The following is a 72,089-nucleotide window of genomic DNA, read 5'->3' as shown; positions in this document are numbered from 1 at the left end:
GCTGAAAGGACGAACGGTTCACATTACTTTTCTATTGGCCGGACTCATTCCATGTCTTAGCATTCTTGTTTCTAAACTCCTCTCTATCCCTCAGCTTCTCTTCCTCAACCTGCTGCACATATACCATTAACCTCGATATATACATGTCCCCAATTAGTATTGCTACCCTGCCCTCTTTGCTTGATAGACGGGACAACCCAACAACAAACAAACTCATTGTACTACTTATATCCGCAACCATCAGCGGAGAATAATGGGATAGTTAAGAACTTCAACCCATACTCATGAACACTTAGTGAATCTTGCTTAAGGGTAAGGAACTCTCGTACCTTAGCCTCTTTTAGTTCTCGAGGAAAGAAACTCCCCAAGAAGGCCTCCTCAAAACAAGCCTAACTCGCAAGTGGTGCATCCTCAGCTTGGTTCTTCTTCCATCTATCGAACCAAATCCTAGCGACACCCTTCATTTGGTATGCAACTAGTTCCACCCTCTCAGTATCAGCAATGTGGATGACATCAAATACCTTTTGCAGCTCATCAATAAAATTCTCTGGATTCTTAGAAGTGCTCCAACCAGTGAAACTTGGAGGGTTCATCCTCAAGAACTCACGAATCCTTGAAATGTCAGCCTCTTATTTTCGAGCTCCTCTTTGTTGCCCAACCTAGTTAGTCACAGCTTGACTTAGCATCTTTATTGCTTCTCTGAACTCAGCATTAGTAACTTCCCTTTGGGGTTGCACTTTAGGTGCATTGGGTACCCCTTGCTCCTCAACATTACATCTAGCAGGATGACCTCTGACAGCTCATCATGGAGGCATGATCTGAAAGACACACGCAAACACAGGTTAGAAGAAACTTTTTAGTGATAAACTCTAACGCATGAAATGAGTGTGAAAGAAGTGAGAACATTCCTAAGTGTTGCATCCTACTAGTTATAGATGTGGCACGCTTCACACCGATAACTAGGACTCTACAGACACGGCTTCATAGACTCCCTAGGACTTTTGAACTCTGTGCTCTGATACCAACTTTTTCATGCCCCGAGCCTACACCCCGGAAGTGGCTGGCACTCGAGAACCATTACTGGCCCCAAGCGAACCCTTGGCCTGGCTTACTTACTCAGCGAAAGACTTAAACACAAGAAGTATAACTCATGCAATAACTTAATAAATAATAACTTAGCAAAAATGGTAACTCAAGTCTTAAACGTATACAACTTAAATGAATAAGACTAAAGAACTATAACTATCTATCTATGAAGCCTCTAAAACAAAGAGGTATATCGGGACAGGACCCCCTATCGTCCTAACAACTGAAAATTAGAAAGCAATGTAAAAAGGATCCCTCTGGAAAGCAATGAGGCTCACCAATTGACTCTGAGTGCTCAACCTGATCAACGAGGCGCTGGATGCTGATCCTGGTCACCTATGTCTGCATCATAAGATGATGCAGGCCAACTGGCATCAATATATTGAATGTATGAGTATGCGAGTTGGAATGCTAAACATAACATAGGCTTGAAAAGAATCTGAAAGGAACACTTACCTTGGCTTTACTCAACTCATGAACAACTTAACTCAATATAAAGCAATAAAACACATGCAATCTATAGAAAGCTTTTAAAATAGTAGAAAGCAACTTAATGCATTATCAAACTAAAATGTACTCATGTAATAAAGTAATATAGTTTCTGTGGAAGTTTGTCTAACTGACAACCACCACTATGATCCTAAGTGGTGATACAACATCTTTCCCATGCTGCCAGAACTGTCCTATACTTTGTCGTCATATAGAACGCCTTAACTAAGTGGATCCACTAGTCTCTGCTAAAAAGTCCTTAAGGATTCATCTAAAAAGTATGATCATTTACTACCCATGATGGTTACATGGTTTATGAAGACTTGAGTTAATATGAACTCGCATCCCCATATCGATTCTCAATACTACTCTCAAAATGTACTTAGCTCATATGTTTTAAATCAGAACTTCTTTCTTTGGTTTGAGATAATTACTCAACACTTTAGCTTAAAAGCTCTCTTGGAAATCGGTGTTTCCCTTTCTTGTTCAAATGTGAAAACATTTTAAACTTTTGGGAATACTTAGTCCCCTTATAGCTTTTTGAGAAATGACCTCAACTCTTTACTCTTTCCTTAACTCGAAACTTAAGTCTTAAAACAAAGTTAAAACGTTTGTGAAAGACTTTTGAAAACTTTATAAACTTCTCTTGACTTGCTTCTTAACTTCTAGACTTGACTCTTAACTTTCCTTGAATTGAATTATGGATTCAATGTTCATGATCTCATGTTTATGGATGATTTCATGATGTTTAGATGTACCTAAGAGTGTTAGAATCAACTAGAAAATATAGGTACATTGCTAAGGAACTAGTACAGAAAAAAAGGGGGGAGGGGGAGAATAGAAGACATGGCGTCCCTGGCGCTCTGAGCGGCTGATGTTTGCGTAATCAAGACACAACTTCCGATGTAAGTGTCTACGATCATACAATAGTTTAGTAACTCAACCAAGGGTTGGGATTGTTCCAAGATAGTGGTTTTGAGAATTTATAGAAAAATAAAATTTAGTTCTAACTAGTTGTAGGTAAAGACATTAACGAGTAAAAACATTGTAAATTAAAGAGGGGACACAAGAGTGTCAATTAACAATGGGGGAGTTTTGTCACAAGTAAGGTAAAAACAGCAAAATAAACAAGGGTTTCTAAGTAATGAGAGGGGATCCTTGGGATGTGACGGGAATACGAGTTAAGCTAGATTATTGGGTACATGCTTTCGATAGAAGATTCATAGAGTAATAGTGACTAGGCAAGACTTTAAGGAGGATAAGCTCTCTCTCGAGCAACTTACCCCATTTCAAATGCGTTCACCTTAACCCACTCACTCTATCGAGCTGAGTGTGTGGACATGGGACTAGGGTTCACTCTCTTGAGCTGAACCTCATGTCGACCCACTCACACTGGCCATCAATCCAGTGGTCTTAGTTTTACGACCTCTCTCTCGAGCAAGCTGAAAACACATAAATAAACTAGTATTTGCAACTACAAATTCATTAAATTCATCCACAACCACTAAACGAAATCACATTTAAACTACGAATAGACTATCAGCAAGCAAGACCCAACAACTAGCCTAACCCATATTCGTTAAATCACACCCCAAGAATTGGGGTTTTTAGCCACACATAAATTTATATCTAAATGAGCTTACATTAATATGGGTATGAAGATTTAAGTCTTGTTACAAGCCAAGAATTAAGAATCCAAGAGACCCAAGTCCAAATCCTTGGAGATGAAACCCTCTTCTTCGGCAAGTCTTCAAAACCCTCTCAAACTTAGAGCAAAAATATCAAAAAGTACTACTCTATATGAAAACTATCACAATTGTTTGACTCTAAGTGAAAATTATAATAATTGTTCCACACCTAAAACTACAACTGTAACTAGTATTTATAGTTTTCACAGATTTGTGTTGCAGCGGATCATTTGGCATCGTTAGTCAGACGTCAATCAACTCGGCGATTCACCCTTAGGTGTAGTTCATTGCCGTCTTGCACCAGCCCTAAACATCGTCGTGCTCTGGGTCATTGGGTGACATGGTACTGCTTCACAGAACTTCTCAGCGATACGCCGACTGCTCCCTTTTTCTGACGACTTGATCTTTTTCTTCAGGGCTCAGCATACCGGAACAAAAGGAGAAGTAAGACCCTTCGGCGACTCGCCAAGTGGACTCGGCGATCCTCAGGCCTTCGTTTCTTCGTTCTTTACAGCCTTTTCGTTCCTTTTTACGACGTAGTATCCATGCTTTCCTTCAGACTTCAAATACCTGAAACTTAAGGGTTTTGATCAGATATTGAGATAAAATAAGCATTTGAGGACACAATTTCTATTTAAATATAGCCCTAAATGAGTCCAATGTGTGGATTCATCGACACCCCCAACTTAAACTTTTGCTTGTCCTCAAGCAAACTCAAGTTCAGCCGTTTAAAAAGGGTGTCTCAAATAGTGCTACACAAGACTCAATCATGAATGCACACAAGAAGACTCAATTTACTTATGCAAAGATCAAATGTGCACTCAAAGATTCAAGTTGTGACTCACCAATATCAACGAATCTCATGCTCACAATACTTGCTTCAAATGCAAGTTCAAGCTCAACTATAGTGTTCAAATGCCCTCACACAAAAAATGATTCCATATTCACACAATGGTTTCACCGTTTAAAGCTTTGGAATCAGATGCAACGCTCACACTCATAAAGAAGAACATAATGCATAATTTCACCCATAGGTTTGCCCGTAATTTCCAATCAACATTTGTTTCAGCTCACTCAAGATCAAAAAGGTCTTTTCAAGGCTTGTAATGGGGCTAAGTGCAAAGGTATGGTCATTTAGGCTCAGTGACTTTCATTCTCATGAGATGTGTTGCTCACAACACTTCCTTTCCTTTCTCCTTCATCATTTCAGTAGTGCTTATAAGTCATCCTATTATTTACTTTCTAAGAATTGTTTGGAAGCCCCCTTTCATTTTTCAACTTTATTCCACAACTTTTCTTTTTCTTTCTTTGTCTTTTTCGTTTTTTGTTTTTTTTATGAAAGGGTTCCATTTTCCTCAAAACCATAGGTAGGAGGGACTTTATTGCCCTTCTTGACTTGTCCCTATCTTTTCAACACACACCTAACTTAGGCTTTTGGCCTAAGCTGGCTATTCAACTAACCACAACTTCATGAGGATTATGGGTGATGGATAATGAAAGGTCATTGCTTTCATCAAGTTTTTTCCAAAGAAAAGGGAAAGGCTCAAAGGGTGTTCAAAAGCGGTTCACACACTCACAGGGTAAGTCACAAAAGAGGTATATGTCAAATTGGCTCACACTCGTAGAAATTTCCTAAGATCATATCAAGAGATAGCATCACTTAGCTGACTGGACCAATGAGGCAAATTCTAGGATCTATCATGCATAGTTCACAAGTAAGTTCATCACACTAGGCATTGACACTATAAGTCAAACAAAAGTCCACACTTTTGCTAGTGTGCAATGATCATCACAAGAGAATCAATTTGATATAACGCTAGTCATAATGAGAAGCAAAGAGTTCACATTTTGTCTATGCAACTTCATTTGGCCTCATCATAGCCCCGCATTCATTTTCGTTCGATTGAGAGCACTATTCAAGTCATCGGTATTGATTGGAACCGAGACTCAATTTTTTTGCAAAAGAACAGCCACACTCAAGAGCATATAACGGGTGGCGAAAAGGTGCAAAAAATTCAAAAAAATCGGAAGGGGGTCCAAATCATTTTGCAATTTAAAACAAAAAGAGCCACAATACATAAACGAAAATATGAGTCACAAATAGCACACAAAAGGTGGGCCTCACCCCCCCACAAATAAAATGTATTTGTCTTATAGAATTTTAACCCATTTGGCTTGCAAACTGTCCAGTTCATGCTCATTTGGCGGTAGTAGTCTTGATTGTTGAGTCAATCGGTGTTTCTCCGAACAATCGTTTACTTCGCTGAGTTTTACAGAACTTCCCAAGCAAATTTGGAAGTCCAAATGGCAGTAAACATCGGGGTTGCCGATATGGTTGGCGATTTTCCAATACTTTTCTGGGATCGCTGAATTTTACAGACTCCAATTTGAAGTTGTCTTGAGTCAAACGGCGGAATAAATTTGGTGCGCTGACCTCTTTGGCGACTCGCCGACTGGACCTGTTGCTTGCCACCCAACACTTTTTCTAACACATTATCACACTTCAACTTGTATAAACGACACACTATTATTTTACCAATACGCAAATATAAATTATTAAGGGGTTTTGGGTTGCCTCCCAAACAGCGCCTTAGTTAACGTCGCGGCACGACGCAAGTCAGCAACTATTCTTCATCGTCGGAGTCGCCCATGTTGTAATTAGGTGAGTCCTCAGCGAATGGTGGGTAATGACCTGATATCAAATGATTGATTTGAGCATCCTACAGCTGAATAGTCATGGAGTGAGAGGTTGACGCTTCATTTAGCATTTCAATGTTTTCCTTCATCTCATTCAACATCTTATCATGTGCTTCATTTTTCTGCTGAATGAGTGAAAGAGCTTTGTCATCTTGCACACTTCCCTGCTTCTTCCCATGACTACACTCTCAGAGGGAGAATTGCTTTTCTTTTCCCATGGCTTGTACTTCCAATTCCATGACTCGGTTGGATAGAGCATCCAACTGGGTGACTAGTGTGTCCCACTCCTGCTTCTTTTTGGCTTCTTTGTTGGCTTCTACCATGCCAACAAGGAGTTTTTCTACAACTTCATAGGGCTGGTATACCATGCCACCCTCGCAAAGTTGATCGGCAACACTTCTATTCTCGGGTCCAATACCCTTATAGAAGCACTCCAATAGCTCCTTGTCCGTCATCCCATGAGATAGGCATGGTTGCAACACCGCTTGAAACTTCAGCCACATTTCATGAATTGTCTCATCCCCTACCTGTTTAAATGTCAGGAAGTTGTCCCTGAGGTTCAGTAGTTTCAGGAGGGGATGGATCGTGTGGTACCCATAATGATCATCCATTCTTATTTCCCTGCTTTGATATTCAAACAAGCAAGACAAAACTACAATTTAGATTAGTAAAGCTAAAACTAAGAAGGATCAACAATCCTATTTAACTAAGAATTCCAAAATAACACCACTCCCCGGCAGTGGTGCCATTTTGATTTTTGCTTAATCAAGACAACTTCTGATGCAAGTGTCTACAATCGTACAATAGTTAAGTAACCCAACCAAGGGTTGGGATCGTCTCAAGAGAGTGGTTTTGAGAATTTATAGAAAAATAAAATTTAGTTCTAACTAGTCGTAGCTAAAGACATTAACGAGTAAAAACATTGTAAATTAAAGGGGGGACACAAGAGTGTCAATTAACAATGGGGGAGTTTTGTCACAAGTAAGGTAAGAACAACAAAATAAATAAGGGTTTCTAAGTAATGAGAGGGGATCCTTGGGATGTGACGGGAATACGAGTTAAGCTAGATTATTGGGTACATGCTTTCGATAGAAGATTCATAGAGTAATAATGACTAGGCTAGACTTTAAGGAGGATAATATCTCTCTCGAGCAACTTACCCCGTTTCAAATACGTTCCTCTCGGACACCCATTTGTCGCATGAAGAACAACCTCAGCCTTAATCCACTCAGTCTCTCGAGCTAAGTGTATGGACATGGCACTAGGGTTCACTCTCTCGAGCTGAACCTCATGTCGACCCACTCACACTGGCCATCAATCTAGTGGTCTTAGTTTTACAACCCTTCTCTCTCGAGCAAGCCGAAAACACATAAATAAACTTGTATTTGCAATTAAAAATTCATTAAATTCATCCACAACCACTAAACGATATCACATTTAAACTACGAATAGACTATCAGCAAGCAAGATCCAACAACTAACCTAACCCATATTCTCTAAATCACACCCAAGAATTGGGGTTTTTAGCCACATATCAAGAGATAGAAATTTATACCTAAATGAACTTGCATTCAAATGGGTATGAAGATTTAAGTCTTGTTACAGGTAAGGGTGGCAACGGAACCGGGAGGTTCTGGTTCCGGTTCCGGTCCGTTACCGGTTCCGTCTCGGTTCCGGATAGTGCCGGTTAATTCCGGACTTGTTCCGGTCCGGGAGGGGTAACGGGACGGAAACCGGGATTTTACCGGTCCGTCCCGGTCTGGTTAGTCCCGGTTCCGTCCCGGTCCGGTCCGGTTCGGAACTTTTTTTTTTTTTTTTTTTTTTTAAAATCTGAAAATTTAAAAAATAGCCGTTGAGAGCCGTTGGGCAACGGGTTTTGGGCCCCACCAACGGCTCTTTCACCCCATAACCCCCCATTTACACCTCCCTACCCCCAAACTCTTTTTAATACCCCAAACTTCTTAAAACTACATTTTCAACCTTTTTTTTAACTATAAATTCCCCTAATCTTTCATTCTTTTCACTCACAAAAATATCTTATAATCTCTCTACTCTCTAGTCTCTACTCTCTAAATTCTCTTATTCTCGACTTCTCGTTAAAATTACGAATTTGAACTTTGGAAATTGGAGCTTCAAAATTCAACTTTCAATTTTCGCCTTCCGGTCATACACGTCTACTTTTTTAAGTAGACGTTTGGTACATTCGTTCCAACTTCCAACTCACTTTTCATTTAGTTATTTATTTGTTTACATTTAATTATTTATTTTGTGAGTAATTAATCTCTAGTCTCTACTTATTTAGTTGTTTATTTGTTTAAAACTTTGCTAATCATTTTCGTATTAAATATAATTTGCTCACTTTTTATATTTTGAATATGGATTTTGGAAAAAACATTATTGAAAAGGGTAAAACAACCATAGTTAATTCGTTCACTAATTTATCTAGCTCAAAATCCAAGAAAAATAAAAAAACCGGTAGTACTTCTCAATCTAAAACTAAAAAAACTTCTCAATTAAGAATAAATACGGATGATTATATGCATGTTGATGAAACTGTTTTTAATATTGATAGTAATAGTGGATTAGATCCTTATCATGAACATTTACAAAGAAGATTTGGTAATTTTGAAGAGGAATTACCTGAAGATGATGAACATGATGTTAATGATTATGTTGATAGTTTTGATAATAATGTTGATGAATATGATGATGATGAAACTGAGCCACCGTCGGCTACTAGTCCCCCTCCCAATCCCTCTTCCCCGGCTCCCGCTCCCTTTCGTTGTCCTGCTCCCATTCCCCCCGTGCATCCTAGGACTAAGGTAGAACGCGCTAAAAAATCAGTTGTGTGGCAATTTATGACTCAGAATGAAGATAAAACACAAGCTATTTGTAATACATGTAAACATAGAATGAATCATAAAACTGTAGGAAAACAGGGTGGGACGGGACATTTGAGTAATCATTTAATGTCATGTTGTAAAAATGAATTTTTGCATGCTAAAGCTGTAGCCGAAGCTAAAAAAAATGGTACCACCCTTCCTGAAAATGTAGGAGTAGATGGCTCTAATATGGTCCAAACACAATTAAATCCTTCTAATGTTTCTGGTTCTAGTATACAACGGTCATATAGTAGAGAAAAAGATCTTGAAGAATTAGCTAAAATGATTGTTGTTATGGGTTTGCCATTTAGTTTTGCTGAAAATCCCGGTTTTATTCATTATATTCAAATTGTGTATAATCCACATTTTAAAGGTTTTACTAGAAATACAATTAAAAAGGCTATCTTTGATTATCAAGCTCAACATTTTCAATATCTTCGTTGTTTATTTTATTATAACAATTGTAAAATAGCTATTACTTCTGATATGGGCCATAGTGTAAATGGTAATGATTATTTCACAATTACTGCGCATTGGATTGATGAAAATTGGACTTTGCAAAAAAGAATTTTAGGTTATAAATGTTGTGAAATGCATAAAACCGGTAGTTATATAGCTCAAACAATTATAGATGTTTTGCAAAACTATGGAATTTGTGATAAAATAAGTAGTGTCACATTAGATAATGCTTCTAATAATAGTAATGCTGTTGAAATACTAAAACCGTCTCTTTGCCCTATTTATATTGATGGTTTTCATATTAGGTGTGCTGCACACATATATAATTTGATTGTTAGAGATGGTATAGCAATATATGACGATGGTTGCACAAAAGTTGAAACTGCATGTCATTTTATTTTTAAATGTCAAGTTAAGTCTAGACGTAGAGATTTTGAAAATCGTTGTCGTGAATTTAATCTTCCACCTAGAAAAATTCCAAAATCAGTGTGTACAAGATGGAATTCTTTATTTGAAATGCTTGAAGTTGCTTATGAATATAGGAAACCTTTACAAATGGTTTGGAATGCTCATAATTCAAATATGACATATAGACTTGATGATAATGATTGGAATGACATAAAAGAACTTATAGAATTCTTAAAAGTTTTTTATTTAACTACAAAAAAAATATCTGCACTTTATTATCCAACTATTTGCTCTGTTTTACCTAATATTTGTGCTATTTCTAATAAATTTTATAAATTTAAAAATAAACCAAGATTTGAACAATCTGTTAAGAAAATGATTGAAAAATTTAAAAAATATTTTATTCCTATTCCTCAAATTTATTTAACTGCTTGTTTGTTAAACCCACATTACAAAGATGAAGGTGCAGCACGAATGGTTGATAAAATATATTTTAATTTGGGTATTGATAGTGAAGATGATGAAACACCTAGTTGTCAAGATGTTAAAGATAGTATAAAAATTGAAGCTAGAAAATTGTACGACTTGTATAATAATTCTAATATAAGGAATGTAGTACATAACGAAGAGCCTCAAAGTTCTAGGAGTAGATATAATAATGAAGATGAAATTGATGATATGATAGATTGTATTATTGAACTTTCTCATAATGATAGAAATGATTTTGATGCATATATTAATCAAAATACAGAACCCTTCCTAGAAGGTGGCTGTGTAGATTAGATTTTTTAATACTCTACTAATATTTTGTAACTCAACTTGTACTATTTAATTAATATTAATAAAAGTATAGGCTATTCGCCTTAATTTTTTTTTATTATTGTCTTCAAAAGTTTAAATTTAACTTTTAATGTGTGAAATTTAAACTTTTATAGTTTTAAAGTTTTAAATTTTCAAATTTTTAAAGTGTGAAATTTAAACTTTTATAGTTTTAAAGTTTGAATTTAAATTTTCAAACTTTTAAAATTTAAACTTTAAAGTGTGAAATTTAAATTTTTATAATTTTATAGTTTTAAAGTTTATAATTCAAATTTAAAATTTCTAACTTTTAAAGTGTGAATTGTGAAATTTAAACTTTTTATAGTTTTAAAGTTTGAAATTTGAATTTAAATTTTCAAACTTTTAAAGGGTGAAATTTAAACTTTTATAGTTTTAAAGTTTGAATTTAAATTTTCAAAGTTTTAAATTGTGAAATTTAAACTTTTATACTTTTAAAAGTTTGAAAGTTTGTATTTAAAACTTTAAAAGTATAAATTTTTAAGTGTAATATTCCTAATTTTTTAATTTTAATAAAAAAATATAATTTATAACGGTTGGACCCGGTTTCCGGTCCGGTCCGATCCGGTCCGTTACCGGTCCGGGACGGGTTCGGGTATTTTTTTCCAGAATTACCGGTTCCGGTCCGTCCCGGTTCCGGTTCGGTTCCGGCCCGTGGTGCCTGGTTCCGTTCCGGTTCCGGAACGTCCCGGTCCGGTAGTTCCGTTACCGGTTCCGTTGCCACCCTTAGTTACAGGCCAAGAATGAAGAATCCAAGAGACCCAAGTCCAAATCCTTGGAGATGAAACCCTCTTCTTCTTCAAGTCTTCAAAACCCTCTCAAACTTATAGTAAAAATATCAAAAAGTACTATTCTATATGAAAACTATCACAATTGTTCGACTCTAAGTGAAAATTATAATAATTGTTCCACACCTAAAACTACAACTGTAACTAGTATTTATAGTTTTCACAGATTTGTGTTGTAGTAGATCATTCGGCGTCGTTAATCGGAATCGCCGATCGACTCGGCGATTCACCCTTTGGTGTAGTTCATCGATGTCTTGCACCATCCCTCAACATCGTCGTGCTCTGGGTCATTGGGCGACATGGTCCTGTTTCGCGGAACTTCTCGGCGATGCGCCGACTGCTCCCTTTTTCCGGCGACTTAATCCTTTTCTTCATGGCTCAGCAAACTGGAACAAAAGGCGAAGTAAGAAACTTTGGCGACTCGCCAAGTGGACTCGGCGATCCTGAGGCCTTCATTTCTTTGTTGTTTTCAGCCTTTTCGTTCCATTTTGCGACGTAGTTCCATGCTTTCTTTCAAACTTCAAATACCTGAAACTTAAGGGTTTTCATCACATATTGAGATAAAATAAGCATTTGAGGACACAATTTCTATTAAAATATAGCCCTAAATGAGTTCAATTTGTGGACTCATCAGCGGCGCGGGGCACCAGACCCAAAACTTTAGAAATGAAGTTGGGGAGCGTTGGTTGGTGCGGCTCCCTAGGGTCTGAACTTCAGAGAACTCTGTGGGGTGTGCTGGCTGGCGCGATGCACTTCCCCATTCCCCAGAATTTTACGAAATTTCTCCTTCGTTTTTCAACTCTAAACCTTCTAAACTCAATTGGGTTTTTCTCCAGACATTTAGAATTTATTAAACCCTTAAAATACATCAGATTCTACTCAAAATCACACCTAAAATCATGAATCAAACTCAAGGAACTTCAACAACAAGAACCCACAAGATTTCAAACGAATATCATCAAGAACTCATAGGATTTACTTTTAAATCAATCTAACTTTGCTGAATTGAATCATGATTGGAACGTGGGTCAACTAATCCAACGCTATGTGATCTCACATACCTCGTAGGGATCACCCCTTGACGAAATCCTTACGAACGATGATCTTGGCTCTTTTTCCTTTATTCTCCTCTTGCATTCTTTCTCCAAAAACCCTAACTCTAATTTCAAAAGCGTAAACTGACCAATTTCAGTTTAGACCCTTAGATAATTACAAAAAATGAAATAAAATAATAGAGTAAGGAAAAGACCAAACTACCCTTCCAAAATCCGGATTGGACTTTCCTTATCCAAACAGCCCAACTTCCAAAAGGTATATCTCACTCATACGAACTCGGGATCGCGTAAACCCGATGGCGTTGGAAAGATTATCCCAAGATATTTCCTACGATATCTGAAAGCACACCTAACTCATCTTGAGCTAGGAGTTATGGTCGTTTGAAGTTGACCAAAAACTCAACTTAACATACTTCACAATTTTCTAGATTTTTATATACTTTCCAAAAATGACTATTTCCAATCTTTAACTTCTTCCTAGTTCTTTCAATTAGCGAGATGCTACATGACCCACAGACCGTAGATGGGGTCCGTGGTTGGTCACCTGCAACCCCCTCCCAGAACTCCCAAAAAATTCAGCTAAGGGTCAACTTACGCCAGGACCTACAAACCGTAAGTCAGACCACGGTCCGTGGTCTAGGGCCGTAGGTCAGACCCCCAGATTTCAACTCCCAGAACCCCAGACGACATCTTCCATGATGGACTGCTGGTCTGTCCACGGTCTGTCGGCTCGGCCGTCGGTGATCCCCGACACCTTTTAAGTCAGGGGTCATTTGGTCTTTTCCCTATGCGTTGGACCCCTAAACTATGTCGTTTTAGTCAATTTTAGCATAGTAACTTAGAACTTACCCTAGTCAACTCATTATCCAAAATTCATCCAAGTTGAATGAAAGGAAGGAGAAAGAGTCAACCAAGCCCTCTCCAAGAACGCAACAAGTTTTCTTCAGTTCTAGCCCCGAAATCGAAAGATTTCTCCATGTATTTCATCACCTGTGGGATTTCACTAGTAGGTTTCTTTCACCCATTAGGTCCCTAGAATTCAGTCTTATTCTTGATTCTCTATATCATGCTTAGACCTAGGGTTTCTAAAATTTAAGATTTATGTTATGATTCAATTGTTAGATTAATCCAAATCAGATTATCATGTTTTTAAGGAATTATTGCTCAGATCTTGCATGAAACTCAGAACCCTAGTTGTGTAGATTCGTTTAGTTCATGAATTACACTTGCTATGTCAGTTTATTTAGATATACATGCCCAGTTAAGAATGTTTCATTATCAGTACTTAATGTTGCATTTTCAGTTAACATGTCAGAATCTTGAGCTATTCAGTTTATTATAGTTTTGTTGTACTTTATACATTCTATTGGGAGTATGCTTAATATCGAGTTGGACTAGGGTCAGTCACCCTCATTGTCCCAGAAGTACGTGCCCCCGTAAGTAAGTCCCCTCTGTGGGCATTATACTTAGTGATCACGTCAGTCATGCCTTTATACTCATGGCAAGGTATATTGGTTCCTCTCTATGGGGCATATACATCGGACTCCGCATTTAGCTCATGTGGTTAATTATGTCGGATATTAGTAGCTCCCACAGACAGATTCTAGTGCAATGACCAGGTTATCAGTTACAGTTTAGTATTCAGTTTCAGTATGTTATAAACTTGGTCACTACATTCAGTTCGTTCGTATTCAACATGTTTAGCATATTTATCTTGTTTAGATTATATCATTGATTTATCGCTTTGTTCAGTTATATGTTTCATTCAACTTTATCCTATCATGTATGCTCAGTACCTTTCAAGTACTGACGCATACTCTGCGCTACATCTTCTCATGATGTATGTTCAGGTCCTCAGCGTTCAGATCACGCATAGATCGGTTCCCGATCTTCAGTTCAGCAGTATCAATGGTGAGTCCTGATATTTCGAGGACAATACACATGTTTCTATATTTAGTCTTTTTATTTCAGTTTTCAATATTTGCTAGAGTTAGTTGGGGGCATGTTCCAGCATCTCTAGTCAGTTAGAGGCTTTATTTCAGACATAGATTAGATTCAGCTTCAATTTTGAGTGATTGTTTTGTATCACCAAACTCGTAGTATTTTATATATATTCAGACCATTATTGGGTATTCCCCATCATTCAGTTATCTTATGATTTAGCCTCCGCATTAGTTCATCTTTTCATAGATATGTTCAGTTTGCTTATGATATGCCAACTCAGGGTTAGCTTGGGGTCACTCATGATCCTAGGTCCCGTGTTTACGCCAGGGGGTAGCCTCGGGGCGTGACAGTATCACTCTTCTAAAACACTTGAACTACATATGACCTGATTCTCATGGAACCCAAGATATGCAGTCACCTTGAAGTCAACGTTCGGCCATGAATTTTTATTTTTTTTTAAAATCAGTCCTCATAATATTTTCGACATTCATATAAATCCCTTACATTGCAGTTGCATTTATTAGCTAGGACAAAATGGGCTACTATGTGAACTTCTTTTCCCGAAAATCTCTTTCATTGTCTCTAGTCAAAGAGAGGCAAGCTATTGACACATTCCTTTCTTTTAATTCAATCTATTGAGCTTCTAAAATATTAACAAGTCAAATATTTGGTATTTCCCTACTATTTTTGTTTATTACAATTATTATCACAATTATCTATATATTACTCTAACTTGTATTATTCTTATAGTTATCATATTTTTCATTTTTAAAATTAAATTTTTATAATCAACATTACTACTATTACTTTATTGTCGTCTACTTTAAGATAGATTATCGTTACTTCATCTCTAGTTTTTTTTACTTACTAAACTTTTTACGTAATATAAATTGTATATTAAATTAGAAGTTCAAAAGAATTAATTTACAGAACAAAAATGCCCAAATACTCCATTTATTCAGTCTGATCACAGCCCACCAGGTGAAGCCCATCTTATTTTATTCATTTAGCCCAAGTAAAAAAAAAAAAGACTATCCCAGCTAGGGTTCCCATCTCTTCGGCCACTACACACCCCTATCTTCCCATTTCCATTTCTACATAAGAATTCACCAAAGTACAGCCATGAACAAGTCCTGTCCGAGCTTTATTCATGCAAGAAGTGTCTCTCTCCTCAATTGACTTGGCGCGTCCCAACGCCCCTTTCCCATTTCATGATTTGTAGGCATTCAAAACTTGAAAGAAAAGGCAAAATCTCTCCATTTCAGTACACATCTTTATCAGATTTCTGAACTCCTTTCTGCTATGACTGAACAGTTTGGACACGAACATCTCCATTTGACAAAGATTAAAAATCCAAATCAAAATCCCGCCAAAAGGCAAAGCTTTAGAGACTTAAACTTTTCTATGAAAACATGCCCTGTTAGCCATTAATGGTGGATGAGATTTGGTTGCCAAGAAAATCACCTGACATGTTTTGACACTCACAAGAACACCACACTTGTGTTTGAATATTGCTTACAAATTTGAATCTCCTCTCTATTGCACCTGACATTATTTGGTGGACGCGAGAAGATTTGAGTCTGATAATGTCCCTAGTCCACTGCACTTTAAAAGGTAAAATCTTATCCTTCTATTTAATTAAAACATTTGCGGTTGTGTTAGAAAATAATGAGTTATGTATTTTTCTTGTCTGTATCTATATTACAATTTATTAATATATTCTGGGTATTTACTGTGATAATCATCTCTCTTTAGTTGTGGGAAATCTGATTTGTATCTATGTTATCATGTACAACTCTATGTTCTGCTGGATTAAAAACTACCCCATACTAATTTAGTCTTAAAAAATGATAAATTGACTACTTTGGTTAAGAATTAGATATGCTACTATGTAGAAACTTTATTTACTAGCACATGCTAAACTAAGGATCTTGAACTATGATTTGATATAATAACATTGAAATGATAATTTGCTCTCTATTGCATTTTTTAGAGATATATATTTATGGGGCGATGTTTTGTATTTACTTAGTTTGTGCCAAGTACGTGAAATATCAAGTTTTGTTTAGATGAGAATGTAACATGTTCCTAGGGATGATGAATATAATTTTCGAATGACTATTATCCTCTTTCTAACTCTTTTCTAATGTTTATTTGATATGAAAATTGGAGCCGAGGAGTCTCATTTTGAGACTCAACGACGCCACTACCGCACAGAGCTTGCATATCCTTTACATGGAGTCCGCACACCTTACTATTAATGTTCAAATGTCGAATAACAGGGGAGATTCTTTCCTTCTCTTAAAGCCGAGCATAACTATTAATTACCTCATTTATCTCAGCTTGTTTTATCTATTTGTGTTGATGTGATTAATGTTTTTATCTCTATTTATGTGTTTTCGATATGTAAAAAATTTCATTGACCCCATACAGTAGCTATGAATACTTTCTTTTATCACTTAAAGAGAGCCTTTAATTTTAAAATATAAGAAACCAAAATACTAAAGTTAGAAATGTTCCTCATTAAAATTTTCTTGTAGTTACTCCGCTTTCAAGTACTTTTGTTAACAACAAACCACAACAACGTTTCTGCCCAACTCTTTATGGTTTAGATTTTCAGATTTTTTAAAAAAAATCTTTAAACTTGTAAGTTCTTGAATTTACCCGAGTCTTAAACTTTTACCTCTTAATATAGTTAAGTTCACTAGATGTTCGTTTACTACTTCTAATGCTTCAATTATTTTTTATAACAAATCCTATCTCTTATCAACTTCAAGTGGATTCAAGGCATCATTATTTCTCTAACAAACAAGTTTAATGTTTGCAACACTATTTTACTTCGACACTATTAATTAATTAAGTTTAGCCGGGTAGCCATTTTTAATAAATCTTAAAGGGTGATTAATACTTTTCCTTTAGATTAGTTGAACTTACCTAGAATCGTATGTTTAGTAGAGCTTAAAATGGTATTAACTTTAGACAATTCTTTAAGCAATTTTAGGTGCGCTAATTCACCGTAATTAATTAGGTGGCGACTCCTTAAGTTAGTTTATTAATTTAGGAATCATCAATATGTTGTACACTATTTTCACCCGGTTAAAATGAGATATAGCACAACTTTGTAAGGAATGCCAGGGAAATTTATAGTAGGTCCAAGAGTTTACTTGGCATGTATATTGTCACATTATTTAATTTTTTCATATTATGAGTTTATTTGTCACATGTATCGTCACATTATTTAATGTTTTTATATTATGAGTCTATTTTTCATGTGTATTATCACATTATTTAATGTTTTTATATTATAAGTATATCTATCATGAGTTTATAGAGTATTTCTATACTATGTGAATCTACTACTAGATTTACATATATAAAGTTATATCGGGAGGAGAGCCTTGAAACAATATATGTGTGACCTATAGGTCACGGGTTTGAGCCATGAAAGAAGTCATTTATTCTGGCACTAGGGTAGTTTATTTACATCACACCCCTTGGGGTATGGCCTTCTCCAGACCCTACTAAAATGGAATGTTTTGTGCACCAAACTGTTATTGTTTTTATATAATGTTAATTCTAAACTATGAATGAAAAGGAAATATGCCAAATAACAAGTTTACTTTTTCATTTACACGTACCATTTCTCCTAATATGATTCAAGAAAAAAATCTCAACAACTTTAGCTCAATAAAATCATAGAAAATGATTTTACACCTCTAATTAATACACCACTTGTTTCAATTTGTTTGTCCGACTTTTTCTTTTAAGTCCGTTTAAAAAAAGAATGTCTCTTTCCTTTTTTTGATAACTCTTTATTTTTTACTTTCCACATGACATATTTCAAACTAGAGGATTAAATAATATTTTTGTATCTTGACATATCTTTAATTTAAGATCATAAGATTCGAAAGTTTTCTTTACTTTATAAAACTTTGTGCCAAGTCAAAATAGGAAAAACTTGAGACAAACGGAATAACATTTATCATTCTTTTTAAACCTTGATTAGCTTAATTAAAGTTATTGAACTAATTACTTCCCTTTTTGAAATCATCTTTATCACTTTTTATGTTATTTCCATGATTTCTTGTGGCGCACACAAGGCAATCAAGGACATGTACGATGAAGTGAAGACTAGGGTATGGACAATAGGTTGATAATCAAAGCACTTCCTATGTGATGGGGCCACACTAGAATCAACACTTATCATGTTTTCATTTGCATTGGTGATATATGAATTGACACGGAGAATCCAAGGTGATGTATCATGGTATATGTTACTTGTCGATGACATCATTCTAATTGACTAGAATTGCGATGAAATTAGTGTTAGCATAGAGGTTTGGAATTGGACCCCGGAGTCAAAAGGGTTAAGGTTGAGAAGGACAAAGATAGAACACTTGGAGTGTAAATATAATGGTGTAACGTCTGAAGCTGGTGTGGAGTGTGGCCTGGTGCACAAGCCATCCAAACAAAAGAAAAATTTAAGTATATGGGGTCTATGATCAAAGAAAACAAGGAGATTGATGATGTCACACAATACATTGGTGCAGAGTAGATGAATTAGAGGCTCAAATCCAGAGTATGGGTGTGATAATTAAGAAGGTGCCACCAAAACTTAAAGGTATGTTTTACGATCATTAGACCAACTATGTTGTATAGGGTGGAGTGTTGGCTAATCAAGAAGTCTCATGTTTAGAGGATGAAAGTTTTGAATATGAGGATGTTGTGGTGAATGTGTGGTCATACTAGGAAAGATAAGATAAAAAATAAGGATCGATATTGGGATACGAAGGAGTGATTGTGGTAATGGAAAGGATCGGGGAAATGAGACTGAGATAGTTCGGACATGTGAAAAATGAGATGCATGAATACTAGTGAAGAGGTGTGAGAGGTTGGATATGGATAGTCTTTGGAGAGGTAGAGGTAGGTCGAAGAAATATTAAAGAGAAGTGACTACACAAGACATTATGCAGGTGCAGCTAACCAAGAATATGACCTAAGATATGAGATTATGCAAGACACAAATTAAGGTAGAAAGTTAGTAGGTAGTGGAATGTTTTCTTGGTCATAGCATCATCTGTTGGGAAACCAAAATTTATAGTTGAAGCGACTCAAATCAAATCAAGGCCTAGCACAACTAGACTTAAGGTTATACTTGATAACGAATAAGCTTCGAAAACATATAAGGTTGTAGCTTGTGGATGGAAAATCTAGTAAGTTGATCAAGGTTTTACACTAGATTGTATATGATAATTTTCCTTTGTAGTGCAATTATTCTAAGGACCAAGGTCATCATGATTTAAGTTGTCCTTTTATATCTAGGAGAGATCGAAATAACAAACAAACTGATGGTACCGTCGAAGTTGCTTTGAAAGGTACTAGCATATTGAAAAATAACAAGGTGATGTGAGGGAAATAGTAAATGAAAAAAGGAGGGGTGCAGGTCATGATGAAGTTAGCTGTCCTTTGATCTCAAGAAGAAATCAAAATGAAAAACAAACAAATGATACCATCGAAGTTGTTTTGTAAGGTCCTAGCAATAATGAAAAATAACAAGGTGATGTGAGGGATATATTAAATGAAAAAACAGGCTAAGAGTTGATCCTATTCTGGCCACATCACATAAGAAGTTCTCTAGGTAACCTCTTATTGTCCTTACCTGAGACTTGACTTCATCGTATATGTCCTTAATCGTCCTAGTGTACACCACAAAAAATCTTGGAAGTAACACAAAAAGTGATAAAGATGATATTAGAAAGGAAAGTAATTAGTTCAATAACTTTAATTAAGAAACCATGGTTTAAAAGTAACAATAAATGTTATCCCGTTAGTCTCAATTTTTCCCTATTTTTACTTGGCACGGAGTTTTAAAAAGTAAAGAAAATTTTGAATCATATGGTCATAAATTAAAGATATGTCAAATATATCAAAATACCTTTTAACCTTCTGGTCTTAAATATGTCATGTGGAAATTTAAAAGTAAAGAGTTGTGAAAATAGGAAAGAGACATTATGTTTTTATATGGATTTAAAAGAAAATTAGGAAAAACAAATTGAAATGGAGGGTGTATTAATTAGAAGTGTAAAATCATTTTCTACGATTTTATTGAGCTATAGTTGTTAAGATCTTTTTCTTGAATCATGTTAGGAGAAACTGTACATGTAAATGAAAAATTAAACTAGTTATTTGGCATATTTCCTTTTCATTCATAGTAGAGAATTAACATTATATAAAAATTAATAGTAGTTTGGTGCACAAAGCATTCCATGTTATCGGGGTCTAAGGAAGGTCATACCCCAAAGGGTGTGATGTAAATAGACTACCTTAGTGCCAACATTAATGACCTCTTTCATCGCTTGAACTAGTGACCTAAAGGTCACACATAGATAACTTTATGTTGTTTCAAGGCTCTCCTACCAATATATAACATTACATATGTAAATCTAATAATAGATTCAGATAGCATGAAAATACTAAATAAACGTCAAAATACCCATGACATATAGACCTATATAATGAATACATAAAATATTGTGATAATACACGTGATAAATAGACTCATAATATGAAAGCATTAAATAATGTAACAATACACGTGACAAATAAACTCATAATATGAAGAAAAAAATTAAATAATGTGACAAATAGACTCTTGGACCAACTATAAATTACTTTGGCGTTCCTCTCAAAGTTGCTCAGCTTATTCAACCAAAACATCTTCTTATGCTCTGTTGTGATGGAAAAGAGGACCAACAGGGGTAAACAAAAGATTGAAAAGGAGTTCATTAAATCAAATGAAGTGTGTGTTGATACTTGATTAACGATTCAAGGACACTTAATCCAGTTCTAAGCGTCAATGATCGTTAGTCAGTATAATAACTCAACTAAATGAGTTGGAGTCAAATCCCACAGGGAGTGGTACGTGTTTAAGACTCAGTAGAAAAGCATAAATATGTTTAAATCACTCATAGGAATAAACATTATCGAATAAAAATATAATTCAAATTAAGGGGTGACACAAATGTCAAATAACAGGGGGTTTTGATTTTCAATTATCAACTACAGCAGCAGCAAAAAACACAAACATAACAATAATGAGACGGGTTCTTGGGATGTGATTTGATTATAGGCTAATGTAGACAAACGGATAATTACAACTGTTAGAAAATAGTTGTAAATCAGCGAATAGGTTAGACTATAGAGGAGGTAAACTTTCTCTCGAACAATTTACCCTGAATCAAGTTGGTTTCTCTCGAACACCAACAAGGAAGCAAAATAAGAACAGCCTATGCCTTCGTCTATTCACTCTCTCGAGCTGAATGTGTGGAAAGGGGTTTAGGATTCACTTTCTCGAGCTAAACCCATGACAACCCAATACCCACAGACCATTAATTCAGTAATCTTGATTTTAAAACCTCTCTCTCGAGCAAGCCAAAAACACGAAGGTAGAACTGCATTTGCAACTACAATTTTAAATTGAACCACAATTACTAATTGAAATCACTTCTAAACAGCATTTAAACTAACAATTAGCAATACCCATAAACTAAATCAGCCCATAATCACACCCCAAGAATTGGGGTTTTAGCTAGACATCATAAAAAGATAAAAATCGTTACCAAATTGTGTTTCCATCAACTGGGTAAGATTAATTTCGTCTTTACAAAGGTCCAAATTGAAGAATCTCCAAGACCCACTTCCAATTTCTCAAAAATGGAAAACTTCAATTCTTCAAAGCTAAAGAAAACTTAGTCTCAATACTCAGAGTTCAAACTAACTATTCAAAAATTGATTGAAAGATTATGATCCAAGGTTTTTAAACTTAATGTTCAAAAACGTATTTATAGTTGCCAAAAATATGTTGCGAAGGGCCATTCGGCGCAGTAAGTCGGGCTCACTGATCCACCATTTGGTCAATTCCATCGCCTTTTTGCTTTGGCCTTCAGCATCCTCAAGTTCTGTAACTTTGGGCGATCCAACACTGCATCGCAGAACCACTCGGCGACTCGCCGACTACTCCTTTCTCTCGCCAAATTGATTTTCTCCTTCAGAGCTTGGCACACTGGAACTTTAGGCGAGATGGTGGACTTTCGGCGACTCGCCAAAGGGACTTGGCGATCACCAGGCCTTCATTTCTTCGCTCTTTCAGCTCGTTTCGTTCCTTTTTGCAAATTAGTATCCCTGCTTTATTACTCAATCAAAATACCTGGAAATCAAGGGTTTTACATCAGTTATTGGCACAAAATAAGCTTTTGAGGACAAAAAATCTATCCAAATAAAGCCTTAAATGAGTCCAAATCATGGACTCATCAATACTATCTCGCAAAGGATAAAAACCTTTTTCAAGGAATGGATGAGCTAACAATTGTGACCAAAGCACATGCTTGTGTTCTGATCTTTTCACCAAGTGGAAAACCATATTCTTATGACTCCACAAACATAGAAAAATAATTGATAAATTTTTTGAATTGAAATCACACGATCGTCGACACGATCATGCAGATGTGGGCAAATAAAATGCGTGTGAGGCATTTGATGATCATCTGTCTCTTTCATTTGCAAAATCAAGAACTAAATGGCCTACAATATGAGTAGACTAGTTAAATCTCAATTCTACTCTAATTTTCATTCTAAGAATCTCTTGATTTATAAGCATAACTTTCAAAAAAATACAACATGCTTGTTGGATTTATTGTGTTCATTACCAATTAATTTGATAAGGGATTAGCATATGCTCAAAGGAACAAGATTTATGGTAATTCCCAGGCTTTTAAACAAATACCCGAGTATCCTTGAGACTTTTTATTATTAAAAGAAAAATGAGAACTTCTTGTTTTTATTGTCTCTTGAAAATTTTCTAGTGCTAGTTTTCATTTAGCTCTCATCAGGCATCTAAAACAACTTGTTGGTTGTGATGGAGAGCTATTAAAGATTTCGCCCTATTAATAGATTGATCATTTACTTGTTATAGTGTTTTCATATTTCAATGTTATATGGATACAACTCTGCATGATTGCCAACTTTCACTTTGAATTTGTTGATCAATTGTTTGCCCTTGTTCCCTCATTTAAGCTATGGACTCTACTATTATGGATATTTATTTTGCTTTAATGACATTTCAATAGTTGAGATTGTTTGGGAGTTGAGGTTGCTTCCAATTGTTGCTATTGATTGAATTTTAAGTTTGACTTGATAGGACGATAAAAGATATAATTAATTTCTTAAAGAATCTTCTACATATGTTCATACTAACAAAGGACAGGAGAAAACCAGAATTTTTTCTTAAATTGTTTCCTTCGACGATGAAAATTGTTTATGCTCATTTCTGTACAAAGAGCTAAGATATGACTATTGTTGTTAGTTTAACTTACATTGTGAAAAACTGCAGATTAAACAGAGCAAGCTGAGAGTTCCCCTTGAGAATGCCTTGGTTGAACTAGCAAAACTTAAAAGGGCATCATATATTGATCAAGAAGAGCATTTTATGGTAATGTCTGCATTTTAGTTTTGACTGCCAAAAGATGATTTTTTTAAGTTAGTTTACTTAAAGTCGTCCTATACGCTAAATGTAGGTATTTGTACAAAGGTTATGCGTATCTCTCTAAAAGTAATGTCCAACAATTTAACAGCCAGCAACTCATGTTGTCTTTATTCTAATATCTTTCTTTTGCTCTAATTATTAGCTAGGATTTTCAGAAATAGTTGAGCAGCCAACAACTTTGCTTGTGCAGAAAAATGGAAACAAAGACTTGAATGAATGTAGCATTATTCTTGTGTTAATGCAAAAGCTTTCAGTCAAATGATTGAAAGAGTTTAGACCCTACATTGTTACAAAATCAGTTTTGCTTAAGTTAATACATATTGTTCAATTTTCTCAGTCAGTTTAGTTTGACTATACTATCACTCTATCACGTTTCTGAAGATAATTTTTATGGATGAAGTATAATATCTTAATTTCAAACATGAATAAATAATTTGTGACAAACCAACAATCCTACCCACAATTCTCTAAAAAATATTTTGCATAGCCCTTTGATATGTGGCACCAACGTTCTTCAAACTGAAAGGCATCACCTTATAGTTGTAAATACCTTTAGGCGTACGAAATACAATGAGTTCTTCATCCTTTGGTGCCTTGCAGATTTGGTTATATCCGGACAAACCATCCATAAATGACATGGCCTCATAACCAGTGATAACATCAATTACAACTCAGTATTGAGAAGAGGAAACTCATCTTTAGGAAGTGCATTATCTTGATCCCTAAATTCAACATAGACTCGAATTTGGCCATTCTTCTTCGTTACAGGAACAATACTTGAAAACCATGTAGGGTATTTGACTTAACGAATAAAGTCTGCCTCAATGAGCTTGTTAACTTCATTTGCTATCAATGGAACCAAATCAAGCCTGAAACGACTTTGCGCCTCCTTAATAGGACGACCACCATTCTTTACTACCGATTGCTAGACTGCTACTTTAGGATTCAAGCTAGGAATTTCTTTTATAACTCCAAGTGAAGACATCCCTATATTCTTTGAGTATATTCATTTAAGTGATTTCTAAATCAACTTCTAGAAAGGTATTTAGGGAAGTTGGTCTTGGGTCTTCATCAGTTACTCCTTCTTCATGTTCCAATGGACAATATCTAGCATCTTCCTCTTCTTGAGGATCATTTTCATTGACAAACATGTTATAACAACAAACAATATCTCCTAACAATTCATCAACTTTTGTTCCAGACGACGCATTGTGCTCACTCTGGATTGTAACATGATATGAGAAGCCTACACATTTTTCATAGTCCTTGCTCTCTTTGGTTTAAATCATAGTGTGAGCTTTTTCCTTGAGTTCCACTTTACACGAAACCATAAGTTCCGCTCATTGCCTCATTCTAGAAGGAATCAAACTTTTGAAATATTTTTGGATAATAGGTGAAACAACCATTGTCAATCTTAGGTAGCTTCTTTGATGCTTGTCATTCTTCTTCAATTGACCTAACCTCTGAAACACAAAAGTTCTTGTAGTCGATTTTCTAAGTCGATCGAAAATAGAAGGCCTTTTGTTGGAAGCAACATATTCATATTTTGTAGTGATATGTTGTTACTTGAGCTTCTTATGGATATACGAACTAGTAGTGGTCAGATAAAGCCTACGACTTTGCGTGCTTCCCTCTTTGTAGTTTTCGATGGGAGTTTCCCTAACTTTGATGGCTTATTAGGGTTGCATCCAACCTTCACAAACTTTTAAGTACTTGAATCAAAGCATTATCTTGTGTATTACGTAGAAAGTTCCACATCTTGCACTTGATTTTGAGCGATTGACTTTCCTAATAGCTTTAAAAAAGAACTTTATCGCATCAACTCGTGTGATAGGAAAAGTAAGTCCTCTTAGTGCATTTCCTTGTCTATTAGATGATTGACCTTCCTCTTTCTTTCACTTTTGGAATGTAGCGAAGTACATAAGTCAATTTTCTTTTTGAAGACATGATATTCCCTTCATTCACAATGGGACAAGGTTCTTTAGTGTCAACTTTGACCGTTTCGATGGCCATGTCAACTCTTTTGCTTGTGATCTTATCAGACTTGATTGAATTGACGTCAACAGGTTTTCTTCCTTGACAATGTAACTCTTCAAATAAAATATTGCATCGGAAATTGGTTCTCAACTTTGGTGAAAGGAATATCATCTGCAATTATTTACCTTTCAATTATGCTTTTGAGATACTTCAAACATTGATCGTAAGAAGATGTGACAATTTTATTCTCATGTACCCAAGACCTGCCAAGAAATATATTGTATGAAGTATTTGCATCGATCACATGCATCCATGCGCTTGTTCACAAATCTTATACGTTGATTTATAACGTAATAGAGCATATGGCCCTCTTCCCCCCTTGATCGAATCCTTGTATTGATAAATGACTTTCACCAAGTTCTTCACTTAGGATGCCAAGCTCCTTCAATGTATTGATAGATAGAATGTTGACTCCATATCCTTTAGCTATAAAAATTGTATTTATGTTCTTCTCTAGCACGTAACCCACCATTTATAAAGGACGATTTTCTAATGTTTAACCAAACAGAAGATCATTATATGTTTGAGCCAGGCAGAAAGTAATTCGCTGTTTTTTGTAGGCAAGTCTTCAAAACTCAATGAAAATTTGTCCAATTGATGATTCGAGAGCTCAAAAAAAGGAATTTATTTTTCGCTTTTAAACTTGTTTGCATAGGCTTGTGCACTGATTTACGTTCAATAATCTCAAGGGCTTCATCTAAGTACCTGATCCCGCTAAGAAAGAATAGCTACTGACACCAACTATAGCTTTATCAAATCATGTACTTCTTGGGAAAAAACTTCAACGGGATTTTTAGAAGACGAAGGAGACACCATTGATGATATTTCTCTCGTTTCTTATTTATTTGTAAGTAGAAGACACCTTTGGTAAGGTTTCCTCCATTGTTTATTGTTTCTCAGCATTGAAATATAATGCCTCGAGATTGTGTTGAGTACACTTTGGGCATAACCATCTTGTTAAGAATTCCACTAGAGTCACAAAATGTCGGGGTTTTTGATAGTGATGTACTTCTACCTTTCCACTCTTTGGAGGCTTGATTGATTTCTGCTTTTTCAGTCTTCTCACCATCATCCTTCTAATAGTTTTGGATATTTTATATCTTTGGTGGGCCTCTTTAATGTTTAAAATATGCCTTTGTTGGGCTTGATTTCTAATATTTTCATATATTGTTATTTGTTTCGAGTCAGATTGGTTCTATATTTCTATTTGTTTTACTACTCATGCTTGCTAATTGCACTTAGAGCACTTTTTGGGAATCGTTCTCCTACTATGAATGCACCATTCAATATTTCCTTTTGTGAATAGTAGTTAATTGAATAAACTTCGAGGATTTTCTTCATACCATGATTCTTTTCGAATGAGAGATTTTTTTAGTCTTATTTTGTGTACACCTAGGAATATGGAAAAGGGAGAAAATATTTTTTTGGGGTTAAAGTTTGTGTCTACGGTTCTCATCTATGGACCTAGAAGCTTCTGCGGGCCGTAGATGGCAAACGTAGGAAGGGGACATTAAATGTTTCAAAACAAGTCCCAGTACCCCATGTACGACCATTCATCCCATGTATGAGTCGTAGATTGGCCTCGTAGGTGACGCTCAGACTTGGTGAAATTTTAAGGGTCAAAGTTCGTTTCTATGGTTGGTTTCTAGAGACCATTGAAATACCTACGAACCGTAGAAGTGTTCCGTCGTAAGATAGGTGATTTTGTTGTCCCAATACTTAGTCTACGATTGACAAGACCAACACGTAGGTCGAGTCCAAAAGTTATTTTTAAGGGCCTTTTGGGTCTCTTTCTAATTGTTTTAACCCAACTATGTCGTTTTGCCTACCCTAAGCCCTATATAAAGCTTTTAATCCCCCAATTTACCCATTTTCAACACATTATCCTAAATTCCCTAAACTTGACTAAATTCTCTCAAGGCTAAGGAATAAGAAGAAGAGTTAAGGTTTCATTCAAGTCTCCAATCCACCATTCTTTTTGGGCTTCTAGTGTCAAGGTATATGTGTATGCACCCATGGATTCCTTTCCTCCATGGGATCCCTAAGGATTTCAATTTCCCAAATCAATTTCCAATTGATCAAATTAGGGTTTCAATTCAATGAATGTGGGTTTCATCAAATTATGATTGATTAAGTATGCTAATGCATTATTTGATGTGAATCTTTGAAAGTTAGTTTAAATTGCATTTACCCATGCCTAATTTATGTTTTTCGACCATGATCCTATGATGAACCCATCAACTATTAATTATGAATTTATGAAGATATGCATGGTTTCATGAAGTTATTGTAAATGAATTAATGATGCTCTGAAAGGAAAGTATTTATGCTATGGTGAAAGGATTTCTCACTTACTATGATGATCATGATTTTAAAGGTATTTCTCACAAATGAATTCACATTGGTGAGAGGTTTTTTCATCCATGTTGAATTAAGTTTAAGGAGTTATTCTATGTTTTGATATCAAAAGTGTGGATTGGTATTGATCATTGTCTTTTCTATGTTAAATTGATAATCGACTTTTATCTATTTCGTTGAGATTTAAACTTAGCACCGAGAGGGTTTTGAGGTGGAGGCTCAAATAGGGTAGTCTCTAGTAGCAACCTCTAGTCCCAAACTGCGTGCCCTCATAGGATGTCCTAAATGATCTAGCTAGTGGATCCACTTTAGAAAATGATGATAGGTACGGATTCTACCTTGGAAAGTAGATTCCCCTTCTTTCGGCATGAAGGATATACCGGATTACATGATATAGCTCTCATGGTCTTATTGTCGGTTAAAGATAATATCCCACAAAATGATTATGTTTTCTTCAGAAGTTTTCCTATGTCCTTTACGTTAATGTATTTGACCATGTTTCCGTGATTTTCATGTCAATTCTTCATTAAAGCTTGCAAATGTTTCAATATGATCATGCCTACTCCTTTTAAGTCATTTATACTATCATGCCTATGTTTATGTTTATTGCCTCATACTTAGTACATTCCATGTACTAATGCATACTCTTGCCTACATTGTTTCACTAGTGTAGGGTCCAAATCTCCTACCTCTCATACTCGTGGCTAGTTGATTCTCTATAGGCTTTGAAAATTGGTGAGTCCTCATTATCCGAGGACCGAGACTCTTTTATTGCTTTATGTTATTTTCGTCTTAGACTTTGTATGTGATGTATATATTACGTCCCAATCACTTTCCTAATGATGTATTAGATGGCTTTGAGACTTATGTTAGACTTCCGCTTTTGTCAAACTCTTTAGATGTATAAATGCTATCTTTTAAAGCTTTTACTTCTATTATCTTGTATGATGTATGCGAAGTGGCTTGTGTAGGGCCTCTCGGGGTTCTATATGACATGTTACGCCAAGGGTATACTTTGGATCGTGACACTAGTATTTTCCTATGATAGATTAAAATATGACTTTCTTAAGAAAAAACAGTCCCTTATTTGTATCCTAAAAAGGTTCAATAATGGCTATGTGATAGTAATGATGTCTTCTATATAGATCCATCAATCTCTCAAACGGCATTTGAGAGTTGTCTGACCTTATATTCCAGAATAAGATCTTTTTAATCATTGATCTTTTTATAAAGATTGTTCTAAATGACTATTTTTGTGCGGCCAAGTTAACTGAATTCGCCAACAAAATGGACATTTTTTGTCCACCACATACCAAAAGGGATTCTTCCTAATGTGAAGATTTTATTTTCTTTTTCTTTTCGTGAAAATTTTATAATTGACATATATATGACTAATAATTTCAAGTTTGTTATAAAATAATATATTGTGCATGTCCACTACACCAAGAAGTCACTACATTACTTCCCTCCATTATGAAGATAATCCACTACACCAAGAAGTTACTACATTACTTCCCTCCATTATGAAGATAACCTCCACCTTTATGATAATTATTCTTGTAACATTTCACCTCCATAACCTCCTTCTTTATATTCATGTTTAATGTCATGTTTATGACTAAACTTGTGTATGCCTCTATGTTACACTATAAATAGAGGCACATAGAGGCATAAGGGTTCCTATTGTATAGACTTGAAGATTTAGTGTACACTTCAAGAGTTGGAATAATAATAAAAGCTCTCATCTCTTGTCTCCATATTTCTATTGCTTTCATCTTCTATATTTCTTGTCTTATTTTGCTTTAGTTTTACAATACGTTATCAGCACGATTGTTCTACTATTGAAGGATTGAAGCAAAATAAATATATAGAAGATAAAAATATTTGAGTTTTTTTTCTCTCGGGAACAAGGTAAATTACTATATAATCTATTTTATGTTTTACTTTTGATTGTGTATCATTAGTTTTCTTACCATCTCAAAGTCATATGAGTCTAGCAAGTTGCTTTTACTTTGAGCAAACTTTTAATTTGATCACTCATATATTTAAAAAGTAAAGTTAGTTTTGTAAGTTAATAATTTGTAAAGAAACGTTCTTTATGATTTTGTTTTATTAAAAGATAAATTATTGAGTTGTGTGGCATATACATATTGATTGGATCATCATTATTGGTTATTTTTGTACCTCTTGATTTTTCTTTATATAAACATTTACTTGTTGAGTTATTAATATATTATTCGTACTAACAAAGTTTGTTTTGTGGATATTTTAAAATGATTAGTAAATAATGTTAATCTTCATAACAATATTGAGATAGAATGTTAAAAGGTTTTAATTTATTTTAACTTGGGACTTTTATATGATTCCAACACGTTGTTCTAATTAATTGATTTTGTTCATTTTTCTTATGCTTTAAGTCAAATTCAGATTATGTTTATGGTTTTCGATAATTATTTTTTGGTAACGTATTTGGTTTATCAAGACATTGATTGAGGGTAAGACGGTTAATTCAAGTTTCACCGCACCAACTGGGTAAGACATCGAGTTAAAAGTCTCGGTGCACCATGATAATAAGAAGTTAGGTTCAAGTCCCATTGATTTATGACCAAAGACGCTTTATATGGGTAAGACATTGAGTTTAAGTCCTAATGCACTATAGTGGTGATATGATGATTACTAACATAAAGTTGTATACTTTTGACTGAAAGTCATGAAATTTGCCCAATTAATTTGCTCCAATTTCTTATGCGAATGTGGTAGCAGTACATAATATGTCTGAAAAGTGACAAGTGGTTGAATGTATGAATATGGTGTGGTAAAATGTTAATGGTCATCATTGTGGTAATTAAAAGGAATAACATTATGGGTTCTTAACATGGTCCTTCAAATGTGAAGGTAATTTTGTCCATTAAAGTGGTATGAAAGGTTATTGGACACATTGTTTCTTAAGATGCTCCTTCAAATGTGAAGGTAATTTTTATCCATTGAAGTGGTATGAAAAGTTATTGGCCACATTGTTGTTGGTGCAACCCAATTTGAAACTTTTTTGTAAATTCTCCATCAAAATAAAGTAATACAAAGTGGTAGTACATTTGGTACATTTGACCTCTTGAAGTGATGTTGAGGTGAGTCACATAAATTTGATAAATGCGAAAGCATGACAATAAGTTTCTAATAAAAATTTATGGAGCATGTTCAAATGGTTATGCTCAATTTCTTAAAGAAAATGTGACTTGTGTTCTTATGGATAAGAACATGTTCATGTATTGTTGGATAAATGTCACATCTCACCTCTACAGGAGGTTTGAGAGATTTAAAAGAAATATTTTGACATAAATGGTCATTTAGTCATATACTTTAAATACTACACAAATATTGTGGTATGTTAAATTATGAACTATTGCAGGACAAAAGAAAGAAATATTTTTTTCCTATAAAGGTTGTGACCATGACCAAAATAAATATTGTTTTGTGGCAACACAAATTTGTCATTGGTTGTCAAGAAATATGTCTTGCATGTGATAATTTTAACCATGACAATAATAATAATTTTATCCTTGAAGGAGATGGTCACCATAAGAATGGCGTTGTGAAATTTGTGGTAGTACACAAAATTAATTGAGAGTTCCGAAAGGCTAATTTGTTAATATCCGGAGGAATGAAATTTTTCATAATATTAGGGTTGTAGTAAGTCTCAAAAGAAACTTTTTATGTTTCAGAAGAATTGAAAAGAAAAAACATTATATTGATACTATAAATTATGGGAAGATTTAATATCTTCATATTACTACAACCAAAGTGGGTTATAAATATTTACGTAAAAGGTTACTCGTCTTTCTCTTGTTTGTTGTATACAAATATAGGTATGATGATGGAATCACCTGCAAAATTAAACTAGAAATTTAGTAGAATAAATATCAGTTGGCATAACCGGTTGACCATTTTGGTTCAAATGTGATGCAAAAGAATTGAGAATACATGTGGTTATATGTTGAAGAAAAAAAAGATTCTTCAAGAATTCTCATGTGTTGTTTGTTCTCATGATAAAATGATCGTTGTACAAGCTTAGGTTGGGATTGTATGCCCCGAAATAATTTGGAATATATAAAAAGGTGAATATGTCCCCGTTCACCTGCCATGTGGACCGCTTACTATTATGATTTAATAGATGCATCTATGGTATGGTCACATGTGCATTTGTATCAACTTACAAATTGGTTTTGTTAAGGTGTTTGCTCAAATTGTTAAATTAAAGGCATAGTTCCAAACTATAAAATTATGTTGATAATTCTGGTTGGTTTAGCAGAAATTGCGTGCCTCCAATTATAGCTAGACCATTGATTATGAGAACAAATCTCTCAAATAAAATTTGGTATGAGATGAGTTTATTTAACGTGTATGCATCAAGCCAACAAGGTTCTCCCATCACAATTGGTTCAGGGTCAGGAACCAAATAATTTTCATCTAAAAATTTGATGTGTGCACATATGATTTTATTGCTCCACCACACACAAAGATGGATCCCCAAATGAGGTTAGGGGTAAATGTTAGGAAACCTAACATTAGGGGGAGATATATTTAGCAACTGAAAATTATGTGTGGGGTGAATTATCTAGATCCTCATTAAAAAAAAGTGAACTTGAAGTTCAAGAGATAATTCATTTGCAAAATGTTGCAAATAATTTGCCAAATGTATTTGTTGATCCAATATTTTAATTAAGCTACAAATGCTCCAATAAATAGTCCTTGAAGGACAAAGTCTATGGTACGCCAGAAGCGTGATAAATCAATCGATTCCAAACGTAAAACTCCCTGAGGAAGGAGAGGAGCAAATTATGAAAATGGTCATGATAATGAGGTAAGTGCTTTGAAAGAGCACTATGACATAACACTTCATAAAACCTTGGCAAATATTCAGGTACCTGAAAATGATGAAAAATGAAAAGATCTCAATAAGTTATGTTGTATTGGAATCGATATCAAAATGACCGTCGACGGTATCTTTGATATGAATTAGCACTAAATACTATAAATGGTTACGAGGATCTTAAATTTGAATTTGTCATATAGTGTGGACAGATAAATGATTGGCACTATTCAAGTATGTTTTGTTTCACTTAGAAAAGTGATGTTTTTTATCTTATAGTTCATGGATAAAAATATAATGTCAGTGTGGTACAAATGAATCATTGTGCAAAAGTATAACCGTAAGATATAAAGTGTGGTTTGTGCCTCGTGGCATAAAGGGTTCTTGCAAAAATCCTGACATTATTAAATGGAGATATATTCTCCAATGGTGGATGCAATGAGACTTGTTTCAGTCTGGCAATTGATGAAATACTTGAATATGCATAATGAATGATTATTATGTCTAACTATACGATGAAGGTTATATGAAAATCCTTGAAGGATTTAAAAGGTCTTAAAGAAATTCCATTGAGTACCCAATGGTTTTGAGACTGATTAAAACAGAGAAAGAATCTTTTTGATCTCATGAAAATGATTTAAAATGTCATGTATTAGTGCAATTGGTGCACTTACAGATTGCTGGTTATACAAATGCTAGAAGATTATTTGATATACATAACGAAAGTTATGTGAAAGGATTGTCATACTATCATTCAAGTTATGACAAGAAACGAATAAAGCAAGTGACTCAACACATAGAAGATGTGTAATTTTCTTTGAGAAGAAAAGACGAGCTTCAATAAAATTGAAATGACCAATCTCCGAGTCAGAAATGATTTGATTATGTAGATGCGGAATATTTATTTGATCCACATAAATCTCGATCGCAAATGGACACTTTATTTACATATGGAGGCACAACAATATATTGGCATTCAAAGAATCAAACATTAGCAAAACACTTCTTCAAATCAAGCAGAAATAATATTGATCTATGAATTAAGTTGGGAGTGTGTTTGGTTGGAATCATGATCTATCATATTCAGAAAATATGTGATTTTCTTATGAAAAGGATATTCCAGCCACCATATATGAAAATAATATATAGCTCAATTGAAGGGAGGATACAATAAAAGGAGATCAGACAAAGCATATTTCACCAAAAGTCTTTTTCACACATGATCTTCAACAAAATGGTGAGATAGACGTTCAAAGACCCATTCAAGTGATAATCTTGTAAACTTATTCACTAAGAATTTCCAACATCAATATTTGAGAAGTTGTTATATAAGACTCGAATGCATCGTCTCCGAGATATCAAGTAGTGTTTTTATCATGGGAGAAAAATATGTGTTGTACTCTTCTACTTAACCATGGTTTTATCCCAATTGGATTTTCCTGGTAAGGTTTTTAACGAGGCAACATTCAAAGCGTATTAAAAGATGTGTACTATTTTTCCTTCACTAGGATTTTTTCACACAAGGTTTTTTCCTAGAAGGTTTTAACGAGGAAATATATTGTGGATGTCCACTACACCAAGAAGATACTACATTACTTCCCTCCATAATGAAGATAATCCACTACACCAAGAAGTTACTACATTACTTCTCTCCATTATGAAGATAACATCCACCTTTATGATAATTATTCTTGTAACCTTTCACCTCTATAACCTCCTTCTTCATATTCATGTTTATGACTAACCTTTTGTATGTCTCTATGTTACACTATAAATAGAGGCATAAGGGTTCCTATTGTATACACTTGAAGATTTTGTGTACACTTCAAGAGTTGGAATAATAAGAAAAGCTCTCATCTCCTGTCTCCCTATTTCCATTGATTTAACCTTCTATATTTCTTGTCTTATTTTGCTTTAGTTTTACAACAAAGTTATGACATTACAATAATTCTTTCAAGTTGTAACAATAAAAAATTGCAGGTTCTAACATTTTATTCAAATAAAAAATGTTTTAAAATTACAATAAAAATTAATTTGTTTGAAAAAAAAAAAAAGAAGGTAAAAAACAGATAAATTAGTAGTAATTAATTTGAATTGATTAATGATAATTAATATGTGCCATAAAATTAGGAGATTGAATAAAAAAAGGCAAATGTACAAGTACCCCCCCTAGACTATGACCAAAATCTCAGAGAGACACCTTAACTAAACTAAGGTCCTATTACCCCCTCCCCCCCCCCCCCGAACCTTTTTTTTTTGTAATTTTGTGCACCTTTTTGGCTGACGTGACATCCAAATGTCTCTCACGCGCCTCAATTGCGTGGAGTCACGCAGTGTGCCATATAAGACAAAAGGTATACAAAATTACAAAAAAAAAATAAGTTTAGGAGGGTAATAGGACCTTAGTTTAGTTGAGGTGTGTCTTTGGGATTTTGGTCATAGTCTAGAGGGGTACTTGTGCCTTATCCCAATAAAAAAAAAGAATATTTGTTTTCCATTTTTAACGCCTATCAGTTAAGTTAAGTTCAAAAACAGATTTTCTTCTTTTGTTCAAACGTTTCTCTCTCTTTTCAATTTTTTCTCTAATTTGTCATCACTCACAACTAGTTCCAATACGTTTTTACTCAATAATCTTCATTTTGTTGTAATGGACGGCTTCTTAATGAGATCCTTCAGGTTAGTATTCTTTGCGATTTTTTATTTGCATTGCTATACAACTCAAACGTAAAGAAAAAAATTAAGAACAATGATGCTGGAAGGTACAAATTGTTGTGTATAATAATTTTAATTATGGCATTTTTTTTAAATGTATAATGTTATATTTTGGTATGAACATTGAATTTGTTCATTATTTGTCTGACCCTTTTTTTTCTGGTATGTTTCTAATTTAAAAAATTAGATAATTCTTTTTGGAATTTGTATACTACTAATACAAGACATGTATGTAAATCGATAAATTGTATACTATTAATTTATGAATGAATATTGATTAAAAATGTTTATAACTAAATTTGTTCATTCTTTGTATGAACCATTATTGATTTTATGGTATGGATTCGGTATAAAAATTGACGTAAATTTTGTATAAAATTGGTATAATAGTAAAATCAAATTTGTATGAAAATTTATAGTTTTTATGGCACAAAATTGGTATGATTCAATTTTTATTTTTGGCATTATATTGGTATGGAATTGTGCATAATAGTGGGATGAAATTGGTATCTATTTATTTAATAAAAGACAATTACTAGTTATAAATTGTATGATTTTGTATTCTTTTTGGCATGAATCTTGTATGAATCAGTGTTTACTTTTGGCATGAGGTATAGAAAGTATGCATAAAAATGGTATGAAATTTGTATACTGATATAACATATGTATAAAAGTTATTTATACTTTTGTATCCTGTAATACCGACATAATAATTTATGATGGATTAGGAAAATATGCAATTCAAAAAGTGTCGGAACATAAATTATTGTCGCCTGGTTCAAAAAAGACTGTAAGGAGACCACAACTTGGACGTTGGAAATGGTTTGCTGATTTGAAATTCAACAGGTCTAAGGTTACATGCAGTACATGTGGCAGGAGGGACACAACAGGAAGTTCAAATTACCTTGCTGAAAAAAAGAGATAATTTATTTTTATTTGTATTTGGTTGTTTTATTGTGACAAACTCATGTTTTTATTTATTTTGTCTTTTAAGTTTATGACTTATATTTTCACAACATTTATTATGTGTACTAATTAATCATTTGTGTATTCTGTGTTTTTTAAATGTATAGTCAAAAACTAGGTAATGTTGGTATGCAATTGTACAAGAAAAATTAAGTCAAATCTTAGTATGAAAGTGATATACATTTGGTATCGCAGAAATTCAACCCCTAGAACTGAAAGTCATTGTACCAAAACTCTACCAATCAACAAGTCTAAGAAAAAAGGGTGGTGCAACCCCGAAAACTAAACATAAGTAATAGTCTAAACATGTAGTCTAAGTAAGAAAAGAATGGACTAAACTAACGATGGATCCATGACAACCTAAAAGAACTGGCTCACCCTTGAATCTGGTCTCGGCCAGTGATCTCCTAACTGAGGTTTGTCAGTAACCACCTGAAGATGCCCTGTACTCAACAAAGAAAGAGCAAGTGGAGTATCAGTACACGAAACCACAGTGTATTGGTAGGATCACGCGGCTACTCCAGTAAGTGAAATATACACAAGTAATTACAACACTGTAAACACACATATACGAAACACATAATTTAGTTATCATTTAGGAGTAACATACAATTTCCCAATATCAATGATAGGTAGATAAGAACGTAATAATCGCAAGTGGTCCTCTCATGGAACCCATACCCAAATTGTTAGTGTGTCGGAACGTGACATCGATCCAATATATATGTGTCGGAACATGACACTCGGTCCGCTATATGTGTCGGAATATGACAACCGATCCAATATATGTGTCAGAACGTGACACCTGATCCAGTCAGCACAACCACAGTTACAATCACACCCATAATGAACAGCACTCATAGTCATACAATCAAGTAATAGGTTCATGGAATATAATTGTTTACACATAATCATTTCATTAGATTTGATTCACATTCCCTATTCACATACATGCACGCATACAATGAAGAAACTAACTAGCATATATCACACAATAGGAAATTGAACCATCACCTACCTTGAAACCAAGGCTGAATACTCCTAAGACACTTGAGCCTTCCCTTTCCGGAGTCTTTCAGCTCGTTCTTGATCTAAAACAAGTAATTAATGCAAAGATCACTAAACAAGGTTTAATTTACCCGGATAATAACAAAATTATTAACCGAAGCCAAACCCCTAATACTAATGTTCAACTAAGGCTTTTCCCACCATTAACTTCAGGCCAAAACCCTCTCCCAATGATAATTACCCAAGAGTCTAAGTTCTAAGAATCGAAATATGGATTAGGAGAGTAATTGACTTACCTTTAGCGCGAGAATTCGTGGAAATCTGATAAGAAACTGCCCTGGGTCGTCCCTTATCTCTTAAGAACGAAGTTTTACAGAAAATAACATTTTAAGGGTTTTTCCCTAATTTAATTCGTGACTAGCCCACCACAGCAGGACCCATGCCGCCACAATTGCCCCGCCCTGGCGGAATTAACACCGCCTTGGTGGCTTGCATGTAGACAGAAACTCGAAATTTAAGTTCCAAGCTCCCATTTCACAACACACCTTCAAACCTAGACATTCTAAAACTACCCTTTCACACCAAGATCAGTTTCGGGAATTCTACGCACCCGAATTTGATTTCGTAAATTCGTAGAGGCTCCTTAACGTCTTGGCTATCCACTCACGTGATCAAACTCATAATTAAATCCCCCATCCATTACCGGATTTCCCTTGACCTCACCTGACTCAGATTTCGTCCAAGCCTGGCCTAGGCTAGAAATTTCCAAGTTATAACTTAGAAGTTTTCTAGCCCAAATTCCTTCCCCATTGGTTTTTCCATGACGACTAGATCAGGTCATTACAATAGATACCAACACTTGTTGGCGAGTGATAAACTAGGAGAAATGGCTAAGGCAAAAGTAGAGTAGTACATGAATCGTCAAACAATTGGGGATACTTGTCTCGCATGTCCTTCTCGGTTTCCCAGGTAGCTTCCTCAACCGGACGATGCTTCCATTGAACTTTCATGGACTTTATCTCCTTGGTCCTCAACTTCCGTACATCACGATCAAGAATTGCAACTGGTTCCTCCTCATACTGAAGTCCTTGTCTAACAAAATTGAGTCTCATTTTATGATGTAATCTCCATCTCCATGATATTTCTTCAACATGGACACATGAAACACTGGATGGACTCCAGATAAGCTAGGCGGTAAAGCCAACCTATAAGCCCTACATAGTCAAGAATCTCAAATGGCCCGATGTATTGAGGACTAAGCTTGCCCTTCTTGTTGAATCTCATCACCCCCTTTATGGGTGACACTTTAAGAAGAACTTGCCCACCAGCCTGAAATGTCATGTCTCTTACCTTACGGTCTGCATACTTTTTTTGTCGGCTCTGGCTGCTAGAAGCTTCGCTTGGATGTTTCTCACCTTATCCTGAGCATCCTTCACCAAATCAATCCCCAACGGTTTAACATCTCCAGTCTCAAACCACCCTATGGGTGATCTACACCCCCTCTCATAAAGTGCCTCGAACAGTGCCATGTCAATGTTGGAGTGGTAACTGTTATTAAAGGAGAACTCACACAAAGGTTCACTTATCCCAATGCCCTCCAAAGTCAATCACACATGCCCTCAATATGTCCTCTAACACATGAATAGTTCTCTCTGACTGCCCGTCCATTTGTGGATGGAAGGTTGTGATAAAAGTGAGTTGAGTGCCCAACTCCTCATGCAATTTTCTCAAAGACTTGGATGTGAACTATGTAACACATTCCGAGATGATGGTAAAGGACACCCCATTCAACCTCACTATCTCCTTCACATAATCCTTAGCAAACTGTTGAGCATTATAGTCTACTCTGACTGGAATGAAATGGGCTGACTTAGTCAGTCTGTCAATCACCACCCAAATGGAGTCAAACATCCCCAAGGTCTTGGGAATACCAACCACGAAATCCATAGCTATCTTTTCCCACTTCTATTCAGGAATTGGCATTCGCTGAGGCAAACCTGCAGGCCATTGGTGCTCATACTTTACTTGCTGACAGTTTTGGCACTTAGCCACGAACTCAGCTATGTTTTTCTTCATGCCAGGCCACCAATAAAGTCGTTTCAAATCTGTACATCTTGGTCACGCCCGGATGAATAGACTACCACGAACAATGGGATTTCGCCAACATCTTCTGAATCAAGTCATCCACTCAGGGAACACAAATTCTTCCCTTAAAATTGAGTACACCACCCGTATCAAGAGCCGCATCTGGTGCCTTGACATACATTGTCTTCTTTCTAAGATTATTCAAACTCTCATCCTCAAACTATTTGGCCTTGATCTCTTCAATGAGTGTGGGCCTAACCTCAATGTTGGCTAACACCCCATCTTTCTCTAAGATGCCTAAATGCATGAACACTTAAACTCCAAGGTTTGAATCTCATTGTCTAACGGTCGCTTGGACACACTCAAGCAAACTAGACTACCCATACTCATTGCCTTCCGGCTTAATGTGTCTGCCATCATGATAGACTTACCCTGATAATACTGGATGGTAACATCATAATCTTTGAGTAACTCCATCCACCTTCAATGTCTCAGATTAAGGTCCTTCTGGGTGAATACATGTTGTAGACTACGATGACCAATAAATACCATACATTTGATACCATAAAGGTAATGCCGCCAGATCTTGAGAGCAAACACTACCACTGCCAACTCCAAGTCATGCGTCGAGTAGTTTCTCTCATGCACCTTCAGCTGCCGCGATGCATAAGTTATGACATTTCTTTCCTTCATCAACACAACACCCAAACCCGAATGTGAAGCATCATAATAAATAATGAAATCTTTACCTTCCACTAGTAGTGCCAGAATAGGTGTTGTGGTCAGAAGAGTCTTGAGCTTTTGGAAGCTCTCTTCACACTTGTTAGTCCACTCGAAAAGCACCTCCTTCTGGGTCAGCCTTGTCAAATGCATGGCAATAGAAGCAAAAAAAATTCACAACCGTCGGTAGTAGCTGGCGAGCCCCACGAAACTCCTAACTTCAGTCACAGAGCTAGGCTAGACCCAATTCTTGACTGCTTTGATCTTTTGGGGATCTACCATTACCTCTTCCTTTGAAACCACATGCCCCAAAAAGGCAACTGAATTCAACCAAAACTCACACTTGGAAAAATTTGCATACAACTTTTGTTTTCAAAGGACACCCAAAACAATACGAAGATGGTCGACATGCTCTTCCTTACTCTTCGAATAAGCCAAAATGTCATCAATAAAGACGATAACAAAAGAATCCAGGAATGGTTTGAACATGTCATTCATCAAACTCATGAAGGCTGCAGGAGCATTGCTCAACCCAAACAATATCACTAAGAACTCATAGTGCCTATAGCGGGTCCTGAATGTTGTTTTGGGTACATCCTCAGGCCTAATGTTTAACTGATGGTAACCAGACCTTAGGTCAATTTTAGAGAAAACTGATGCACCCTGCAACTGATCAAAGAGATCATATATCCGAGGCAGCGGATACTTATTTCGAATGGTAACCCTATTCAGTTGTCGATAGTCTATGCACATCCTCATACTACCATCATTCTTCTTAACAAACAAGACAAGAGCACCCCACGGGGAAGCACTAGAACGGATGTGATAAGGAGGAATGGAGATAGGGCGAGTACCCGGTTCCAAGTCAATGCAGAAATCTATATCCCTATCCGGAGACATACCAGGCAAATAGGTAGGAAACACTTCCTTGAATTCAGAAACTACAGGAATAGACTCAATAGAGGGAGACTCAGCATCAATATCCCGAATATGAGCCAAATATGCCAAACACCCCTGTCCCACCAGTTTCCTAGCCCTAACGAAAGATATGACCTTAGCCGCCTTAGGCTTGTACACCCCTTCCAACTCTAACCTTTCCCTACTCGGGATCTCTAGAGTTATCGACTTAGCATTTACAATTAAGCACGGCATAATAGGGGGACAACCAAGTCATGCCTAATATTATATCAAAGTGAGTCATATCCAGAATAACCAAATCAGCCTAAGTGTGAAAACCCATAAACAGGATAGAACAAGCACAATAGACATGGGTGACTATGACAGACACTCCAATTGGGGTAAAAACATAGATGGGGGCATCAAACACATCACAAACCGTATCAAAGCCCAAGGCAAACTGAACTGACACATATGACTAAGTAGAACCCGAATCAAATAAAACAGTACCAATCCGGTCACAAACAAAAATAGTACATGTGATCCCTACATGAGATACCTCAGCCTCAGTCTTGCCCGGAAAGGCATAAAACTGAGCCCTGTCATCTTGACGGGCAACCTCCTTACCTAGCTACGCTGTTTCTCTACCTGCATTACCATTTCCCTGGCCACCATGACCTCACTGATTTCCTCCTCGCTCACCTTGTGGACGTCCTCTGCCATTACTACCACTGCCCGCTGGTACCACAGCTCTGGTATGTTGCTGTATGGGGTCAGACATGCGTGGATGGGAACAATATCTCCTCATATGCCCAGGTTCTACACAATTATAACAATTGCAGTCAAAAGACGGCATGCTGACAGATGAAGGTGCGGCTCCTTGACTATCCTGAATGGGATTCCACTGTGGAGTTCCCGAGTAACCACCTGTAGAAGTGGGAAGGGCTGACTAAATTCGTCGGGCTACAATCGTCGGCTTACCTGAACCTCTGGAGTAGGAACCATGAAACTTACATGTGCTCTTGGGCTTCTTAGCCAAAGCCTTGGCCTGCCCATCACTCTGAACTCTTTTAACTTTCTTTATAAAGTTTGTCACCTCATTAAAACTTTTACATACAGAGGTCATGTGAACAAACAATACTTGTAACTCGGGGTTCAATCCTTTGACGAATAAACGAATCATCTCCTCCTATGTAGTCACCAATTGTGTAGCATACCTGGAAAAGGCATGGAGATTCGCCTCATAGGCAGCTACAGTCATACCACCCTACTCCAAGGCCATGAACTTATCCTTTTTGCAATCCCTTGAGGTCTGGGGCACATAATTCTCTAGAAACAAAGCATAGAACTGCATCCAAGTAAGTGGGGGCAAGACTAGCGATCTGCATTCCACATAGGCCCTTCACTACTGCCTAGCCTCACCTTGAAGCTGGAAGGTCACGAACTCCAATCCATGCTGGTGTATAATGCACAACTTGTGAAGCCTCTCATGGCAATCTAAAATGAACTCATAGGCATCCTCACTCTTAGAACCATGGAACACAGGTGGCTTCAGCTTCAAAAACTTAGTCAACACCTCATGCTCAGTACCAGTCATCACGGGACCCCATAGGGGACGGAAGAAGGCATCAGTGCCTAATCCTCCATCCACCCTGGGAACAGTAGCAGTAATGGGGTGGTTGATCGGAGGTTGAGCAGCTTACATTGTGGGAAGGACTCCAGGGCCGACCAACCCCTTCAAAAAAGTCATGATCTGCTGAGCTAACACTGGGTCTAAGGAAGGAATGGTGGTATTCTCAACCTGTGCATCCTCCTCTGGTCCAACATTCTCCTCGTCTTCGATCTCTACATTCTCTTCCACCTCTTCTTGGGTTGCAGGAGGGGTTTCTTCCCTGGGAACATTCTCAATTGGGGCTCCACCCCAGGCGGGGGCTACCCTTCCTCGACCTCCGCCCCTTCTTTTTCTCCTACCTCTGACTCAGCCACGGCCTCTTGTTGTGGGCTCCGTTGTTGGCTCATTGATGGGAGCTACGGGCCTAACGTCGTTGTATCACGTGTTAACTATCTGCAGACATAAGAGTGAAAGAGATTAGATACCAATTTGGATCACCAGATATCAATTGGAATCAAGTCATAGCACGAAAGGAGAAGAAGACAGAGAGATTTCCTAAAGTCTTGTAGCCTGTCCAAGAAAAATACAGACGTCTCTGTACCGTTCCGCAAGACTCTACTAAACTCGTTTTGGTACAATGAAATCGATGAACCTATGGCTTTGATACAAACTTTGTTACAACCCATACTGTCGTGATTGGCACCCACACTAACCTTTTGGTGGGAGAACCAGTACTACACCCCAACTAAACATTTGAAGAAACTAAAGCATTTAAATATATGGAAGCAGGTTTAAATGACAAATTAAATATGGAGTTCCCATAAACTCCGAAAGTCTAACAAACATCTATCACAGAAATTCAACCCCTAGAACTGAAATTCATTGTACCAAAACTCTACCAGTCAACAAGTCTAAGAAAAAAAAAGGGTGCAACCCCGAAAACTAAACATAAGTAAGAGTCTAAACATCTAGTCTAAGTCTGAAAAGAATGGACTAAACTAACATTGGATCCATGGCAACCTAAAAGAATTGGCTCACCCTAGAATTCGGTCTCGGTCAATGATCTCCAAACTGAGGTATGTTAGCATCCACCTAAAGATGCCTTGTACTCAACAAAGAAAGAGCAAGTGCAGTATCAGTATATGAAATAACGGTGTACTGGTAGGATCACGTAGCTACTCTAGTAAGCGAAATATACACAAGTAATTACAACACGGTAAACACACATATACAGAAACGCAATAATTCAGTTATCATTTAGGAGTAACATACAATTTCCCAATATCAATGACAAGTAGATAAGAACGAAATAATCACAAGTGGTCCTCTCATGGAACGCACACCCAAACTGTTAGTGTATCGGAATGTGACACTCGATCCAATATACATGTGTCGGAACGTGTCACCCGATCCAATATATATGTCGAAATGTGACACCCAATCCAATATATGTGTCGGAACGTGACACTCGATCCAGTTAGCACAACCACAGTCATAATCGCACACATAATGAACAGCACTCATAGTCATACAATCAAGTAATAGGTTCATGGCATGTAATTGTTCTCACATAATCATTTTATTAGATTTGATTCACATTCCCTATTCATATACATGCACACATACAATGAAGTAACTAACCGGCATATATCACACAACAGGAAATTGAACCATCACCTACCTTGAAACCAAGCATGAATACTTCTAAGACACTTAAGCCTTCCCTTTCTTGAGTCTTTCAGCTAATTCTTGATCTAAAACAAGCAATTAATTGAAGGAACACTAAAGAAGGTCTAATTTACCCAGATAATTAAAAAAATAACCCAAGGCCAAACCCATGAACCTAATGTTCAATTAGGGCTTTTCCCACCATTAACTTCAGGCCAAAACCCTCTCACAATGATAACTACCCAGGTTTTAAATCTAAGAATTGAAATACGGATTAGGGGAGTAATTAACTTACCTTTAGTGCGAGAATTTATGGAAATGTGATAAGAAACTGTCTTGGGTTGTCCCTTAGCTCTTAAGAACGAAGTTTTGCAGACAATAATGTTTTTGGGGTTTTTCCCCGATTTAATTCGCGACTGGCTCGCCACAGCGTCCCTGCCCTGGAGGAATTAACCCCGCCCAGGTGGCTTGCACGGAGACAGAAACTTGGAATTTGAGTTCCAAGCTCCCATTTCACAACACACCTTCAAACTTGGACGTTTTAAAACTACCCTTTCACTCCAAGATCAGTTTCGGGAGTTCTACTCGTCCGAATTCGATTCCCTAAAGTCGCACAGGCTCTTTAACGTCTTGGCTATCCACTCACGTGATCAAACTCATAATTAAATCCCCAATCCATTACCGAATTGCCCTAGACCTCACCTGACTCAAATTTCACCAAGTCTGGCCTAGGCTAGAAATTTCCAAGTTACTACTCAAAAGTTTTCTGGCCCAAATTCCTTCCCCATTTGTTTTCCATAATGACGGGAACATGTCGATACATATCCCATTGGAAAAATTGAAAGAACACGTAATTGAGATAAAATTAGTCAACCTAAAACTAGTTAATTTTGTACCCAATTGGTATGCATTTGGTATCAAACTTATATCCCATTGGAAAAATTGAAAAAACAATATGTAATTGAGATTTCAACTAAATTAGTCAGCCTAAAACAAGTTAATTTTGTATCCAATTGGTATATATTTGGTATCCAATTGATATCCCATTGGATAAATTGAAAAACGAACATGTAATTGAGATTTCAATTAAATTAGTCAGTTTAAAACAAGTTAATGTTGTACCACTTGGCATACATTTGGTATTCAACTGATATCACATTGAAAAAATTGAAAAACCACCATGTAATTGAGATTTCAACCAAATTAGACAACCTAAAACAAGTTAATGTTGTATCCAATTGGTATCCAACAGATATCCCACTGAAAAATGGAAAAATCAAATGTAATTGATATTTCAACCAAATTAGACAATAAAAAACAAGTTAATGTTGTATCCTATTGGTATACAGTTGGTATCCAACTTGAAATTTTATAACAAAGACTAAAATTAAAAATGTATGAAATTGATAGCCAATTAGTATAAATTTGGGAAGAATAAATCTGACAATGTAAAAAATGCATATTATATTTTGTTGTCAAAAAACTGTAGCAAAAGAAATATACATCATCCAAAATCAATACATGTAAAAATTAAAAGTTTAAATTGCAATCAACTATTTCAAAGTTCATTTCCTTGGTCTTGGTGTAGGATAATTGCTAATATCCTAAGCATGTTCTTTTGCTAAGCGAGGTCCACCAAATTTTCTAGCAACCATTCCAGTTACTTCACTCTCACTAATTTTGCCATCAGCGTTCTTGCTTTTTCCATATTCTCACATGATTGTGGTGTAGCTTTTACGGGGGCACTTTGCATCAATGTGAATGAGACTCATATCAAAAACTTCATTGCTAATATGTTTAGCGAAGCGACATGCGTACAGTCCACAATCGCTGAAATAACATTGAAGAAAAAAATTAAGAAGAAAAGTGAATTACTTATTATGAACAAAACACAATAAAATAGGAATACATACTTTGAGCTTGGATCTTGTTGAGGCACATTCTTTATAAATACAACTTTGAGCTTGGATTGAGACTTGTCAATATATGCAGGTAGTTTATTGGAATAGAGGTCCAGCCTTTTACCATAAAATCTTGTGCTAGCTAAAAATAGTGATATAATTGTGGCAAGTTTATCAACTGTTTTCTCCACATTCCTCTTGTGTAGATCTCCTCCCATCATTGAATCATATTCATGTGGAAGAGTTCTGCTGATTTTTTGTTTTTTGAATGAAGAAGACGCAGTTGATGATGGTGAGAGAGATAAAATCAGTTCTCTGTAAAAGAGGACCATGGGGTGGGGGTGGGGTGGGGGGTTTGCGTGTGGGTAAAAGAGGAAGGTGGGGGTGTGAGTGGGGGTAGCCGTGTGAAAACTGGTAAAAAAATTCCTAAAATGGTCTAAGAGATAATGACAATTGATTCTCCAATATTAATGTTATCCCTAAAATGGTGTAAGAGATAATGACAATTGATTCTCTAATATTAATGTATTTCTCTTACTTATAAATTATAATGTAATTATAAAAATAATAACTAATTAATAAAATAAATTAAATTAAATTATATATTAAAACTAATCTGTTAATACTTGTAATTAAAATGTTACAAGTAGTAATATAAAAAAAGTACACCTAAAGGCTTTAATATTAAGCCTTAAATAGATATGTGGGGTGATTTTCCTTTTCTAAATTGTTCTGTTTACTAGGAAAAACAAACCTCGACTCTAAGAAAAATAGAATTCTTTTCTTTACCTCTACTTAATTAATGAAAAGATTGTTCTACATTTATTGTTTTTGTGCAGCTAAGTTCAATGAGTCCAGCCCGAAAACAGATATTTTTTGTCAACCACATAACAAAAGGGACCCTCCCTAATAACATATACGAAAATAGACACTTCGCCTAGAAATAGACAAATTATTCGAAACAGCTATTAACTGTCTATTCCACTGCAATATAAAACTCAAATATTTTAATTGGTTCGCCCATAAATGGGGAACTACAATTTTTTATTAGTTTTTCACATTAAGGAATATCTTTTCTAAATTTTAAGTGTGTTATTACGTCTATTTGATACATAATAATAAAAGTATAAAAAACTGAGAGTAGAATACAATCAATTGTATAAAAATTACAAAGCTCGACATGAACAATGATTCCACTTAAAACCGGTTTCTCTACACAAACTATATCTTAGTGTCATGTGACGTGGAGCAATGTCTATTTCATTTCTACTATATGCTTAGTACTATTGGATCCAGAATTTCTAAGATTTTATGTATCAAAATTTTATAACTCAATACCACGCATATCACAAAATTTTATGGCATGCGAACAAATTTGGAATTTTAAAATTTGAGAATATTTTTCAAAAACAAACTTCAAAAAAAATAATTGGGAGGGGGTTAGGGGGTGGGAGGGTAAAAAATAAAAAAAAATCAAAATTGGGGAGGGTGGGGGCTGGTAGGGGAATAAGGGTTAAAGAAAATGAAATTTTTAATTTTTTTCAAAAACAAACTTAAAAAAAAAATGGGGAGAGGGGTGGGGTAGTCAGAATTTTAAAATTTGAACATTTTTCAAAAATAGTTTTTAAAATGGTTAATTATTATTTTTTAATGAGGAGGGTCAGGGTAAGAAAGAAATTGTAACTTGAGATAGGAGGAGAGTTTTGCAAAATGTTTTCCTTAAATTTTGAAGGGAAAATGAGTTGATTTGGAAAATATTTTTCAAAACATTTAAGTCAACCAAACATGAGAAAATTGGAAAAAAAAAATCATACCAAACACACCCTACTGATCTCCTGACCTACCACTGGACCTCACATACTCTTTTCTTCTTTCTGAAGGACTTGGCCATAACACTGCAGTCAGGGCCAGGTGATGTCAACTAGGGTAAATGTAACTTAGTTTCTGATGCTCTCTGAGAGATTAGAGAGTGACATTATTTAAGTAACCCCTCTTATGTATTCTGACATATTCTGCTGCTGCAAAACAATGAGAAGGGGAACTTGTTGAGTTAAAAAAATCATATGGTCCCCCAAGTCAGTGGCTAAACAACATGGTCTCACAAAGTGTTCTCTATCATATCAATACAATAGCCAATTGATCTTCTTGAAGTCATGGCCTCTGCTAGTCTTGATCGAGCCTCATGATGATGACTTAATAGTGACAAAGTGGTAAGTATAGCCCATCTTACCAGAGAGTCGGCTTCATTCTCATTGTAGCATAACCACCGTAGCACTCTGTCCAACTGCCCACAGTTAATGGAAAAGCAGTCAGCTACTAGTCCTACTTAGGCTCCACATCCATAAAGCAAAATATTATAGACAGCATGTCACCTTTTGAACATCTGAGTGAAGTAATTCTGAGTATCCAAATACCAGGTGCTCTGCTGCTAACCCTCCTAGTATCACACACAAGAATCTGTTCAAAGTCTGCTAAACAAAAACTACAAGTTATTTTATTGAGACTTACTCAACACCTTATTGAGTTTTAGACCGTCCATATTAATACTGGTGAAAAGTGGCTTGGGTAAAATATGGATTGGGTAAAAATCATTCAGACCCATTTTTATATCCTAAAGCCATAAGCTTGCTGTAAAGATAAACTTTACCAACAAAGATCAGTGTTATAAGTTGTGAAAAAAGACCCTGTTATCAATGATCCCATTCTCGTTAAGTTAAAAGCTGTTCCTTTTTGAAACTCTCACAATAATATAATTATGCCACCAAAGAAGAGAATCAATAAGTTCAAGAATAATTATTTTTTTCCCAGCAATATAAGTACACAAAATAAGTTTCATTATATATTTGTTGAATAACTATAAAATTACTAATCATTTACTTCATCTGATATGAGAATTTTACAAAGAAACGGACCAGTGGGCAGTATGTGGCATACCCAATTTTACCCATATATATCCATATTTATATGGGTTAAATATGGGCTGAAGACCAAATTTTACCCATTTAAAATATGGGCAGGTTGAGCCGCTTAACAAAATACAGGCTCATTTTTTCCAGCACTATTTGTATCTAACTGAGTGTCATGCTACAAGCCTACAACAATGGCTGTAGCTATAATGCTACATTACAATATCAATGACGCTAGAGTTGGTCCATTAAGTGACTTAAATTCATTATATTTGTGGGTCAATGGTAATGGTCTGAAATAATGTTCACAGCTACACCTGATATAACACAAGAATTGAGGCACAACTTGGGACAGAAAAGTCAACCATCTCCAAATCAAATAATAATGATTTAAGGCTGGCAAACATTTATAAAAAGAAAAACAATCAAAATAGCAAGATATCTGACCTGGGATGAGATTTTTGCCCTGTTTTCCTGCAAACACATTGCATTTTAAGCATGGAAGTTGGAGTTATGGTTAGAAAAGCATGGAGACGTGAGTTACTAAAAAAACGTAATATTTCTACACAAAGGAATAATAATTAACTGCATTTTTCCACAAAGATCTTTAAATGTGAATGAATGTCGAAGTTCAATCATACATAAAGCAATTAGTTTTATACACCGGTGAAATAGCTTATTTGATTACAACATTCCTCATTAGTTTACGACATTTTCATGATAATAGGATTTCAATATGTGAAATCAAAAAGAAATTGAACAATCTAATGCACAGGGGAGGATGCCATTGGCGCACATCCAGAATTTTTATTTTTTATTTTCCGGTAACAAATGTAAATATTACCATTAACAACCAAACCAATACACCTAAAGAGCACCCAACTCCACAATACCTTCTAGGAAGGAGGCTATGTGAGTTAAGCCTCCAATATATCTCTAATTACATGAAAAACTGCTGAATTAAAGAGCCACATCTTTGGCCTTTCCTAGTCTTTCTAACCATATCTAATCTAACACTGAAACGTAGTTTGATCTGTGTAATTGTTGTATTTGTAGTCACAGTAGTTCCCCTGTACAGTTTCCAATTCCTGGCCTGCCACACATAATATACTATTGAGCCCCAAAGTGCTGCTATTATTTCCTTGTAAAGTTGCTTCCAGTGCCTCCTCCTAATTCTATTCAACACCTGTTTGACATCTCTTAATGGAATCTGCACTCCAGTCCATTGAGCTATTGCTGTAATGAGTCCTTTAGTCCAATCACATACAGAAAATAGGTGGTGTTGTCTCTCTACAGCCTGAGCATCACACAAACTGCATGTTATAGTATCCACTCGTATATTCATCCTTTGTAGTCTATCTTTGGTCAGCAATCTGCCCTGCACAGCTAACAACACAATGAAGCTATGCGTTGGTTGAGAGATTTTATTCTATATCAACCCTGCAATCCTCAATTTACTCTTCACTCTATACATTGATGCATAATTAGCTCCTTCATATTAGACCCCATGTACCCATTTAACCCACAGTACATCCTTCTTGACTATTAACTGCCATAACAGTTTACCCACAGATGTCACATTCCACAACTTGCTTCCTTTAATATTTAGACCAGCAAACTTCTTAGGCACACAAACTTTATCCCAAGCTACTAATGTTGTCTTCCTCTTGTCCTCAGAGCTGCCCCATAGGTACTCTCTACATTTCTTATCAACTTCTTGTAACACACTTTGGGGTAGTATAAACACAGAACCCCAGAAGCTATGAATAGCAAACATAACTAAGATAATCACCTGCAGCCTTCCTGCATAGGATAACTGTTTCAATAGTGATCTTCTCGATCAGTTGATGACACTCCATTTGCTCCATTTCTTAGAAGATAATGGTAGTCCAAGGTACCTAATAGGAAATGAGCCCTGCAAATATCCTATTCTTGACAACAATTGGCTTTTAGTGTTGTCATCCACCCCTGTCATGAATATATTTGACTTGTCCATATTTGCAACTAAACCAATGACACTACTGAAATGTTGCAAGGGTTCCATTATTCTGCTTACTGATGAAACATCCCCTTTGCAAACTATCATCAAATCATCTGCAAATACTAAATGTGTCAACTTGACTTTCTTACACATTGGATGAAACTAAAATTTAGGCAACTCACTCATACACTTCAATGCCCTGGACAAGTACTCCATTACAAGTACAAATAATAAAGGAGACATGGGGTCCCCCTACCTTAGTCCTCTTTTACCAGCAAAAAATCCATGTCCTTCTCCATTTACCTTGACAATGAACATAGGAGATGTGATGCAGGTCATGACAAGTTCTGTAAATCTATTTGGGAATCCATAGCCCTGCAAAGCTTCCTTTACAAATTCCCAGTTGACCATGTCCTATGCCTTCCTCAGATCAATTTTCATCAAGCATTTAGGAGATGTTTGTCTATTATAGTATCTGAATAGGTCATGACATATTAAAACATTATGCAACATTGATCTCCCCTAAACAAATGCAGATTGGTTGTCTGTCACTATGTGGGTTATAGCTTCCTTTAACCTCATACAAATTATTTTTGTTATGCACTTACACACTTACACAACACATTCCAACAAGAAATAGGTCTGAAGTGAACTGGCTGGCAAATTCTGGTACAGAGACTTTAGGTATTAAGTCAATATTAGTAGGGATTAAGTTGTTTCAACAGCTTACCATTCCCAAAAAACTCTAGGATAGATTCTGTGATATCTTTCCCACAACCTCCCAAGCTGACCTAAAGAACCCATTGCCATAGCCATCAGGTCCTGGGCTTTTGTTGCAGTCTATCTTGAACATTGTTGCCTTAACATCCACTTGTGTGAATTCCTGTTGCAAAGCTAGTTGTTGTTCTATAGAAAGGTGTAACACCCCATAACTAGAAAGAACTAGAAAAAAGTTAAAAAGTGGAAATAGTCATTTTTGGAAAGAATATAAAAATCTGGAAAATTTGTTAAGTATGTTAAGTTGGATTTTTGGTCAACTTCAAATGACCATAGCTTCTAACTCAGGATGAAGAGTTAGGTGTGTTTCCAGATATCGTAGGAAAGATCTTGGAATAATCTTTCCAACACCGCCGAGTTTGCGCGATTCTGAGTTCGTATGAGTGAGATATTCCCATTTGAAGTTGGTTGTACAAATAAGGAAAGTCTAATCCGAATTTTAGAAGGGCGTTATGGTCTTTTCCTTGCCCAATTATTTTATGACGTTTTTGGGTAATTAATTGGGGTCAAATAAGATTTTAGTCAGTTTAGAAAAGTTGAAGTTCACGCTAGGGCTTGGAGAAAAGAGAAAAGAGGAGAAAGGAGAAGAAAGTTCAAGATTCATCGTCTTCATAAGGAATCGCTTGTGGATTTCGTCAAGGGGTGATCCCTACGAGGTATGTGAGATCACATAGCGTTAGGTTAATTGACCCACGCGCCAAACATGTTTAATTCAGCGTATTTTTGTCCTAAAAAGATTGAGAATTTGATGTTCTTGAGTTGTATTCTTGAATTAGTTTCGTTCTTGAATTTGGGATGAGATTGAGGAGTTCTTGAAACTTAAATGTTGACTATTAGAGTTGCTTTGAGTTAGATTCTGGTGTATATGTTTTGGGTACCTGAATCAAAAGAGATATTGAGAAAAGAATCGAAATTAATCGAATTAAGGTCAGAAAACGAGTTGAAAAATTCGTCAGATTGCACCTGGGGAGGGGCTGGCGCGGTGCGCCCCATCTAAGCCAGAGGGACTGGGGAGGCACGCCAGCTATGCGCCCTTTTGCAGCCCCAGTAAGTTGGGGATGGCGCGGCGCACCAGGGACATGCCCGAATAGTCGTTTTCCACCAGTTTTTCATCGTTTAGCCCGTTAAAGTCTTTCTAAAGTGTACTAACACTTCCTATTGATTCTAACTACTCTAAATGACTTCTAAACATCTAGAAATCATCCAGAAACATAAACATGAATCATAAACTTGAATCCATAAATTCAAATTCAAGGAAACTTAAGAGTCAAGTCTAGGAAGTTCTTAAAATCCTTTCAAGAAGTCTTTTGCAAATGCTTTTAACTTTGTTTTAAGACTTAAAGTTCAAGTTGAGTAAAGAGTAAAGAGTAAAGATTGAAGTTCATTTCTTCAAAGAAGTATATGGGTACTATGTATTCCCAAAGAGTTTTAAAATATTTTCACATTTAAATAAGAACGGAAACTGAGATTTCCAAAGAGCCTTTGAGCTTGTTTTCAAAAAAAAGTAAACGCTTTCATATTGAGCAAGAGGGGAAACTTTGATTTCCAAGATAGCCTTTGAGCTAAGTTTTTGAGCAATTATCTCAAATCACAGAAAGAAGTATGTTTTTAAACATAAGAGCTAGTATCATATTTTTGGGAGTAGTATTGAGCACCGATATGGGGGAGAGTTCAGAGAAATCACAGCCCCCATAAACCATGTAGCCATCATGGATTGAAAAGGGTCATACTTTTTAGATGATTCTTTTAGTGCTTTTTAGCATAGAGTAGTGGATCCACTTAGTAGTTCAGGTTCTATACCCTCGGCAAGGTATAGGACGGCCCTGGCAGCGTGAGGCAAAACGATGTATCATCATAATAGCTTTTAAGTGATGGTTGTCGGTTAGAAAAACTCCCACAGAAGTAATTGTATTCTTATATACACAGTTTATTGTATTTTTACATACATTTCAGAGTATATGTATCTTTGCATACACACAGAGTTGACATCATGTTTTTAAACTACTTTTCTTTATATTGCACTTGTTTTAAACTGCTTTATATTGAAATCAGTTCAGTTATGTTAAGTTGAGTTGAGCGAGGTAAGTTCTTTAGTTTCCTTTCAAGCTTATATCTTGTTTTAGAATTCCCCTCGCATACTCGTACATTCAATGTACTGATGCAATTTGGCATGTATCTTATTATGATGCAGACACAAGTAACCAGGATCAGCATCCAGCTCATCGTTGATCCAGTTGAGTACTCAGAGTCTTGTGGTGAGCCTCCTTGCTTCTGGAGGATCCCTTTTATTGCTTTCAGTTTTATTATTAGTTCATTAGGCTGTCGTGGGTCTTGTCCCGACATCCATCTCAATTGTTTTAGAGGCTTCATAGACAGTCAGATGTTAGCTCTTTAGTCTTTTCATTGTCATTATCTTATGTTGAGACTTGAGTTTGCCTTAATGGCAGTTGAATGTTCATTCAAGCATTCCAGTTTATTACATAGATTTATCCTTGTTGAGTTAAGTCTTCTGCTAAGTAAGTAAGACAGTCCAAGGGTTCGTTTGGGGCCAGCAATGGTTCTCGAGTGCCAGTCCCACCCAGGGTATAGGCTGGGGAGTGACAAAAGGATAGGACCATTACTCAAGAAAGATGTGCGAGCTGCCTCCTTATTAACTTTTTCCTTCCCCAGTAGCTCCTCATAAAATTTCACAAATATGGTAGCAATCGCCTCCTGATCATACTGTCATTCTACTTGGTCATCTCTTACTTGTGTTATTGCTTGTTGGAGTCGTTGATGTTTTATCACAGAGAAGAAGTATCTCGTACAATCATCACCCAGTTTCAACCATGTGGCCTTACTCTGTTGCTGAAGAAACCTCTCAGCCATATAGGAAGTGTACCTGTACTTGTCATGTTTAACCTTCTCCTCTTCCTGCAAAGACTTATTCAGAGGGTCAATATGAAGTTTATGTTGATCTTCTATCAATGCATCCCTATCTTCACTTGCTTTAGTAACTATGTTCCTGAAATATTGTGTATTCAGCTTCTTCAGACATGGTTTCAATAATTTTAATCTTTTCACTACTTTCCATATTTTGCATCCCTCCACGTGTGTGGTCCATACTGCTCGGCTTTTATCATTGCGTTGTGGATGTTGAGACCAAACATTACAATACTGGAATGCTCTCCTTGTTCTAATAGTATGATTCTGTAGATAAACCTTTGCAGGATAGTGGTCACTTATACCTTCAGGTAGATAAGATGCTCCACATGAAGACATAGTGTTCAACCAAATATAATTGTTGAACATCCAAACAATCTTTGAATAAATCATATTCCATGTACTTCTATCATTCTATGTTTACTTTTTCCCTTGATGGGGTAGTTCTATCAAGCCACTTACATCAATAGTCTTGAAATTCGGCAACTTCCGTCCAAGAGACAGGGTAACCTCCCAGACTATCATCAACGCATAACACTAAATAAAAAATCACCCAGTAATAACCATGACTCTCAACAAATAGAGCTTTGCGTTTTTATTTCCATCCACATACCTCTTCTTTCCTCTCTGGTGTTGTATGCATACACAATTGACACCCCAAACGTTAGTTGAAGAGGAGTGTGACAGACCTTGCAAGTCAGTATTTGGGCAGATCTTTCCACGAACTCCACCTTATAGTAATCTGGTCTCCAAACTGACCAAACTAGCAAAATTCTTCCATTATAGTGCGACTCTAAGTTGGTTAGGAATTGCCAACCTGCAAACATTTTCTTCACCACTTTCTCCATATTTTGGCTTTTCACCTTTGTTTCAACCAGCCCAATCAATCCCACTTTTTCCTTATTGCAGAGGAGTAACACCTCCTTCTGCTTATTCAGGGCATTGAGCCCTCTCACATTCCAGCATAGCATGCTAACCATTCCCTACTGGGAACATGGTTTTGCCTCCCATTGTTTGTACAGATTTTGGAATTGAGGTATTTACCTCAATGGATTTGTTCAACATCTTGAACAAATTATTACTAGTGACTTGTATTTGATGTGGACTTTGGCTCTTTCTGGTCTTGAATGGTGTTACCCAACCCTCAGAAGATGGCCTCCCTTGTTCAACCTGTTGTTGTGTATGTTTTGTATGTTGTCCTCTAAGTTGTACAACCTGCACTTTTGTCTTCTCTCCAGTTTTTAAATCAGCTCGTTTATCCTCTTTAACTTCACTGCTTTGTCCAACTTGTGTAGGTGCCTTACCCTGCTTCTCATTTTCCTTTGTTACCCCTTCCTATTTGCAGGATTCTTCCTTCTACATTCATCAGTGGAGTACCCATATTTATCACAAAACCTGCAATGAGTTGGCTTCTAGTCATACACAACTTTTTGTTCTATCACCTTCCCTTTTACATTCTTGAAACACACTAGTTCTGGAAGATTGGCCCCAAACTCTACCTCAACTAGGATTCTAGCAAAATTAAGTCTGCTTCTTTTCAGTGTTCTGATCTGCCATCAATAGTTCCCTATCTTGCTTAATCCTATTGGACTCCAATACTTGAAGTCCAAACCTGGGAGTTTTATCCAAATTGGAACAGAATCCAATTCTTCCTTTGTGAATTCCATATCCATAGACCATGCTTTGACAATAAATGGCTTATTATTAAAATGGTAAACTCCCCCTCTTTCAACAGCTCCTCTTTTCCTTCAACTGAATCAAACCTTACTATTATGACTCCATTTTTCAGCATCGCCATCTTGTTCAACCCAAATTTTCTGGATGTATCCATTGATTACATTGAATGGAGGGTGTACACCCAGAACATACACACCACAGCATTATTCCAATAGCTAATTTCAGACTCAATGTCTTCTAAATCAATACCAATAATCGACTCCTCACCATGTTTCTCCAGAACAATGTAGTCTAGCTTGACCAACATTGGATAGTTTAGAAATATCAAATGTGTCCCACGCTGTTCTGGTCTTTGGCATCTGCACCAGTTCCTCTTCTTCTTCATCAGCCCATGCTTTCATTCCACTTCCAGATGGAGACCCTTGTCTCGAAGGTTGTAGATGAACGATTTCGGCCCAATGTTTTTGTGCTATTGCATGGTTTTCTTTCTCCGTATCATTACCCTTCTGCGCCGCTAACTGAGTTACTTTCTCTACCTCTTTCTACCGGTTTATTGTTGCACTAGATTCAGATCCAATTTCGATCTCTTCCTGGAGTTCAAGCAGCTGTGCCTTTTCCCCCTTTGTTGATTTCCTTTTGTTGCTGCTTCCTGAGCCATTAGAGCCTTCTGCGATGGAGCACGAGCTCTCTTCCCCATGGCCAGCACACGTTAGTAACCCATGCCAAGAGAGAAGGACTCATCGAGAAAAACTTTTTCCCAAATTAATTTGATTCCTTTATCCAGAAATATAATATGGTGATAGGCCAAGATGGTACTCAAAGATAGCCTATTACAGTTTCCTCCCTAGCATCTCATAAAATTCAAGTATTTGTTCAATATTTTCCAGTATGCTACTCTTAACCAGAAATTCAAATTTTATAGACGTTTATTTCCAAGAGTTGCATAGATGGCAGTGGCGGAGCTAGGATTTCTAATGAGGGGGTCCAAAATTTGAAGAACTAAACACACGAACTAATCGAAGGGGGTTCAACATCTACTATATATACATAAAACATAGTTTTAACCATGTATAAATAGTAATATTTTCCACCGAAGGGGGTTCGGATGAACCCCTAACAGAAGGTTGGCTCCGCCCCTGATAGAGGGATGGCTCTCCAAAACTGCTGTTATCTTTTAACTATCCTTTGGCTCTCTATTAATAGAAACTTTTTCCAGTTAATTTACCTAGAGGATGACTGTGAAAAGCTACTAAAATGGAAGAGACTCACACGGTCTAATTATGTCTACAAAATAATGATCATTTACACCAACACTGTCCCTGACATTCATTCCGCATAGGGCGAAGGGTTAAAAATGCCCATGAACTATGCAAAATGGGTACAATTTTACCCTCCATTAATAGTTGGGATCATTACTGCCATCGACGTTTACTTTGTCTTATTTATTTTCTGATTTCTTTTTTTAATGATCCCGTTTGCTGAATTGGCAAATAAGCGCATATTTGAGCCACTTTGGTAACGGCAATGCTAGTGGTCATCTCAACTAGTAACAGAGGGTAAAATTATACCTTTTCTTCAGGGACATTTTCAGCCCTTCACCCTTCCACATATCTTAGATGAATCCCGGTAGCTTCAAGCTAACATATTTAACAAGCCATTCTTACCTTGCTTTTTAGCTTGCCCTGGGTACACCGTTTGCTTGATATAGTATTAATATCAACCTGCACAATTTGGACCTGAAATGAATGACTATGCATTGAAATACAACTGACAATAGAAACTAACCTAATTTAAAGATCTTCCTCTCTATAGTGCAACAACATATGTATGGGAAGTAGTTCATCTTGAGAAGCTAACAAAGGCTAGTAAGAATTGATTTAAAAAATCGACGTGTAATACCTGTGTGCCTAGGGATGCTTAAAGTAGTAATTATTGAGGAAGAAATACCACAAGCAAAATAGCAGCAACTACAAGAGACAAATATGCAGATTAATCCCATTGCATAATTGGGAGTGTAGTCAGCAAAATTGCATGAATGCTGCTCCTTCACTCTAAAGAAAAGAAAGCATATGGACATGGTAGGGAACATGCTAACTTTTTAGCTAGTAAGCACTTGTTTCAAAACCTACATTAGTTTGTTTAAGAGAGCATAGACGCCATGACATTCCAAAAGGCATTCAACTCATACATTATTTAATATTAAAACAAGCAATTATGGAACAAGGAATTCAGATAGGACATAAATAGATGGAAGTCATGCCAAAATTTCTAAGGTACTACAGTAAACCAAAGAGATTAAAGAAAAGTGAAATAAAATAAATCCTACAGCCATATGTTGCCATGACATGGTGTTTATACAATTATCATAGTAACTAATACAGCATTCTTACTTCTTTGAGAAATTCAAAGCCAAGAAACTGCACATTTCCCTGAGCAAATTTGTCCTGTGTTATATCTTGTAGACTAGGTACTTCATAGCTTCTTGGTAAGACCCCCACCAGGTAACCAACCAAAAAATGCCCCACCTCATGCTGCACAAAATGCACCTTTTAACCTACAGCTAGACTATATGAGCTCCATGATTTAAAATGTTCCGAACAAACAATGCGAAAATTAGTTGAATGAAGAGAGAGCAGTTCGAGAAAACTTACAACAACAGAGAGACTCGCCATGTACTTGATATTCAATAGTGTACACACATAGTAGCTACTAACAGAAGAATAAAAGCTTGTATGCATATAGACATGCCTTAAATTTGTCAAATAGAATTCCATATAAAGCAAGTGTCACCACTTGCCTATGAATTGGGTCATTTAAATATTGTTTTATGAACAATTACATGTTTGCCTGTGATAGCCATTTGTCTTTGTTCCTTTCATAAAAAAAATCATCAAACTATTAACAAGTCTTACTTGCAAACACATTTGATGATCTTCATAAGGGGAATTATCGGTTTCACTCCCCATAGCATCTTCCATTCCCGATAATAAGACCTACATGAATATAATCTAGCTAAGCCAAATATTTGAATAAAAAAAAATCATGGCATGTGGATTAACAAATAGAATTAAAAATAAGAAGCTGACATACCTCCTCATCTGATATAGCAAACTTGATGCTATATTTGATTGAACACATAATTGTGTCAACTAAAGATTCAAAAGACGATGAATCAACCATAGATAGTTGTTGGGTATTGATTGCTGGTATTATTTTAGGCACCTCCATTACAGTGAACGAATCAGCATAACTATTACTCCAGCAAAGTGCTTGTAATGGCAAGTTTTGAAAAAAAATAATTACCAATTTGGCAGAACCGAAGCCAAGTAGGGCTCGGGGCATGTGCTGTAATTGCTTCAACAGAGAGTTAGCAGCTTTGTAATTTCGGTTTGCTAACTCTTTATCAAACTTTCTGAGCACTCTACGTCGTCGCATTGCTTCTGAGTCCTTCTCACAAGCATTCGCCTGAATCACCGGAACTGAAACTTGTCTCACCCTCGCCAAATTCATGGAACGGTCTGCTTGGTTTTACTGCATATAACAGAAACTATTTCAATTTGCATTCATGAGATATGCACCAAACAGTTGAATTTTCTGTCCCTACCACGCGAGCTTGGAGGCTGAGACACAACTAAATAAAAAAAAATTATAAAATCAATACACATTCTCCTTATCCTCTTAATTCATTTTTCTTCTTGTCTTGTTATACTCTTTCCTCTCATTTTTACTCATTTTCTACTTTTTAATACTTGTTGTTAATACATAGAGTACATGAAATCAAATTTAAATTTTTAAAACATAATTAAGAAAATTAATTTAATAAAATAAGCCTCTAATACAAACACAATTAAATTCATATATAAAAATAAATTTATAAAACAATAATGAAACACGTGTTATTAAATTGTACATTATATATTTAGGGATATTGGATATAGAAAGCATTATTATTATTATTATTATTATTTTTATTTTTTATTTTTTTTTATTATTGTTATTATTATTATTTATTATTATTATTATTATTATTATTATTATTATTATTATTATTATTATTATTATTATTATTATTATTATTATTAGGCTATTGGTCATAGAATTCAAACATTTTTTTATTTTGTTCAAAATTTGTGACATTGGAGTTTAAGATAGAGTTGTGTTTGATTGTATCTTTTGAACCAAATATTTAAAATAATATTTATTGTTAAATATAGTTAAATACAACTTCAAAGTAAAGTGAATTGGAACATAGATTATAAAATGTTTTCCAAATTTGAAATAAAACTTCAATTTTAAAAAATTATAAAATTCAAATTTTCATAACCACACAATAATTCTCAGATAAAGTGAAATTATTACCAAAAAACCGTTCAAATGAATCCTAAAAATAGAAATTAAGTTGATACAGTTTAAAAGGTAAAAAAAAAATATTGAAGTTTTATAAATGAAAAATAAGAGATATAACAGGCAATTTTTAAAATACAAGTAATCATTGAAAGAATCAACTCAAATTATTATTTTTATGTTCATACTGTCTAATTAGGGCTTGACACGTTTTTATTTTCATTTGTCATAGCAAAAATTTTATAAAAAGTTATCAAATTCAATAATCATGTATTGATCATAAAAAATAAATTCAAAATTCACGAAAAAAGAAAAAGAGTAAAGAAATAAGATAATTGGGATAGAGAAAATGAAGGAGGAGATTATATACCAGGTGAGAATTAGATCATCACCAACAAGTGAGCATTTTAAAAAAAAAAAATAATAACAATCAAGAAAATAGAAAAACAAATATTTTGGAAGAAGAGTTAAAAAGAAGAAAAATTAATGATGGTTGAGTGAAATTAATAAGGAAGAAGATAAAGAAGAGGATTAAGATGTATCTTCGCTACCTTGGCAAGTGGATCCCATATATGTCTGCTCAATTAATTAAATTCTCTCTCCGTTCAATAATAATGGTGTATTATACTAAAAATATTTTTAATAATACTTGACTAATTTTAAAAATCAAGAGATTATTTATTTTTTGTGTCTATTTTACCCTTTCTATTAAATATTATTTATCATCTAACACACTTCTTAAAACATCTATATATCTATCTATATAAAAGGAGAAGAAAAAACGCCACATGTCAGCGCCATAAATTTTCAAAATTTTACATAATAAATAATTAGATATTATACAACTATTTAAATACACACTATTAAATAAAATAGACACATATCATCAACTCACACAAATGATGACAAATGTCAATATTTTTTAACAACAGATTTAATACTAGCTAAAATAAGATAAAAATAAGATTTATAATACCAACTAAATTTATTTTTAAAAAATTATTTTTATAACTTATGACGAAATAATGAAAAAGAATTGATTCATCATGTCATTTAGGAAAAAAATATTTCAAACAATAACAAAGAAGAAAGTGTTTTTGCATTGAGATAAAAAATGTATTCACTTGAGACTTTTTTTAAAAGATTCTAGAACTCCCTTTCACTCACGTTGTATCAATTTGTTGTAATATATACTTATTAATTAAAATAATCTCAATATAACATGCATTAATTAAAAATAGAAAGAAAAAAAAACTTTTAATCCAAAAAAAAAAGAGAGTAAACAATGGGAAGAACACACGTCCTTTGGCAAAAAGCACAAAATTAGTCATTATTAAATACCTAAATAATTAATTCAAAATTTAAATTTCAAAAAATAACTAACCTTATACTTAAAAATCATTTAAACCTTATAACCCACATCTTTAAAATAATGTTATTCTTATCTTCATCACCCACACCTTCTTGAAACCAACTATTCAAAATACAATCCAAACATAGCAAACTAACATCACAACAAAAAAATGAATTGCACTCGCTAAGATCATAAAAAAAAATTGATAGTTAGTATAAGAATGTATTGTATGTTTATATGCCCTATATTTTAATTGTTTTATCTGACATTGTTTTTGTATGAGTAAAGTAATCACTATCCTCTCCAATGCGATAATGAAGAAGAATAAACTAATGATAGAGAAATGAAGGTATTCTGAAATATTTTATGACAACGGATTATTTACGCTATCTTTGAATATTTTAAGTACATGAATTACTATTTTGATAATTGTTTTCTCCATCTCCTATTTTATTTTTTCATAATTTAGTCCTACTCTGTTCATTTTTAAAGCAAGTATTAAAATATTTCCTTTTATGTGATTTTAGCATATATTGAACTCAATTGGTATTCATATTTGGTTGTCGTTCCTCTATTATGTTGATTTTGTATTAGTCGTAGTTTAAAAATTTTAAATGAAAGATTTTGGGTTGTGGATCGTCCATGTGGACCGACTCGACCCAAACTTCTTGTCAGTAAAAGGGATAAGTATTAATTTAAAATAAGGGAGGGAACAGTTAATATAACTGTTCCAACGTAAACAAATCCTTATTTTAAATAGATGCTTTAAACTCTTAACAGAAAAAGAAAGAAGAACACCAAAAACTCAAAAGAGAATAAGAAAATCTTCTTAGATTAAAGACACACAACATAAAGAATATTTAGTTTGTGACACACTATCTTTGTTTCCTAGTGATTCAAAGAAGAATTTGGAGAAAATCATTTAGTTCGTGAATTTTATTCGGCTACAACAATCAAAGGTACACAAATCTTGTACCGAATGTTGTTTAAATTCTTTCATTGGTATCAGAGTCATCGTTAATTGTTCAATGATTATGTAGTATTCATTGAAATTATGTATTGATTGATAGTGTGTTATAAAAAAATCTTGTGTCAAGAATATTTATATGAAGATCAGTATATTTTTTTTGAAACTATGGTTAATTCGAACTCATCTGTTAGAAGAAAAAAATGATTTTGATTGTAAATCTAAGAACAAGCCTTCGATTCTTCAACTTAGTGTTCTGACGATGAAGTGTTTGTTTTCTTTTGTTGGGAAAACAATCAAAGATGATCAGTTTTTTTTTTTTTGTTTTTGATAAAGAATAAAGTTTTTTTTCTTTGTCGTGGATGAAACATTTTTTTCTTCAGTTTGTTCTTTTGAAGTTCTTTTAAATCTAAATATAAGATGAAAAGTTGAATAAGATTAGAGTTGTAAAGGAAAAGGAGTGTTATGGATTTTAAATGATCTTGAACTATTTTTTTAGTTTTTGTACTTTCTTTATTGGAAGAGGTCAAATAAAAAGTTTAAAAAAAACATTAAATACAATGTGCTTTTAGAACAAGGAGACTGGTACACATGTATTTATTATAGTACTATGGAAGGCTTATTTTTTTAAGAAAAACATTAGTTGCCTTCTTTTTTGCTAGACAGTTGTAGTCATTTAAAAATATTCGTTTGTCATCTGATGTGACATACATTCATATTTACTTAAGGTAGTAAATAGTGTATTTGTACAATGGATAGGAATTAAACAATAAAAAGGTTTCTTATTCAAAGCATGTGAAATTTATGTAATAATTTTTATTATTTTTTTGGGATCTAGTCAAAACCTTTTGGGATATAGACTTTGTATTATCTTCTTTATTTTATAAAGAAAATTGAACAATTGCTTTTGACTATATTATGATTTTAACTATGTGTATTAAAATTGGTCTTGATAAATTCGCTTAGCCCTTATGTTCCTTAAACAATTCCTCATCTCCTACGAGAAATTTGTGACATATGTTGTCACATTAAATGGTATTAACCATATTTTCATTTTGTTTCCATTTCAGATATGATTGAACGGAAATATGCTCAAATTACTCCAAGTGGGATTTCTCAAAGTCGAGCAAAGAGACAAAGTAGAAGAGCAAGTCGCCGTAAGACATTTCTGAGGGCGTGAAATAATATAGATTGATGTCCCAAGAGCGACACAAAATCTATCAAGGAATCAAATGGCCATTCGAAGGGAAAAGAGAAAAAATTTAAAGAGTTTAAGCCTTTGAAGATGTCCCCTAATATTTCAGCACGTGATTCTATTCACCTTTTTAAATAAATTAGGTTGAACTAGCTGATTATAAGGAAATTTCAGTTTGGAGAGGCTTAGCTTATTTAACAGACGCTCTCTGTGAACCTTGGGGTAGTAGATTGACCGATGTTTATCATGACATTTGGCTCAGACAACCTTTTAGGGTGTATATTTGTTGTTTTGAAGACTTGTGAGAGGATTTTAGTCTTTGAATTACTTGTAATTTGTTATTGTTTATTTATTTTTCAAGATATGAATTATGTAATCTCTTTTTTCTCAATTTATATTATTAGACTTAAAAATCCTTATTATGAAATTCTTCAATATATTAATTATAGACGTTAAGAAATTAGATTTGAATTTTGGTTAAATATTTAATTTGTAGATGATGATTGAATGCATACGTGTCTTTTCGATTTTACATTAAATATGAAATCTTTGATTTGCTTAAATGTGTATGTCGCATGCATAATTGATTAAAATTATTGTCTTATTATATCTCAATAACGGATGTGGCATCAAAAAGTATCATTGTTGACTTAAACAAAGGTGAAAATTTTAATGGTGACAATTATGACATCTTGAGTCGTAAAATATGGTATGTACTAGAAGAGCAAAATGTTCTGGAAGGTATAAATCATGTTTTGAATCAACCAGATGAGGGTAATTATGCACAACACAAACGGGATCTTAAAGCTTACAAAGCTTGGAAAAAAACTAATTCCATTGCACGTGGAATAATAGGTAGTTATATGGTTGATGACCTCATACATGAATGTGAGGAATTTCCTACTGCTCATGATATGTGGGCACATTTGCGAGGAACATATGGGGTACATCTGTAACTCGCCTCCGACAGTTGACTATCAAATTTGGCACTTACAAAAAGCGTCATGATCAGAATATTAAATAACACCTTAGGGTGATGTCAAACATGATAGTTCAACTCAATAGTGTTGTTCATGTTCTTTCAGATGAGCAACAAGTCCAGACAGTGATTCGATCTCTTCCCAGTAATTGAGAACATTTGAAGGTTAACTTGACCCATAATGATAGCATCAAAACTTTTTCTGATGTTGCACGTCATGTTGAACTTGAAGACGAGCACCTTGGTACTGCTAAAGCTACTTCTAATGCCTGGCAGAGTCAAGTGGTACAAAAACAAGAAAAATTGGAAAAGGAATGGGAAAGACAAAGAGACTGGATAAGGACCCTCTAAGAAAAATAAGAAGTCAAATTCCAATAAAGGAAAATGTTTTTTTAAGAAGAGAGACAAGAGCAAAATAAAGTAACCGTATAAGGTAACATTTCTAAACGCATCTAGTACTACATATGTTTCTAGCACTTTTTTACTAACTGAATCTTATCCTATGTGAATTGTAGACTCAGGATCAACTGACCACATGAGTCGAGATCGAGAAGCGTCTGTGGAGTTTCATCGAGTTTCATCTAAATCAAGGTGGATTTATGTGGGAAATAATGCGAAATGAAAAGTCAAAGGGATAGGCACTTGCAAAGTGGACTTGCGTGGTGACCGTTCATTGATGTTGCATAACATCCTATATGCTCCAGAGATTCGACGAAACTTAGTATCTGTGTCTGTTCTATTAGATATTGGTTTTGATTTACTTTTTAGTTGTAATTGTGTTAAAATAACTCTAGATAGTATTTTATATTGTTTTGGACTTCATTATGACTGTTTTATCGTTTTAGATTGTAATTCTTCAACTTATGACTATTATGTTGACCATTGTGTAATGACATGTTATTCAAGTATCAATGATATTAATGTTATTACATGACATGCAAGATTAGGACACATCGGACAAGATAGAAAGAATAGGTTGGCAAAAGAAGGACATTTAGGTTCTTTCACCAAAATTGATATGCCAACTTGTGAAAATTGTCTTACTAGAAAGATTATGCGTAAACTATTTGGGAAGGCGAAGAGAACTGAGTTCCCACTTCAATTGATTCATTCTCATATTTGTGGTCCATTGAATGTGAGGGCAAGGTCTGGTGCTACATATTTCATTACATTTATTGATGATTTCACGCGCTTTGGTTATGTCTATTTGATTTCTCATAAACCTGAAGCACTTGAGTGGTTTAAAAGATATATGAATGAAGTTGAAAATCAATTAGATAAAAGCATAAAGACTTTAAGAACCGACCGAGGACGTAAATATTTGTCAAAACAGTTTGAAAAATTATGTATTGAAAAGGGTATATTCAGACAGTCAATCACTCCTTATACACCTCAACAAAATGGTATAGCTGAAAGAAGGAACAGAACATTACTCCCTCCGTTTCACAAAGAATGACCTAGTTTGACTTGACATAGAGTTTAAGATAATAAAGAAGACTTTTGAATCTTGTGGTCCTAAATTAAAGTTATGTCAAATGTACAAAATTGTCCTTTAATCTTGTGGTCTTAAACATGCCACATGAAAAGTTGAAATTAAAATGTTACCAAAAAAAGAAATAGGTCATTTTTTTTTAAACAGACTAAAAAGGAAAGGAGGTCATTCTTTTTAAAACGGATGGAGTATTAGACATGACAAGATCAATGATGACGCAAGCAAATTTGTCTATCTCTTTCTGGGGAGATGCATTATTGACTGCAACTTACATATTGAACAAAGTGCCTTCTAAATTAGTGTCTTTGATGAGTCTACGATTTTGACTCATTTAGGGCTTGATTTTAATAGATTTAGTGTCCTCAAATGCATATTTTGTGCCAATAACCGATGTAAATCCTTGAGTTTCAGGTATTTGGATTTAGGCACGAAGCATGGACACCGAAGATAAAAAATGAACAAAGCAGCTGAAAGAACGAAGAAAAAAATGCATGAGGATCGCCTAACCCATTGGACGAGTCGTCGAACGGTCTTGATCTCGCCCAATGTTCCAGTGTGCCAAGCCTTGAAGGAGAAAATCAAGTCGGCGATAGAACAGAGCAGTCGGTGAGTCGTCGAACGATTCCTTGATGCAGTGCCTTATCACCCAAAGTTACAGAGCTTGAAGTGCTGAAGGCCAAAGCGAAAAGGCGATAGGAATGACCAAAGGGTGGATCGCCGAATGGATTAGCGATCTCGACTTATTGCGCCGAACGGTACTTCGCAGCACACTTTTTGACAACCATAAATACTTGTTTAAATTTTTAGTTTAGTATCAATTTTACAATTCAAAAACCATTTTTTAGAGTTATTCAGTTTTAGAGCTTGGTTTTTGGAGACAATTTTCCTTAGCTTTGAAGATTGAAGATTTTTATTTCGAAGAAATTGGAAGTGGGTATTGAAGATTTTTCATCTTAGACATTTGTAAAGACCATATTAATTGTACCCAATTGATGGAAACACATTTCGGTATTGATTCCTATCTTTTTACTATGTCTAGCTAAAACCCTAATTCTTGGGGTGTGATTATGTGATTATGGGTTGAATTAACTGTTGGGTATTGCTAATTGATAGTCTATTCGTTGTTTAAAAGTGATTTTGTTCAGTAATTGTAGTTGAATCTAATGGATTGTAGTTGCAAATACAATCCTAACTTCGTGTTTTTAGCTTGCTCGAGAGAGAGGGGTTTTAAAACCAAAATTGTTGAATGGATGGTCTGTGGTTATTGGGTTGTCATGGGTTCAGCTCGAGAGTGAACCCTAAACCCTTTTCCACACATTCAACTCGAGAGAGTGAATGGACTAAAGCAAAGGCTGAGCTTCATTGTGGCTTATTGGTGTTCGAGAGAAACCAATTTGATTCGGGGTAAATTGTTCGAGAGAAAGTTTACCTCCACTAAAGTCTAGCTTATTCACTAATTTACAGCAGTTTACTATTAATTGCAATTACCTAGTTGTTTACCTTAGCCTATAATCCTATCATATCCCAAGAATCTTGTCTCCATATTTGTATTTTCATATTACTTGCTATTTTTAGCTGCTAATTGACTACAAACCCCTCTCTTTTGATAATTTACACTCGTGTCAACCTTTAGTTTATCATGTTTTTCTCCGAAAATATTTTTAGCTATGATTAACTTTAGCATATTCATGTTTTTCTATTGATTCTTGAGTACGAACCACTCCCTTGGGACTCGACCCCAACTCACTAGTTGGGTTATATTACTATTGAACGATCGTTGATGCTTAGTATTGGATGAAGTATCTTAGCGTTTCTTATCAAAATGGCGCCACTGCCGGGGAGTGGTGTTACTTGAGAATTTTTAGTTAAGTCGAATTTTGCTCTTGTTAGTTAGAGTTCTACTATTAATTTTTAGTTTTGTTTTGCTTGTTTGTGGATTGAAACAGGAAGTATGAGTGTGAATGGCAGCCAAGTAGGCCATCAAGATGACATCGAAAACCTCAACGATGTCAATGAGCCTCATGCTAATGACCCCCATCTCATGGGCGGTATTGGTGCCATACGATTGCCTCCAGCCGAAGGGAATGCGGTATTTCACATCACGAGTCCTATGTTGAAACTCTTGCAACTAAAGGGGCTTTTCAGTGGTTTGGCTCATGAAGATCCTCATGAGCACATTCAGAATTTCGTGGATGTTTGCGGACCATTCTCCTTCAAGAATATATCCCAAGAGTCGGTTCGTTTGAGGTTTTTCCCATTTTCTTTGATGGGAGAAGCATGGTGGTGGGTGGCTGAATTGCCACGTGAATCAATCACTTCGTGGGAGGAGTTGGTCACCGCATTTAATGTGTGATTTTTCCCTCCTTCGAAGATGATGACTCTTCAGGACAGCATCCAAGGCTTTAAGCGTTTGGAGGGCGAGCCAATTAATGAGACTTAGCTACGATTCAAGAAGTTGGTGCTCCAATGCCCAACTCATGGCTTGCTTGACAACGTATTGCTGCGGTATTTTTACGGAGCCTTGACACGGTAAAAAAGGGTGTTGCTGATTAACTTTCTCCGAGAGGTTTGATGCAACAAACTTATGTGGTAGCAGCTCAGCTATTGGATGGCATGACCACGATAAATCGGGCTTGGTACACCCATGAAGACCAAGTCTCCCCTCTTACATTCAAATTGACCAAGGAGAAGATGGAAAAAGGTCGAGAGAGGGACCAAAACAAGGTCAAGATCATGACACAACTTGACATTTTGTCCAAAAATGTCATGGGAGCTGGTGCTCGAAGTGTCAATGATGTGGGTGTCGGGTGTGCTAATCCTGAGGAAGCAAAGTTTGAGGCTTTGTACAGTGAGGAGGTGAACTTCCTGGCCAACCAAGGTGGTGGTTATCGTTCAAACCACCCAAGGCAGGATGGTAACCAAGGTTGGACTAGGGATGAAGGTTGGAAGATCGAGATCGTGAATGGAGGGACCGAAATTCAAATTGGAAGGATGGGGAGAAGGATAGGTATGTGCCTCCCTACGAGCGCCAAAAGCCAAAGGATTCAGAGGGTGGTCGGTCTGAGGATATGCTTGCTCGTATCCTTAACAAAGTTGAGGGGTCTGACAAGATCCTAAAGGAAATGAAAGAAGATGTGTCAACCCTTAGTCAGACCGTCACCTCCCATTCAGTATCAATCAAGCAGTTGGAGACCCAAATAGGTCATATCTCGTCTCATCTAAACCCGAGACAGAAAAAGGGGGTTGCTTAGTGACACTATGGTCAATCCCAAGAATGAGGTTTGAAGGTGGACTTGCATCGTGCCGCGACGTTAACTAAGGTGTTGCTTGGGAGGCAACTCAAGACCCCTTATTACTTTATTTTTGTTCTAGTGAAATAATAGTGTGTTGTTTGTGTAGGTTAAAGCGTGGAAAGTGTTTGAAAAGCACAGGTTGGCGAGCAAAGGGTCCAGTCTGCACATCGCCGAAGAAGTCGGCGACCCCAACCTAGACCGCTGTTAGACTCAAGGAAATTTTACATTGGAGTCTGTAAAACTCGGCAAGCCCATGAAATTATTGGCGAATCGCCGACCTGGTCGGCGATCCCGACGTAGACCACCGTTTGGACCCCCACAATAATTGGAGGTCCTGTAAAACTCAGCGAGGTAAATGACCACTCAGCATATCGCCTAGTGGCTCGGCGAGCACAACTAATGTCGTCGAATGGGTGAAAACTGGACAATATTTAAGGCCAAAGGTTTAAATATTCAAATTCGTTCACTTTCCCTCACTTTTTATCTTCCCAAACTCACACCCGCACTCTAGTTTATATATTTTCGCATTTTTAAGAGTATTTTAGTCATCGGAGTTGTGTTTGGAGTGGATTACATTGCAGCTTAGCTTTTCAGTCTTTATTAATCCATAACTAATGTTGGTTTTCTGAACCCCAAATTTATTTTTAGTAATTTGTACTCTTATGCAAATGATCTTATCATATTGTCGTGTGTTGGGCCTCTCTAATATGATTAGAATGCTTAAAAGCCTGATTTAATTTGCCCGTAATATTTTGATTGTTAAATTCCCATAAATTTGTGCCTTAAAATGAATTAAATTTGTGGGGTTGTGCTTGCATGTCATTTAGTTTGGTTGGGTGAAGTCTGAGTAACCCGTATTTGTGCCAAACGACGTAATTTGCTCAATGATAAAGCGGGTAACGTCCTTCTTAAGGGCAAAGGTTGTCAATTGGCCAAATTTGGCAAAACTGGGAGAAGTTTGAGTATTCCGAGGTAATGGGTGTTATGGCTCTTGCTTTAATTTGACTAGTGCAAGCTTTGATTATGTTTTTGGGGGTTGCGGGGTTGAATTCGAGAAGTTGGGTTGAAAGTAGGCACGTTGGGTCGTTTGGTGAGGTGGGTTGAGCTCGCCGAACCACTTGCCGGTTCACCGAAAGTCCTCATCTCACCTTTAATTTTATGCTATATGTGTTGTTGGGTTCTGTAACTTTCGGCGAGAAGCCTGAGGTCGCCGAAAGCACTCAGCGACTCGCCGAAAGTCTTCTTGATCGCCCTTTATCTGCACCCCTGAGTCCATTTTACACTGTAACTTTCGGCGGGCTAACCCTTGCTCGCTGAAAGCGGTCAGCGATTTGCCGAAAGGGCCCTCCCATTGCCGACTTGCTGAGACTTTTGAGTGAATCCCTTCGGCGAACCCGATCTAGCTCGCCAAAGAGATTCAGCGACTCGTCGAATGGATCAACGAGTTTGTCTGCAGCTGATTTTCTATACTTTGATTTGAATAGTTTCTAACTTTTT

At 35.6% G+C, this 72,089-nt stretch overlaps 1 protein-coding gene across 2 annotated transcripts; it reads right to left on the bottom strand.

The window, feature by feature from the left end:
• Positions 1-48,634: 48,634 nt before the first annotated feature.
• Positions 48,635-60,522, bottom strand: LOC125827279 (uncharacterized). 2 transcript variants are annotated; one of them, XM_049506597.1, is made up of 8 exons: positions 60,272-60,522; positions 60,059-60,190; positions 59,881-59,961; positions 59,359-59,499; positions 58,633-58,689; positions 50,059-50,085; positions 49,078-49,173; positions 48,635-48,989 (listed from the first exon to the last, which is right to left on the bottom strand). In XM_049506597.1, exons 1-8 carry the CDS (start codon positions 60,476-60,478, stop codon positions 48,804-48,806), a joined length of 927 nt encoding a protein of 308 aa, XP_049362554.1. In that variant the 5' UTR covers positions 60,479-60,522; the 3' UTR covers positions 48,635-48,803. The 2 variants fall into 2 exon arrangements, with proteins under 2 accessions (XP_049362554.1, XP_049362553.1); XM_049506596.1 differs by having other exon boundaries at positions 48,780-48,989; positions 58,633-58,704; positions 60,272-60,487.
• Positions 60,523-72,089: the final 11,567 nt, after the last annotated feature.

This window comes from Solanum verrucosum, unplaced genomic scaffold (genome assembly GCF_900185275.1).
Source record: "Solanum verrucosum unplaced genomic scaffold, falcon-dt-bn FXZP01000106.1, whole genome shotgun sequence".
Classification (NCBI taxonomy): domain Eukaryota; kingdom Viridiplantae; phylum Streptophyta; class Magnoliopsida; order Solanales; family Solanaceae; genus Solanum; species Solanum verrucosum.
Note: the sequence above shows the minus strand (reverse complement) of the source record. Positions and strands in the feature narration are given on the sequence as shown.

Excerpts from the sequence above, each read along its gene's own strand:
- LOC125827279 (XM_049506596.1), bottom strand. The coding sequence starts at position 60,478 with ATGAATTTGGCGAGGGTGAGACAAGTTTCAGTTCCGGTGATTCAGGCG. Across the intron at positions 58,705-59,358 it reads GCTTTGAATTTCTCAAAGAA|GTCCAAATTGTGCAGGTTGA; the intron begins GTAAGAATGCTG and ends CATTCATTTCAG. Across the intron at positions 48,990-49,077 it reads TTCACTCAGATGTTCAAAAG|TTGGACAGAGTGCTACGGTG; the intron begins GTGACATGCTGT and ends AACTGTGGGCAG.